At 38.9% G+C, this 68,665-nt stretch overlaps 3 protein-coding genes across 3 annotated transcripts; 1 reads left to right on the top strand and 2 right to left on the bottom strand.

Moving 5' to 3' along the window:
• Positions 1-5,768: 5,768 nt before the first annotated feature.
• Positions 5,769-9,991, top strand: prss23 (serine protease 23). Its single transcript, XM_028458788.1, has 2 exons — positions 5,769-5,967; positions 8,720-9,991. Exon 2 carries the CDS (start codon positions 8,737-8,739, stop codon positions 9,811-9,813), a length of 1,077 nt encoding a protein of 358 aa, XP_028314589.1. The 5' UTR covers positions 5,769-5,967; positions 8,720-8,736; the 3' UTR covers positions 9,814-9,991.
• A 12,023-nt stretch (positions 9,992-22,014) lies between these two features.
• Positions 22,015-32,608, bottom strand: cfl1 (cofilin 1). Its single transcript, XM_028458797.1, has 4 exons — positions 32,455-32,608; positions 23,591-23,901; positions 23,441-23,517; positions 22,015-22,865 (listed from the first exon to the last, which is right to left on the bottom strand). Exons 1-4 carry the CDS (start codon positions 32,455-32,457, stop codon positions 22,753-22,755), a joined length of 504 nt encoding a protein of 167 aa, XP_028314598.1. The 5' UTR covers positions 32,458-32,608; the 3' UTR covers positions 22,015-22,752.
• A 5,262-nt stretch (positions 32,609-37,870) lies between these two features.
• LOC114470545 (atlastin-3-like) lies at positions 37,871-64,211 on the bottom strand. Its single transcript, XM_028458767.1, has 14 exons — positions 64,073-64,211; positions 52,530-52,742; positions 50,804-50,938; positions 50,038-50,142; positions 49,903-49,953; positions 49,580-49,636; positions 49,369-49,461; positions 49,098-49,236; positions 45,794-45,921; positions 45,665-45,721; positions 45,505-45,576; positions 40,829-41,020; positions 40,495-40,734; positions 37,871-38,716 (listed from the first exon to the last, which is right to left on the bottom strand). The coding sequence occupies exons 2-14, from the start codon at positions 52,731-52,733 to the stop codon at positions 38,657-38,659; spliced, it is 1,533 nt and encodes a 510-aa protein (XP_028314568.1). The 5' UTR covers positions 52,734-52,742; positions 64,073-64,211; the 3' UTR covers positions 37,871-38,656.
• Between the last annotated feature and the right edge of the window lie 4,454 nt (positions 64,212-68,665).

The following is a 68,665-nucleotide window of genomic DNA, read 5'->3' on the forward strand; positions in this document are numbered from 1 at the left end:
AATACTCTGTTAACTTTCACTGCTATGCTGATGATACCCAACTGTATGTATCAATGAAGCCAGGTGAGACAAATCAGCTATCTAAACTTGAGGCCTGTCTAAAGGACATTAGGGCCTGGATGGACCAAAATTTTCTTCTTCTCAACTCAGACAAGACTGAGGTCATTGTACTGGGCCCACGACACCTTAGAGAAACCTATGCTAGCCTAACTGCCCTAGATGGCATTACTCTGGCACAAAGCACAACTGTTAGAAACCTTGGGGTTCTATTTGATCAGGACTTATCCTTCAACTCTCACATAAAACAAACTTCAAGAACTGCCTTCTTTCATCTCCGTAACATTGCTAAAATCAGATCTATCCTGTCTCAGGGCGACGCCGAAAAACTAGTCCATGCTTTTGTTACCTCTAGACTGGATTATTGTAATTCTCTTTTAGCAGGCTGCCCGAGCAAGTCGCTTAAGACACTTCAGCTGGTTCAAAATGCTGCAGCACGTGTACTGACTAAAACTAGGAGAAGAGATCACATTACTCCTGTATTAGCCTCTCTGCATTGGCTTCCCATAAAATATAGAATAGAATTCAAGATTCTTCTTCTCACTTATAAAGCCCTAAATGGACAGGCACCAGTCTATCTCAAGGAGCTTGTAGTGCCATACAATCCCCCCAGAACACTACGCTCTCAAAATGCTGGACTACTCGTTGTTCCATTCGTCTCTAAAAGTAGTATAGGAGGAAGAGCTTTCAGTTATCAGGCCCCACTTCTCTGGAACCATCTACCAACCACGGTTCGGGGGGCAGACACCCTCTCTACCTTTAAGGTTAGGCTCAAAACATTCCTCTTTGGTAAAGCTTTTAGTTAGGAACCAGCTCATAGCTCATAATTAAGATGCAATAGGCATAGACTGCCGGGGGGGGGGGGTCTGGCATGCTCGGTTGGAGAGAGGTTGGAGAGGGCGTTAAGAGAGAGGTCATTTAGGTTAGAGAGGGACCGGAGAGGGTCCCATTCCTCTCTCAAACACTCCCTCTATGTCTGCTTCTTCCCTTGTGTGTTTGCTCCTGTACTCCTTCTAGCTTTTGTCTTGCAGGTCCGTGGGATCCTCAGTGTGGAGTTACAGAGTCTCAACAACTCTGTCTCCACCCTTTCCTCTGCACACACCCAACACAGCATAACGTGGATGGTTGTTCATCATAGGAATGGGATCCACACAAGGTTCCTGCTGCTTAACAGAAGGTTTTCCTTGCCGCCATGATGAATTCATGTTGGGTGTGGGATACATATGTATGTGTATATACGTATATATGCATATGTGTGTATCCATAAAATGAAGAGTCCGTCCTTAAGACTGCTCTACTGTAAAGTGTCTTGAGATACCATTGGTTATGATTTGGCGCTATACAAATAAAGATTGATTGATTAATTGATTGATTGATACATGCCCGCCCTGGGTCCGGACCCATAGGGGACGCCATGCAGACCTGGACCTACAGACAAAACAAAAGTTAAGAATTCAAACTGGAGCTTCTATTTTTAGCCTTGTATGCAGCTTTTGCAGTCTTTATGCTTGAGCTCCAGCCCACAATGAAAAACTTAGTTAAATTGCATGTAAGTTCTCTGTCCCACGTGACATGGCTTAAGCAATCAGGTTTATACATTGGTAAACATTGCGAATCAGACCAGAGAAGTAGAGTGTCAAACGAGAAAGTGGAAGAAAGAGAACAAAGATTGGAGAATAGATAAAAGAAACAGACTATGAGCTGGAGAAAGGGAGAAACTCAGACGAGACAGAGCAGTGGTGAAAAATAAGGAACAAATGTCTCTCAGCAATAAAAGAAAAGTGGACGTAGAAAAAAGAGCATTTGTTCCAGAAAGGACCGACTGATTTCTGTTTCTACTTCCCACAGGTGACAGGTGACTCAACCAGTCCATCTCACCTGTCCACAAACTGTGACATTCATTAAAAGTGCCAATGTGGAACTAAACAATGAGACAAACATAAAGGTTTTGAACAAGTATACACCCTTTCAAATTTAAAGCAAGAGTTCAGAAAATACGCTGACTATAATAAGCTACCTAACTATAAAATATACAATAAGATTAGACTTTCAGATTTTCCAGACCTTTGCATCGAAATTATCGCTTACTGGAACTTCTTGAATCTTAATTGAATACCCGGTGCTACAATGTGGTTGTAGGCTAGTGAAGCATAAATGTGTTAGTATAAACTAAGCAACAGACATGTTCAGGAGTTGTTACTTACGGTGGCCGTAAAAGCCACAATGCAACACAAAACGAAAGCACACACAAATAAAAACCCCACAACACAACACAACACAACACAACACAACACAACACAAAAACGGTCCGGTAAAAATCAACGAAGAAGAGTGATGGAAAGGATCAGTCCCGTGAATTACATACAGTATAATGGATTTAAATCCTGTCACAGCTGTACACTATGCCTAAGCAAATACATCATGATAAGAACAACAGTTGTTTACTGTGTTTAAATGTTTCACTGCAATGTTTTAATGGGTTAGGCATTCAGAAGTCTGATGAGTATTTTCTACATGTTTCCAGCTTACAATACAATTATGCCGTAAACGCACCACAAGCAGCAGTTTATAAAGAAGTAGAAAGTTTAGGCATTTATATGGCGTGTCAAAGCTTGTGTAGGTGACTGTTGCCGGAACATGTTTTATTGATGTTAGCAGATACTGAGCCTCTGATTTCTAAATAAGGTGTATATATACATTATATATCACATAATCAAAACGTCAAATAATGTCATGGCAGCAACTCTACTACTGGGTCAATCAAATCATGTCGTTATTTCAGATTGGATGATTAGGATTGAAGAAAGAATACAAATCTTAGCTATTCAAATATGCAAGCATGAAGCATTAGTTGTACCCAGAGGCAGTTAGAAGTTAGAAGCTGCCCCAGCAGTAAGGGTTTCTTTGTAGAGGGTGTGAACATATAATGTAAAGGCATCAATAATAAATGTCCTCTTCTCCAAGTAAGTTTTTCAGATATTTCCACCTACTCTATGAAACTAATGAGAGAGGTGCCCACCAAGAGTATGTTCTACCTGTTTAATCATGCACCAAAATGATGAAAACACCAAACACAGTCCAATACAAATAGTTATGTACGATCAATATTTTTCAAATCTTCCAGATTTGGGTAACTCATGAAATCTGAATAGATCAACTAGTAACTCCACCCCCGTTTCTCCCCACCATTTTTTTTTTAAATCAACCAAAAAACCAAAACCAAAAAATAAAACAAATAAACAACCCTTGCTGCATTGATGAATGATTATCTTATTTTCTTAGGTAACAGTCAAGTTAGCTAAAGGCAGAGTACAGTTAGGGCTAGTTATGAAATTGACAAACTTATTGGCATACGTTTCTTTGGTGGTTGCCCAATAAAGGTTAGTAATTAAATAAAATGTATTATTAACTTCCTGGTTGTATTCATTTTCAGTTTTTGATTTTTGACATTTATTTTTGCTTGTTTGCACATGCTGTCAAAGGTCAACACTATATGTGTAGTGCAGTCTATTGTCAAAGGTCAACACTATATGTGTAGTGCAGTCTATTGTCAAAGGTCAACACTATATGTGTAGTGCAGTCTATTGTCAAAGGTCAACACTATATGTGTAGTGCAGTCTATTGACAGCAATGCATGTTTTATTATTGCAATAGATAATTAAATGAATTTATTTTATTATTAAAGGGAGAATTTAAAAAAGAGAGCAGTGTTATACCTAGTGAGGGGGAAGGGAACGAGGAAGAAGGAGTCAGGCAGGGATGATGTGTGTAAGAATCAACTATTTTAAGGTGGGAGTGTAAGGTGATGTTGTATTGTGCACATTTTGCTTATTATGTTGTGTAATCAGTTAAGCCAGTCTGGTGACCCAGACCCAGCTTCAAGGTTTAGTATTATGCTATTTTTCACCCATCTCCATTTGTTCTAAGAACCCCAACAACAAACTATTTAAGGTTTATTTTTCCAAACACAACAGTTTGCTATCCACACACTCTTGTTATATTTTTCAGCCAAAAAACTGCACATTACAGTAAAACACATGGCTATTTAAGCGGCTATTGTGATTGTGAGTCAGACAACCACTGCTCAACGGTGTTTGTGTGGCAGCAGCATCGGAATTAGTGAGCTAGTCAGCTGCTGCTGCTGCTTCAAACACTCAGCGGAGATGCTGCATTGCTTTCTTCTCCTCCTATCCACTATTTGTTAGAGGAATAGTCCATTCAAGATGGTAATCCACTGTTTTGTCCAAATGCTGCATCGCATTGGGTCACAAACACGTCAGATCAAGTCAAAAGTGATACGAGGCAATATAACAACTACTAAAAATGGAACTTCTCCCTGGGTGCTACACCATGGCCTCCCACTGCTCCTCAGGGAGGTTAAATGAAGAGAACACAATTTGCGGATGCAGCTTTACATATATGACAAAGTTTAATGTATATTCTATAATAAACCACAGTTTTTGTGAGCTAGTTTGAGTGGGAGGAGCTCACATTGTTTGGATTGTCAGGAGGAGTTTCTGCGGAAAATCCAACTTGCTTCTTTGGAGCTGACTTTTTACAAAATGTAGAATAACAAGGGAGGGAGGAAACAGAACCTTTTCAATTCTAGCCCTCTGAATGAGGCTAAAGTGATGTATATCACTGTAGCAAAACCATTATAAATTGTTTTTTTTTCATAATACAGCCCCTTTAAGTATAATTTTAGTGGTTCATAATTGTAGTGATGCCATGTTTAGGTGTTGGAGAATCACCAAGGGCCTGTACTACAAAGCTGGATTTCTTTTTATTGTGCTAACTTCCAGGATTTATTCTGTGTGCTGTACTACAACGCAGGTTAACTTCCTACCAAGGGAAATCACAATTGTAACCTGGTCAGGATAAGATCTGAGCCAGTATAAAAGCACTACCACCTGACCAATCACTTCTCTTGGAAAATGACCCGCCCATTCTTAGAAGATCCTGATTGGTTGATAGGTCTCTGATTCAAGCAGAGCAGTCTGTCCATTCAGTTTACTAATCTCTATTATGTGTAGTCTGTTACTAATGTGTGGGGAGTTTTACCATTTCTCAGCAATAAATATGTTATATGGTATGGCCCCTTCCTTTACGTCATACTGTAAATAAAGAAAGTGTGTCTATTGATACGGAAATGCATCAGAAACCCCCGGGACTATGGGTACGTTTTCCGGACATTTTCTACATAAGTGTAATGTGCCTGTGTTTTCACCGTGTCAGGATGACTCAAGGATTCTTCCTTCCACTGCCATGGGTTCAAATGACACTTTTGTCATATATATTTTTTAATTTTAACATATTTAACAGGGCAAATTCAACCTTTAAAAATACATATACAAAAAAATAAACATTTTAGGGTATCTCCTGGGTTAGGGTTAGGGTTAGGGATACAGATAGGGATAGGGCTTTTAAAAAAAAAAAGGGTTAGCAGGGTAGCTAAAAATAAATATGAGCTAAAATAAAACTGACGGAACTTTAAGTCACGTGGTGCACCTACCACTTGACCTAAACTGGCCAATGAGGGGTGCTGTGTATGAATAGACAGCAGCCTATCCATCCGTTTCCGTATGAATAGCCACGGCCATAAATAAAAGCCGTTTACAGCTGGTGGGGCACTAGGACCGCTCAGACTCTGGTCCTCTGTGTGAGGAGAAAAGAGCAGCTCTCAGGACTGATCCTCTATCAGAGTCTCATAGTACTGTGACAGAGCAGGTCCTGGACCCTGATCACCTGCTGCTCACACACACACACACACACACACACACACACACACACACACACACACACAGCCTCTGAGGAGGAAACCAACAGGAGGGATGACAAAGACAATCAGAGGACATGATCCTGAGGACGAGCTGACTGGGATGTAAACATCCGTCCACCTCTAAACCAGAGGTAATGCTTTAAAATGTTATTGAGAAAACTTAATGAATGATGCATTCATATGTCACATCCACTTGTGCATTGATTACTGCTTGGCTGCATGTGAAAGACCAATCACTTCGTGTTGAAGAAACTTTTGTTTGCATGAAGGAAGATGGAATCAGATTAGAGATGATAATCAAGATCAGTGGGATTAATCCTCACATTAGTTTTTTAAAATTAAAAAAAAATTCTGGGTTTTTAAAGCAAAACCCATCTTTGAATGTAATAATGTTTTGCTTTATGCATGTGTGAAGTGTGTGAAATATAATTTAATAATATTGCCTGAGAAGCCTCACCGCATGTATATGAGTTTGAATGCAAATACCCTCCAATTAGAATATTTACAGCATACAGTTAAATTGTATGAGCCATAGAAACTCTGTCATCCACATATGTAGGAAGTGACTGCTCGTGCGTTAGGTAGAACATTTCCTGGTCCATTATCTCGTCAAGAAATACACTTTAAAAGCAGAGTTCAGTGTTCAATTACAGTAAAACGACAGCATTAAGGTGTCGATGTGTTGTACTATCTTTCATTATGTGACATTTTGCCTAAAATCAGCCTATGTTTACCAAGTTTCATGTTGTGGAGTGTGTCTTTTTATTTAAATTGACATTTTATTCACCTGTGAACAGCAATGACACATTTATAGTGTGTGTGTGTGTGTGTGTGTGTGTGTGTGTGTGTGTGTGTGTGTGTGTGTGTGTGTGTGTGTGTGTGTGACACCTGAGCATGGACAGAAACATGGACTTTCCCTTCATCCTGGAAAACATTGTTGCTGCTCTGTTGTTAATGGCTTTACTGGTGCTGGAAGGCGTTGGGACAGGCCCCACCCTGCCTTTTGTCAGGAATAATGCTCGGGTAGGGTTGTCCTGCCACAACTTGTTGCTGGTTCAGCCTCCACACACCTGCTCTCCGTGCCATGAGTGCCTGGGGATCCACGGTCCTTAGCGAGGGATCAGATGTCTCCTTGTTCTGCTAATCAACCATACAAGCCCCACTCATGCTGTGAGGAAGTTAATGTTTGATGGGAAATGCCTCCTTAGTCCTGATCTTTGACAAATAGCAGATTAGAGGGTTGTTATTGTGTCGCACTATGTTTACAGCAGTTATTATTGTGCCTACTGCTGAAACCCGTTTTTGTGATAAACACCATTGTAGGAACAAGAGGCCCATTGTTGGGCCAGATGAAACTCAGAGCTGCATTAGAACATTAGCAGTTCAGGGGCTGAACCCTGTTGAATAGGTGCTGTGGTTGTAAGGATCTAGACTGACACAATATCAGAGTTTGTGTGTTTGCAGGGCAGATAGCTTAGTAGAAGTTTAGCACCGTCCATATTGAATAAAAGCTTTAAACGTTTGCTGTGCTGGCTTACTCAGTCACATCCATCTGCGACTAAATACTGAAGTGGTCTAGAACAGTGGAGGTACGCAGTAGCAGAGCCTCGTACCAGCAGTGTCCGCCAGCGGAGGAGACGTAAGCGGTGTGATCAGAAGCAGGAGCGGAGATGCAGAGCTGGGCTAGCAACCAAGCTAAAAGCTAATCCTTAGAGAACACGGCTTCCTTCCATCCTGTGTTCTAATGTCCGCTCCATGGAGAATGCAAGACGGGAGATGAGGTGTTTGCATATACATCAATAACAACTGGTGCAACAACGGAGAACTGCTCTCCTGATGTAGAACTACTGACTATAAAATACAGACATTGTTCTTCTCTGATCTGTTATAACTTTTAACAGTCTGGTCTGACCAGCCAAAAACAGTTCACCATTCTCTCTCAAAATTTGGGATTTGCTCGTTTGTGTGCTGTTTGTAAACCTGCTGCTTATCTCCAAAATGGCGACTTCTGGATTAATGACGTGCCGTGAAAACCCTCTATAGAAATGAATCTATTCAGAAGCTACTAAATCAGTGTTTTTCAACCAGGATGTGGGGTCACCTGAAATTTCTGAAAAATGTAATTCGATTTTTGACATTTTTTAGTTATTATTCTTTTTTTATTTTAGTAAAACAACACACAATCTTAAACAACTGCATGTCTATACTTTTGTGAAATATAAATCTAGTTCAACTAAAATGCAGTAAAAAAAAAATAGATAGAATAAAATACTGTATATCTGAGATCCAACATGATAAAAAACTTATTCTAGGAAAAAATTTATTTGGCGTCGCCAGAAATTCTTGATATCCAAATGGGGCCATGATCCTAAAAAAGGTTAGGAATCACTGCACTAAATACTGTTTCTTTCCACTTATTTACAAAATGAGATTCTTTAAAACGGGTGTTATCACTTGTTCATTCCATCAATATGCTCTATTGTTGTTTTTAAATAGTTTGCTAAGCATAATGTAGTAGTAGGACTTGGATTCAGAAATAAGAGAAAGGGGGTTCTTGAGCCAAAAAAGTTTGAGAACCATTGATCTAGAAGATGAATCTGATAGTGGACAGTTCAGATCTAGACACTGATATAAGTCTTTGAAAAGGTAACATTACAAAGAGGTTAATACATAGTCATTTTCACTTATGCCATTTGTTTCCTTTATAGAATATGTGTAAGTTATAAACTAAGCTTTCAATATGGAGAAAATAAAACTGTTTACTATTATATGTTAATATTGACCTTTGACTTCAGAGACAAGTTACTTAGGTTGTGCCGGGAAGAACATCTGCATCTCTCTTAAGTCCACCATCCTCATCTTTGATCCTTTCTATCCTTACAGAGTTTTCTGTCACCGTGATGACGTCACCTGAGCGCTCCTTCCTGACACACCTGTTCCTGCTAATTACCCCCGTCACCCTGTCCTTCCTCCACCCCACGCTGGTCCCTCACGCCACAATGCCACTCGCCCGCTCTCGCTTCAGCTCTCAGACCCAGCTTGACTTCATCACTCACTGTAACTTCAGCTGCTTCCAACGAGAAGAGCAGGGAGACACAGATAAGCTGGCATTTGAGACGCTGTACGCAGACGGATCTCGCACATTCACCACAGTCGACGTGGATGAGGAACCTTCTCCCCACTGGGGTCCAAAAGTGAGGCCCAGACCAAGTCGTGTTAGGCGGCAGATCTACGGTGCAGACGGCCGCTTTAACATCAAAGGAGACCACTTCTTGCTGGACTACCCATTCTCCACCGCTGTGCGTATCTCCACCGGATGCACTGGCGTCCTGGTGTCCCGGCAGCACGTGCTTACTGCTGCCCACTGTGTCCACGATGGAAAGGATTATGTCAACAGTGCCAGGAAGCTCAGGGTGGGCTTCCTGATTCCTCCATCCATCAATGGCACTCATGCCAACCTTACTTTCACCAAAAAGCCGCTCATCCGCTGGGTGCGAGTCAAACGAACCCGTGTTCCTAAAGGCTGGATCCAGGGCCCTCAGGAGGCCAGCATGGACTTCGACTATGCCGTGCTGGAGCTGCGCTGGCCTCACCGCCGGCCTTTCATGCGCCTCTCTGTGGCTCCATCCTCTGATGATCTGGCAGGGAAGCGCATCCATTTCTCCGGTTTTGATAGCGACCGATCTGGGGAGCTGGTCTATAGATTTTGCCCAGTGGAAGAAGAATCCAGTAACCTTATTTACCAGCACTGCGATGCCCGACCCGGAGCCAGCGGTTCAGGTGTCTACGGACGTGTGTGGGACAACAGGTTGGATCGCTGGGAGAGAAAGGTCATTGGTGTCTTCTCTGGACATCAGTGGCTGGAGATTGATGGAGAGAACCGTGATTACAACGTGGCCGTTCGCATAACGCCTCTGAAATTTGCTCAGATCTGCTACTGGGTTCATGGAAACCGACTCGACTGTTTTCAGGACTGAGAAGAGTATAACAGTGAGAGCAGTGATCCACGGGGCAGGAGAATGGAGCACAGGAGGACAATTATAAAGGAATACACTATTGAAACATTCCTTCTTCTGCACAATAACATGGATTATCCTTATCTTTGATACATGGATTATGTAAATAGATCTGATGGGTCTCTTGCGTGCACTGCGCCCCTGTTTGTTTCATTTTTACTTTTACTATTTTTACTGATGTTGACATTAACAGTTGTTTGTTGGTAAAATTGGTGCTTACCACTTAAACATATGTAAATATGTCATTTTTTTAAGAAAAAAAAATGAGGTTTTCACTGTTGAGTCGGACTCGAACGAGAAAATACGGCCCGATCCGCTCTCCCACTGTGACACGGTTATTTATACTCGTCGTTCTTGTGACTGTTTACTGCAAGACTGTGAAACCAAACAGTAGTTTAGTCCACTGTGCTTGTCTTCTTTCAGTCTCCAAGCCGTCTTCTTCTCATTCTTTATTTACAGCTTATTTCCAAGTGTCATTTGACGTCATGTCCGCAGAACTGCGTGGGAAATTCATGCCCAGAACAGCAGGACAAAATGTGTCCCACAAACGTTTCAAGACAATAAGTAGAAATGTGTGTGGGCTCATTCTCTTTGGTTTAAAGTGCTTCATCATCCATTAGCATGAAAAAAAACTTCAAATGAATGTTTATTTTTTCTCCAACCCTGCCCTGTGCTCCTTTAAGATGGCATCAATACATGTTTGAACTGTTCAAAGATTCTGAGATCTTCATCAGGGGTTCGCTGTGTGTGTGCCTTAAATGAGAGAAGGGTTGAAAGGGTGTCAGTAGAAGGCTAACTTTATTTTCAGAAAGAATTATGATATATTTTAATAAAAATATTTTTAACAGTGTTGTGTCAGAGAGCTCTGTGTGGTTTCTGGTGTGATGCTGCATCGCCCCTCTGTGGTCAACAATAGAACTGCAGAAATATCTAACATCTGTGCAGGTATACTCCACATGTTCATCTTTCCTCCTCTTACTTCTGCTGCTGATGCTCACAGCCAGGGCACGAAGGTCATCCGTTCACTGCGAGGTTAATGTAATGATGCACACACATTTCCTCCTGATTACTAATATACAATAAAACATTAACCAGGTTGCACAATTCCCCTTCCTACCAAAGGCTGTTTACAAAATACAAAAGACAAATGAATTTAACTTGTGCACCAAAAATGCACTAAATTAGACCTCGAAGAAAGTATCTTTTAATTGCACGATTTATTAAAACCTTCTAAAAAGATTTTTATTTTTTTATTGTATTTATTTTATTTTTTATTAATTAAACAATCAAAGCACTGATATTATGAGCAAACTAGACATAAGGTAGTATTAGTAATAACTAGTAAGTTTAATTTGAATGAAAATAAAAACAATAGTTTTATTCCCGCCCCCCAAATCGAATGACAGTTCAGTTCTGAGGCGTGAATGCAGCTCGGACCGGTTGTTTACTGCTGACTGTTTACTACTGCAGCAAGTGACGTCATGGCAAAACAACCAACCTAATGATCTGGTGCCCAGGGAAGAAAGAAATGGAAAGAAGAGGAGGAAAATGTGGAAAAGCCAGAGGTAAGCCAGTGTTTGAAGATCCATAACAATTTATTAACCCATGATGGTCAAACAAGCTAGTAGAGCAACCATGCTAAGGCATGTAACAGGGCTGCCAAGTTTCAGAAAATAACATGAGTGAGACTTTAGTGACATGATGTGTTCCGGTGAAGAAAAACATCACTTAGGCCTGTTTTAACATTTCTACCTTAAGACTGATGTCCTCATGCCACTGTGGTCTCTCATCCTAATGCTAGTTTTAATTACAGACATGCAAACACCAACGGCATGAAAAAGGTAACAACAAAACCCATTGTAAGGGGATCTGGGGGCATCCTCCCCCAGATAAAAAATTACTATATATATATAAGTACCTAAAATTTGCTAAATATTAAGTACAATATAAAAAAAACTATTTTATTGCCATTTTCTGAATTTACACGTAGTTAAATCTGTTGTGACATATTCCCCAACTGCAGTCCATCGCTTAATACATTTGACATTAACATTAGTAAATGGTTTAAACCCATTAGATAATTGTAGGTGCGTTTCCTAATTAATACAACATAGTGCAGACATAAGCAACTGGTAGCTCGGAGGCCAAATGCGGCCCTTGGTCTCATGTTACGCGGCCCCCAAAATATAATGTACAAAATTACAGAAAAATACACAAAACAAGAGCAAGATAACGCAAAAAATTACAAAGAATTACAACACTGCCAGAAAATACAGTAAAAGATGAGAAAAACAGAAAACACTAAAAACACTCAAAACTACTACAAAAATGAGCAAAAAGCAGCAGTAATACACATAATTACTCAGAAAAATATACATTACTACAGAAAATGACAGCAAAAGTACACAAAAAGATAGAAATACACAAAAATTATTCCAAAAATGCAAAATGGCAGCACAAATACACAATATGACTGCAAATAAACATATATTTTACAAGAAAAATACACAAAAAGACTACAGCAATGCACAAAATGTATGACGAGTAAGGCAACAAAAAACAGACACAGAATGACAGAAAGACACAAAATTACTCTAAAAACTCTTTGTTCTTTCCTGTATTAATACTCAGACCGCTCATTATTCTAAATGCCGACATGAATGTTGATCATCTGACCCTCCGAGCAAACAAACTTCGTTTTTGTGGCCCCACCATGATAGAAGTTGCCAATATATTTGTACAAGTTATAAATACCTATTCATTACTTATAGTGCTGTTTGATGCATGATAAGAATACATGTACAACAGCATACAAGCAATAAAAAAAACAAATAAAAGTTAGAATTTATATGGTTGAAATTAGATAATCATTCAGTTTCCTTTGCACATTTAACTTATATAAATAATCAACTTAGGATAACAAATCCACTGTCTTTTTAAAAAATCTATTTGACAATCATGTTTCTTCTCCAACATAATAAACCATAGAGGACAAAATACAATAAACAGGAACTGATTACCTGTGAAAACTATATTTTTATGCATTTTGTAGGTGCTTCATACTTTGACATGCTTTAACTAATATTAGCCAATGAGAACATAAACAGGGCGTACTAGCCTGAGGGGTATTTCATAAAGGAGGGTTAACAAACTTTGAGTCTATCCATAAACTCTGGGTCAACATACTCTGTGATGGGAAACTCTGGGTATCTGATTCCAATACAGCTGGTATGAAGTGGGTTAATCAACCCTGAGTATGTAAACCTTGGGTTATTTACGTGCGCGCGCGCGATAAAAAGCCATCATCAATGGATCCGAGATTACTCAAGCTGCCATGACAACCAAACAGAATAGAGTGATTTATTCACCGTAATGGGTGAAAGAAGCCGGTGTTTGAGGAATATGAGCCTGTTCTAAATGTGTGTTCAGTCTTCAGTGACTATAGTGGCTTAAATCACCTGTAATTAGTCACACTTTTTGGTCACTTCATCACTTTATTGCTTCAGTGACGTGATGAGCGGTGAATAATATGAATAAAACGTGTCTGAGGAGACGTGTCAGCAGCATAGGATGTCTGCATTGAGAGCCCTGTTGTTACACTGGATATAAAGACAGTAACTGCCGCTTGTTATCGAATCATTTATATTGATTTTTAATGTAATATTGTCACCAGAGTCATCTCGACGTCCTAAAAAATGTCATAAAAAACCACTGAAGCGGGACGCGAACACGTGACCCATCGTTTCCAAGAGCAGCATCACAAGTCACTGCGCCGTCATATCTTCAAAGAGATGTGATCTACAGATTTAACTGTAAAACAATATAAAACAACAATGGGGCCTTAAAAGTGGATTCATTTAAATGATCATCTCCTCCTCTATATTATCCACAAGTTTGTATTCAGAGAACTTTACTACAGACGTCAGTAGATGTTTTAATGCAGATCAACCTCTCAGTGACTTTCCCTTAATGATCTGTATCCACAATGTTAGAAAGAAAACAAGTGTTTGCACACACAAAAAAAAAAAAAAAAATTAAAGCAACACAACATTAGTAATGATGTGAACACGTCTGTGGTGTGTGATGTTACTAATGTGTTTCAGAGAAAAGTGTTAAGGTTCATTAAAGTGTTCAGAAATGGTGTTCAGGTGGGCGGAGCCAGGTAGAAACCCAGGGTTTCTTCGATAAAACCTGCCAGCGACCAGGTTTAGTTCACGGACAATGTTGCCATGGTAACATACTCAGAGAAGAACATACCTCGCATTTAGGAATGAGATACTCAGAGTTTCCTTCATTTGAGCCTGAACATACTCAGTTTGAACATAACCCGCTTTATAGAATACCCCTCTGGTATTAGATATAAATATGTGTCGTGACAACACGGCAGGTGTTTTATGAGGTTAGATGTGTTCCTTCCTCTGGCTCCTATAGTTTGATGGAAGCTTCTCTTTACCTTCTCTACCTTGTTCAAAGCCAAAATAGTTCCAAATCTGACTTTTGGAGTTTGTTTTTTTGAGCAAAATTAGTGATGCCACTGACGATCGACGCTGCGGCAAACTCGCTGCTCGGGTTCAGTGCTTCAGCCATAGTGAGTGTGTTGTCTAGTGTTTGTGACAGTGTGCGCGTCTGGGTGAGACACAACTTTAGCTTGTTTGTTTGTTTGTTTTTAACCGTAATTCTATTGAATTGGAGCTGTCTTCGTTCAGCACGTATTCATGTCTGTGGTTCAGCCGACAGAAACACACAAACAGCCAATCAGCTAACAGATGGGTGGAAACAGCCTATCACATTCCCGGACGTCACCAGCGACAGGCAAACACTAATCATTCAGCAGCTGTGTCGTTTGGTTGCCATGTTGGTTTGTTTTCAAGTAGCATGCAGTGAGAATAGACTGTGCAGTAAGAAGCCAGGAGGACAGTAGAGGCAGCCGCTATGACGAGGACGACTGGGATTGGTTATCTCGGTCAGTCAATCAGAGTTACTCGAACTACGGCCAAGCCGCGAGAACCAAAGTTTATTATCGGGAAAAAAAATTGAGTATTGAACGGGGAAATATAAGCGTGAGAAATGTGAAGTGTGGCGTGTGGTGTGAGAATGGGTGTCACACTCAAAGGGTGATACTTGGCAGCTCTGCATGATAGCAGCTCGTGCTGAACAGAAACAGATAAATGGCAACATCGGTCTATTCATTTATTTCATTGTAGTTTAACGTCATTTTAGGAGAACTATGCATTATTATTATGTACATGTAAGAAGTGACGTCACAGTTTGTGTTTTATAAAGGGGGCCTTGTTTATTTAATATATATATACATATATATAGTTTCCCTCCCATTGCTATTATGATAGCTGTGTTCATCGCCATGGCAACTGTTGTGATGGTGGTGAATATTATTTTATGGAGACGGTGTCTGTCCCTCGACCCATATTTCACAATGATTTTAACATAAAATCAAATAAAAGAGCTATCAATTATAAAAATCTGAAAAAAATTAAAATCTCAAATCTAGAAACACCAAAACATAAAACCATTAGATGTGCTCTATTAAATATTAGATCACTGAGATCCAAATCTCTACTAGTAAATGACCTTATCTCAGAAAATAACTTTGATTTATTCTGTTTAACTGAAACATGGCTGTATCAAGATGAATATGTTAGTTTAAATGAAGCCACTCCTCCCAGTCATTTAAATACTCATATGCCACGAGACATAGGCCGTGGAGGTGGTGTAGCAGCTATTTATCATTCCTCTCTCCTAATCTATCCTAAACCAAAGGCCAATTACACTTCCTTTGAAAGCCTGGTTCTAAATTTATCTCATACCGAATCAAAAACCTGCCAGCCAGTCTTATTAGCGATAATTTACCGTCCTCCAGGCCCTTATTCTGAATTTCTATCAGAATTCTCTGAGTTTATATCAAACTTAGTCCTCAGTTCTGATAAAATACTGATAGTAGGAGATTTTAATATCCATGTGGACAAAGATAGTGATAGCCTGAGCTCAGCCTTTATGTCCCTAATAGACTCAGTTGGCTTTTTTCAAACTATTAATGAAGCTACTCATCATTTAAATCATACTCTTGATCTTGTTCTAACATATGGCCTTGATATTAATGAACTAAAAGTCTACCCTGAAAATCCTCTGCTATTAGATCACTTTTTAATATCTTTTAACATTATCCTAGAGGATCTCGCACTGTGCAATAAAATAGTTAGGAGTAGAAATCTGTCCAATAGTGCTGTGGCTAAATTTAAAGAGGCCATTCCTGCTGCCTTAAACTCAGTGCACCATCCAATAAATAACTATGATATTAATTATAACCCCTCTCAACTGGATCTGCTTGTCGATAGCTCTGCTAGTCAACTAAAATCCACCTTGGACTCAATTGCCCCATTGAGGGAAAAAACTATTAAACGTCAGAGGAAAGCTCCGTGGTTTAGCTCTGAAACTCACACACTCAAACAAACAACCCGTAAATTAGAGAGAATGTGGCGCTCCAATAAAACAGAGGAGTCACGAATACTCTGGCAAGAAAGCCATAGTAAATACATGACAGCCTTACGACATAGTCGATCTACATACTATTCCTCACTAATTGAAGAAAATAAAAATAATCCGAGGTACCTTTTCAGCACTGTAGCCAGGCTAACACAAAGTCAGAGCTCTATTGAGCCCATGATTCCTCTAGCCCTCAGCTGTGAGGACTTTATGACATTTTTTAACAATAAAATTCACAAGATTAGAGATAAAATTAGCCACTCCCTGCCTTCACCTGGGCCTGCTGTACCATTAAATGTAAATAGGCCTAACCTAAACTGTTTCACACATATAGGACTTCAGGAACTTAACTATATTATTTCATCCTCCAAACCATCGACCTGCCTTTCAGATCCGATCCCAACTAAGCTGTTTAAAGAAGTTGTTCCCCTGGTCTGCCCATCTTTGTTGAAGACAATAAATATATCCCTATCAATAGGCTACGTGCCACAGTCTTTTAAAGTAGCTGTAATCAAACCCCTTCTCAAAAAACCTACTCTTGATTCCAGCACTTTAGCAAACTACAGGCCTATATCTAATCTTCCTTTTATTTCAAAGATTCTTGAGAAAGTTGTGGCGGCTCAGCTCTGTGAATTTCTTCAAAACAAGAGCCTGTTCGAGGACTTCCAGTCAGGTTTTAGAGCTCAACACAGCACAGAGACTGCTTTAGTTAAAGTAAATAATGATCTACTCTGGGCTTCAGATGAAGGACGACTCTCAGTGCTGGTTTTATTAGATCTTAGTGCAGCTTTTGACACTATAGATCACTATATTCTACTAGAGAGATTAGAGAAATTACTTGGAATCACAGGGACTGCCCTAAACTGGTTTAAGTCCTACCTATCTGATAGGTACCAGTTTGTACACGTGAATAATAAGTCTTCTGTGTACACTAAAGTAAGCTACGGGGTTCCTCAGGGCTCTGTGCTAGGTCCAATCCTCTTCTGTATCTATATGATCCCCCTTGGTAATGTTATGAGAAAATACTCTGTTAACTTTCACTGCTATGCTGATGATACCCAACTGTATGTATCAATGAAGCCAGGTGAGACAAATCAGCTATCTAAACTTGAGGCCTGTCTAAAGGACATTAGGACCTGGATGGACCAAAATTTTCTTCTTCTCAACTCAGACAAGACTGAGGTCATTGTACTGGGCCCACGACACCTTAGAGAAACCTATGCTAGCCTAACTGCCCTAGATGGCATTACTCTGGCACAAAGCACAACTGTTAGAAACCTTGGGGTTCTATTTGATCAGGACTTATCCTTCAACTCTCACATAAAACAAACTTCAAGAACTGCCTTCTTTCATCTCCGTAACATTGCTAAAATCAGACCTATCCTGTCTCAGGGCGACGCCGAAAAACTAGTCCATGCTTTTGTTACCTCTAGACTGGATTATTGTAATTCTCTTTTAGCAGGCTGCCCGAGCAAGTCGCTTAAGACACTTCAGCTGGTTCAAAATGCTGCAGCACGTGTACTGACTAAAACTAGGAGAAGAGATCACATTACTCCTGTATTAGCCTCTCTGCATTGGCTTCCCATAAAATATAGAATAGAATTCAAGATTCTTCTTCTCACTTATAAAGCCCTAAATGGACAGGCACCAGCCTATCTCAAGGAGCTTGTAGTGCCATACAATCCCCCCAGAACACTACGCTCTCAAAATGCTGGACTACTCGTTGTTCCATTTGTCTCTAAAAGTAGTATAGGAGGAAGAGCTTTCAGTTATCAGGCCCCACTTCTCTGGAACCATCTACCAACCACGGTTCGGGGGGCAGACACCCTCTCTACCTTTAAGGTTAGGCTCAAAACATTCCTCTATGGTAAAGCTTTTAGTTAGGAACCAGCTCATAGCTCATAATTAAGATGCAATAGGCATAGACTGCCGGGGGGGGGTCTGGCATGCTCGGTTGGAGAGAGCGTTAAGAGAGAGGTCATTTAGGCTAGAGAGGGACCGGAGAGGGTCCCATTCCTCTCTCAAACACTCCCTCTATGTCTGCTTCTTCCCTTGTGTGTTTGCTCCTGTACTCCTTCTGGCTTTTGTCTTGCAGGTCCGTGGGATCCTCAGTGTGGAGTTACAGAGTCTCAACAACTCTGTCTCCACCCTTTCCTCTGCACACACCCAACACAGCATAACGTGGATGGCTGTTCATCATAGGAATGGGATCCACACAAGGTTCCTCCTGCTTAACAGAAGGTTTTCCTTGCCGCCATGATGAATTCATGTTGGGTGTGGGATACATATGTATGTGTATATACGTATATATGCATATGTGTGTATCCATAAAATGAAGAGTCCGTCCTTAAGACTGCTCTACTGTAAAGTGCCTTGAGATACCATTGGTTATGATTTGGCACTATACAAATAAAGATTGATTGATTGATTGATTGATATACTGTATATATATATATATATATATATATATATATATATTTATAAATGACTTGACATGATCTATAGATAAGTAAACATATTATAGATGCATAAATTATCAAGAAGAACGTTAATATTTCTAATTTAGCAGACCTTTTTACTTTTAATAAAACTCTATTCTATATGTAAACTAGTGTTTTATTAGCATTCTGTGTCAATCTACCTCATAAATAATTACTTTCATCTACTTTTATCTGCTTTGTGCTAAATCTTAATTGTGTACAGCTTTTTTTCTATTGATATATATCTAAATATTTATCAATTTCTAATCACATCATGCATATTCTATGACATGGTTTGATTAATAGACTAGCTAGTGGGTTCACATTCTGTTTTTTTCCCCTTCAGATTCACTGAGGAAATGTGACGATGTTATCGATGACTTCAGGAGAATAAACTAGTAAGGCTGGACTGAAGGATGAATGGATGGGGCTTTTTTAGCTTGTGTTGGTTAAACCTATTTTATAAATCACCACCAGAAAATGAAACAATTTTTACTAAATAGTTTCTTTGTGCAATACCTCTGTGAACTGCAATTGTTGATGTGTGTTCTTAACTGCAATTTCAGTATTGTTATTTAAATCTGGAAGTTTTGCATTTTTTCACAAAATGTGAATGTCTATAGTGAAACATTTTAGTCATAAGTATTTAGATTAAATCAAATACATGATGAGCCGACACACCACTATCTATCATTTATTTGTATCTTGTTTTTGTGCAATGCCTTACTTTAATAATATTAATAATTTTTATTTTGAACCTGTTACTATTATATTTAAATTGGCTTTTATTTAATTTATTTTTATTTGTTTTGTATTCTTTTATATGTGTGTGAAATCCTTCCATCAAAATTAACTAAATGTCAAAAAAGTAATTTTGCTCATGTTTTCTCCTCATGTAAAGCATCTTTGTGGATATGGTGAAGACCATTATGCAAGTGTTAGAAATTATTCTGATAATAATAATATAACAATGATGTAAATATCAATTACTTGGTATAAGAAAATGGCATATAAGGGGGCGCCAAAAAATAATCTTGCCGAGGGCACCAGAGAGGCTAGGGTAGGGATGTAAAGATTATTTGTGAGGCAGTTTAAAATCAATTCAAAGGTGTCATGGTTCGCAGTACTTTAAAAAATAAAAATAAAAAAAAAAACTTTTTTTTTTATACAGCAAAGGGCGCCATCTATTGAGAATTTAAAATTCAGGACACACCACCATGTTTTAAATCAGAAGTGTGGAAGCATTTTGACTAAGGTCAGAGGGTCACAGAGAGGAAATGGAGAAACAAGAGAGAGAATGAAAGCCATAGTTTATTTATGTATATTATTTCTTTGAGATGGGATTTGTTTTAAATTCCAATAGTTAAGACACAAAAAACATTTTCAGTTGCACTTTTAAAAAGAAAAGGAACTATTAGTATTATGTAGTTTTGCATAGTTGACTGTAGAGCCAGAATTTAAATGAATAGGCTTTTTCTTCATGTGTACTTCTGTTCTTTATTTCATTCAGGGTTTATTTTTAAATAAATTGCATTGTTTTGAATAGTTTATCAAGGGACTCTTTTGACAATGAAATATAAAATATTTTCAGTCATCATTTGTCTACAGTCTCATTTTGTAAAATAAGTCATGAGAGAATTGTATCATGAACCCATTATCGTGAATCGAATTGTATCGGGAGTTGAGTGAATCGATACATCCCTACAGGCTGGACATGACAGATGTTTTATTTTTTGTCTGACTAACAATACTTTCCTTTCAATTGTTCAGAGTGTTCTAGAGTTACTTGAGTCTTGACTAAGACCAAGAACTTATTTTTCATGCTCGGGTGCTGGTCCTTGAAGGCATCTGCAATTCAATCAATGAATGTTATTTTAATGGATGGTTTGTGAAGAACATATTTAATTTGGTGGTTTGCTATGAGTTCATGTTCTTTACGACAGTAAGACTACATGTCAGTTCTCGAGATGGAGCGTTGCTGTTGCACACTGTCATTTTCCTGCTAGGAATACACTAGAATGAAATCACTGTCCTCACACGTGTTAATTCATTCTGGCTAAAGCAGATAGCCATTCACACCCACATAATCAGTTATTAGCCTTTTTCTCAAATTGTTCAATAAAATATTTTTATGGTGTTTTCTAACAGATGTTATTGGAAAACCAGACATTTTCAATTAAACCAATTACCAATGAGTACATCTCAATGAGCATATATTATACATGAATGATATTAGTGTACGGTACCATGTCAACCATTGTAAACTTGTGATTAGTCTCACACGAACCTTTGTGTGATATGAGTTTTAAACTATTTGCCAGGGCTTGCAGTTTTCCCATGATCACATGGTGGCAGCCAATGTTTGAAAGAATAACATTTTTCTAAAGGTTCACAATTTCTCCAAAAGAAAAATTTGGTCACAAAAAAAAAAAAAAAAAAAAAATCAAGAAAATTTCAAGAGTTCTTGTCAGGACTGATGTCAGTGCTTTTCATACTTTACTAGGGCATAAAAATGTTTTCTGCGGCTCAATTGAGATCAAACTGGATTAAAATGACTTCAAAATCAGTTTAAGGATCCAAGACAAACTCTGTACATATTCTGTAGTTTTTACTTATATCATAACCAGTCGTTTAAATTTCAAACTAAAAAAAAAAAAAAAAAAAAAAGTAAAAGGGTACAACTACTTTCACCGTTTTGATAAGAGAACTAAATTGGGTTTGGCAGATAGGTGTCCGGTAACAAAGGCTAAAAATGTAGGAGTATACCAAATTAACATTTATTCAGTCATTAAGTATAGAAAAGTTTGGAATAAGTAAGGTCTCATATTCCCCAATCCAATTTTTCAGAAGTGGGATTGGAAATAGATCCTGGGTTTCAATAAAGTAGAGCAGGTTATGATGTATAATGTGGAATCTGTCGATGTAGAGCACAAACAGCATTATCATTGCCATTAATGGGACTATTAATAAAATGTTGGAAAGCTCTAATAATGGTCAACTACATATGTGTAGAACTGCAACATGGTTTTCCAAAATTTATTTTGAGGAATTCTTCAGGACATTACAATGTCAATTCCTTAAACTCGATTACGACAGCAACAGATTTTTAAAAATTACACCATAACTCGAACCCTGGATATGGTAGAGTGGAACAAAATCACAATTGTAAAAACCAAGAGAGTTAAGGGTCAGTAGTTTAGTGCTTTTTATTAGAGATAAGGAGACGATACAAAACATCCACCAGTCAATATCCAGTCTACACTCCAACAGATGGTCCAACAAACACCAATGCCTTTTGTTCAAGGAAACCTTGGATTTCTGAGCAAGCACAAGGAATGTCTGTTTACTATGGAAACTGACAATTTTCTGACCAAGTCCTGGAAAAACAATGAATCAAGTTTTAGAATTTGGCCAAAAAAGAAAAAACAAAACAGGAAAGAAAAAACCCCCACAAAAGTATTGATGTATATTTAACAGTGTTCCCCAGAGAAGAATTAAAACATCTTGTGCAATCAAAAGTGAATAAGTTCAGACTAGAGCTTGTCTGAACTACACACATTCAACTAGATGTTTGGCAAATAAAAATAAAATATAATGGCTGTTAACAAGTTCTTAGGATTTGATGTTGGAAAAACTTAAGAGCAATTGCACAAAGTAATGTGGAAACAAAGAGCTCCCAAATGCTTAACATGAACAGCATGTGTAGTTTTATCACAGTCGCTCAACAATAGATTGAATCTTGTTTTAAAATTTTATGGAATTAACTGGAATGACATTTACAATTCTGTTTACACCCCCACCCTGAGAGTACCAAACTACTTTTGTCCAATGTGACGCCAATCTGGAATGAACAGCTAAACTTAACAGATGTGTCTGAGAAGCCCCCCCGGGGGGAGGGGGCAGAGAAGGACAGGACTGATTAAATAGGGCTTCCCTCCAGGCTGATTACTGTTGAACCACCCAGCTTCTCTGCCAGTGTTTGCCGGTCTTTGAGATCTTCAAGGCCGTTCACCTGCCACTCATGCTTGATACCTGGAAAACAAATGGCACATTTTGGTCAGAAATAAAGGTTTACACTACAATTGTTGAGGGAAAGAAAAACCTGCAAGTCGCTTAAATTAAAATCTAAAAGCAGTCATTTGAGCAGTCGACAAACTTGGTCCACATTTTAGTGATTCTGAGAGGAAATTCAACCTATGTTTTGAGGAGCAAACCCTTTGTTCTATAGCCTCATTGATTAATATATACATCATTTTATGTGCTTTATCTTCATACCAGTAAATGATTCTGAATGTTACCGTGATTGTGTTTGTTCAAGAACATTTGTTTTTGGAGCGTGGGTGCTACACAGTAAGAAATGTGATTACTACCAACATTTTGTCATGGTTAGATTATTATTTGCAATGTCAATTTTTTTAATTATGTACAAGGTATTAGACTTGTTTGCTAACTATTTACTAAAACCTTCAGCTTGCCACAGAATTTAAATGGGAGATTTCAGTTTTAGGCAAACTTGTGCAGCTCCAAACAATAAGTGAAATGTTTGTAAATCAAAAGAAAATCAATATTCTCATTAAAGTTTGACAACTTTAAAAACGTTAACTCACCCTCAAACTTCCTCTTGATGGCATCTTTTGAGCTTGCATAGATCATCTTGCTCTTCATGGGAGCCGTATCTGGAGCCCTGTAATGAACGCATGTTGAACCTGTTGACATTGAAGCACCATGTTGTACATGTGTGGAACTGCTGCACTCACCAAAAGATGAAGACCAAGTCCTCTTTCTTTGTCTCTTTGGTCTCATAGGTGGCGTCGTACAGGGCGTAGCGGCAGTCGTCTGAGGGCAGCATCTTCACAAAGCTCTGGTAGGGGTCTGTGACGGTGGTTCCCAGGTCCCCCAACAGGATCTCCTTACCCTCCTCCAGAACTATGTTCTTGAGGTCCTTACTCAAGCAGAACAGAATGGCCTTCTTTCTCTTCTTCTTCTCCTCTTCATTAACGTTTACTTTGCGCACCTTCATGTCGTTAAAGACGGCAATAACCTCATCTGTGACTTTTACCCCAGAGGCCTGTAATGGAATATAGAACATATTCATTAAACCCTGCAATACGAGCCAGGTAATGACAAAGCAGCCATTAGTACCACAGTAGAAATAGTTTGAGTTCAAACAAAATTTTTTCCTCTTTTGAGGCAGTTTACTGGTACTTGGGCAATATATTGAGATTCAAGATGTGAATTTTTCATTTTAGTGACATAGAAAATGTATAAATCACAATTTAGAGAAAAAAATACAGAGATACGGAAATTAATTTATTCAGATTTTAGATATATTTTCTTGCCCAAGATTGGAACTAATGCAGGAGTTGTACCATTCCCAAGTTACATGTACAAATGTACACTGCTGAGGAAATGTCTGCCCAGGCCATAGGAACTTTTCTTTATATAACCAGGCTGTTAAGACTAAGGCTGACATTTTCTTTGCTTTGAATGGAATAGTCCGTATAAAGAGACAGTATGACTAAAATAACATGCGTGGTTGTTTTTCACCTTTCCAACCTATATACAAAACGAGGACATGAAAAGAAGTGAAACACGTGCAAAATGTTACGTTTGTCTGGTATGAAAAATTATATTTACAAGAATCGACTGTCAAATGTGAAGCCCTTTTTAATGACAAGTCAGCATGAATGAAATCCACTGCTCCCCTACATTATAAATAAATTAATAGGACATTGATATAGTGGCCAGCTCTGTAGTGACTACTCTTCAAATTGAGAGTCTTTAACAGGCTGAAAACAGTAGAGCCACTTTGTTCTGCATTGTCTCACTGCAGAACAGGTGTGAAGGAAAATATTAGGGATGTCCCGATTAAGGCTGAACGATTAATTGCATTTGTGATTTTAGGTTGAACTTGACAGGACAATAAAATATTGCAGAGTGTTTTAGTGCAGTCCACATGTTTCATGAAATGTGAAGTTAGTTAGAAATGCTGAGGTAAAGCCACAGATTTGTTTGATTTATTGTTGTAATCTGTGCTTTAAAATGTATATTCAGGGCTCGAGACTGTGACCAAAATGGTTGCATATGCGAGTATATTTTCAATGTGTGCAAGTGAAAATTTTATCTGATCGCATCTGTGGGAGTACGTATAGGGTCTTGACGTTATTTTATACAGAGCGGCTGAGCTCGTCGTCACGTCCCAGAGTGCACTTCTTTCTCTGCGCTGCAGGATTACCGTAAAACCATCTATAAACAGGCACTGCAAATTGGTTGGCAGCTAGGTTGACCGAGGATTTCAGAGCGGAGGCTGGCTTGACCGCAGTGCTGCGGATGAGGAGAAGGTGCACGCTCACGCAACTTTGCTGCGGGTAATGAAATGGTGAATAAGCTACGTATAAACACCAATGTGCACCTTTGGAGTGAACGCAGTCTGCGAACGGAGCCAGGCATAACAAGTCCTTCACTGAGTGCACGCTCACAATGAGGGAAGCAGTTAAATGGAAGAACGTGCGATAGAATGTACACACATCAGAATCAGCATGGAGGGGCCAGAACTGTTGGACTATGATGCATGTCTATAGGGTTGGGCACCGAGAACCAGTTCCAAATAGGAACCGGTTTCAGAACCGTTACTATGATGTTTGCATTTCGATTCCTAAATGCCCGCACTAGTTTGTTTCCGCAGTTCGCTCTGTTTATTTACGCGAGGTTTGTATAAGATGCGTTCAGAACGTGACTACAGTGCGTGTGTGTCTGGCTATGGTTTCAGTTTGGTCCGGCAGAGCAGAAGGGAGATAGGAGCTAATCACCAGTAAAAAGCCCAGTAAAACACTGAAAAACAATCACCAGGAATAAATGGTAAAGATAGTAGCTCTAACAACAGGTAAAATGATAAACTGGTGATATTACAGCCTGTACATGCAGTACGGGGACACATTTACTCTGCCTCTGGGTCCTAGTGCCTGCCAGTTGATGAAATTTGTTCCGTTTACCAAGGTCCATGTGTGTTTAATAAGTCCGTATGTTTGTCCATCCACTTTATTATAACCATGTCAAATAACTGAAATCTATGACCTGTTGACTTGCACAAGTCAAAGAATCGTAATCGAGAATCGTTTAGAACAGGGACCGAAATTGAGAATTGGAATCAGATTCATTAAAATCCAAACAATGCCCAACCCTACACGACTATGCTGTACACTGCCCACCCCAACTCGAAAAAAAAGGTACGACCAAATTCTGTGCTGGTGCGACCAACTGAGAAAGTCAGTCGTACCTGTGCCACCACTGGAAAAGTTAGTGTAATATTCATTTAAAGTTTAAATTAATTTGTTTATGAAACAGATTGATTCAGTGCTTATGTTCAATGAAAAATATATGACAAGAGGTCCTTGAAAAAAAATAATCGTAATATTAATTGCAATATTAAGGGAAAAAAAGAAAAAAAATTGCAATTAAATTTTCTGAAATCGTTCAGCCCTAGTCCCGATACAACTTTTTCACGTCTGATACCGATATTGCAGTCTTGCGTATTGGTCAATACCAATCCGATACCAGCACGAATCATACATACTTCTATTAGGGATGTCCAGATACAACTTTCATTTTCGATATTGCAGCCTTGCGTATCGCTGATACCGATATCAGCATGAATCATACATTTTTTTTAATTTAATAATTTAAAAAAATTACTTATTTTGTAGTGTGGAATATTAGAAAATGCTTGATCAAGCGACGTTACTCAAACAGAATAGTCAGCAACAGTAGGTATGAAAAAAAACTGACCATTTATTATTAACCAATTCATTACATACAATAAATATAACATTGACAAAATCCAATATTTGCTAAAAAATATCAGACTAAATCACAGCCAAAAAAAAAAAAAAAAAAAGAATTCTTGAAAAAATGAAATCAGTACTGAAATGTTCAGCCGTAAATTACAAAGTTAGCTTGTGAGAATAAGAATATGGCCCTGCCTGTCTAAAAATCCACCTGGAACATAAATACCATTGCATAAAGTGAACCAACAGGCATGTCTACAGCACAGTCTATTACATAAGTGCTTGTGGTAGGCTGAAGGTACAGACTGATATTGCCACCAATAAAGCACCCACATAGTCCTGGGTGTGGTCTTAAGTTGCTGAGTCACACAATGGAGGCTCTGTTAGAAAACAGACCAGTCATGTCACCCAGTCTCAGCTGCTCCAGAAGTCATTTAGTTAAGTCTTCTGACTCCATTTAAGCAGAGGAAAAGGTTTTAGGAATGGACAACTTGTCCACTGAAGATAGGGGAAAGGATTCCCACAGAACAATTATGAGCCAAACTATAGCTGAGTGGAAACCAAATGGACATGTCATGATGTGTCACGTCTGAAACTAAAGCCAGCATCACATGCAAATCCATTCGCCTTATGGTTTGACCCTTTAAGGCTGCATTCATCAGGGTTTTAGGGCCCTATAAAATCCACGTTAAACGGAATCGACCAATGAAAACGGTTAAACGCGGAAATGGACAGCATAAAACGCCGTCACCGTGGGATAAAGAAATTTTTTCTTTTTAAAAATCGGGAATTGTTTCCGGGGACCACTTATTAGGTGCATCACCCTCCTGTCCTGGCTGCATTAAACTCATCTTAAACCACCACAAACACCCTTTAACACAACGCAAATTACAGGCTCCTAAACACAGTCACCAGTGCCCGTTTACCTTTGCGGTGCCTCTAAAGCTCCGCTCATTTTTCGAGTAGCGCTCCATGAGAGCGTGATCAACTAATCATCTTCACTTGCGCAGTGTTAGAACTGTCGCGTCTGGCTAACAAAGAATAACTCAGTCCGTGTTGTCCTTTAGTTTTTTTTTTTTTTTTTTTTTTTTTCTTATTCCAGCCTTTTGTCCGTGCCTCGTAGGTACACATACAGTCAGCAAGTTACCTCAAGTACAACCGTTTCAGTGGGAACTTCCAGTTTACAAAATAAGTCAGTTGAAGCAACATTATTAGAAAGTTACATTCTAACACCTCAGAGCTACAGAAGATAGGATAATCAAAACTTAATCAATAAACCTGCTGAGATTCAGTAAATCATTGAGCCCTGAGAGGAAATTGGGTGATATTAATGCTGTTCTCATACATCTTTATATGACATGAATAATTAAAAAGTAGCAGTCAGAATAATCCATGTCACTACAACTTTTATCTACCCGTTAATTGTATCTTACTTTATTTTTGACATTTGTTTAATGACTTTTTTTTTTATTTATTACTATTTATTTTGTTTCCTCACAGGAGTCAAAAACTAAAGTGGAAAAAATAAAACAGATTTTATAGGGCCCTAGGTTTGGGTCAATTACAATCTCAAAATTGATGATTAATTACAATATAATTATAATTTGAAAAACCTGTTACTGTCATTGAGTTTCGATAATTGACTTTTGTATACAGTTCTACACATGTGATTATTAAAATATTTCATATCAAGCTTTCCCACATTTTACCATGAATTTAAATCTTGGAGTATACTGACAAAAAAGGCTCAGATGCCCACACCAAAAATATTAAAACTTATATTTTCATTGACAAGGAAGCTTAACACGTTAACCAAAAATAAGAAATTAGATTTTGTATTTTACAGCCGATTTAGGACCCATCATCATAGGAGACGCTAACAGAAAGCTAACACAAGAGGAAGGTTTACCTTTAATAAGTTATTTCATGTTCAGTAATTGTGATTAACTGTTATTGACAACATAATTCTAATTGACTTTGAGGATCAACAATAACTGTAATTCAGTTGTAATTTAAAAAAAAAAAATGCAGATCACTGTAATTGAACACTTAATTGTAACTGAAAAATGTAATTGATCCTATCCCTGGCATTCATACACAAAGTCTAATAAGCGCTACAACTAAGGGTGTGTGATAAGATCTTAGATGTGAAGGATAAGAATATGATGAAAACCGACTAGTGGTCTAAATGTGTGCACCCATACACAGCCACATCTTAAGTGTTCTTCCCTCAGCTGAGTCACCATACCGACAAATTAACCAATCAGAGCGAGTTGTAGGCCATGTCTTTGCCAGCCTACTAAAACAGTCTTCCTGTAAAAAAACAAAAAAAACAAACTTGAGAGTTCAAGTTATTTTGCTTGCATGTGATTTTTTATTGGCGTGTTTAACAGTGATGGGGGTTTTGGTCTCATTTATTTAAGATGATTGAAAGTACTTGACTTTCCAATTACAATGGGAATGAATATTTGTGGAAAAATTGCATTTAAAAGGCTGCATTTTCATTATTATGATATACTGCATTAGAGGTTATTTTGGTCTCAAGAAACTATTGAACATAAAGTTTATCAGCAATAATTTGTGGGACAATATAAGCTCCAGCCATGTGTTGGTCCTAGACCTGTATACTGCCTTGCTATTTAGCAAGTGAACACCTTAGTCTAATGCCATGTTTAAGTCTTCTCATTTTGAGCCAAGAAAAAGGACTAAAAGAACCGTTTCACATTTGGTTGTTGTTAGTCGTACTTGGAGTCAGTTTGTTAAATTGCTTGATTTTATAAAGGTAAATTATTGTTAAAACTAAAGGCATGATGTATAGTTACAGGATATGATCACAAGCATTTGAGCTGGGACAACTCTTCGACGTAATGGATGACGTTGACGCAAGAAATACTTCATCGGTAGCTGTTCCCCGTAAACCTTGTCCTTCATCCCGGGTGTGACCAGACAAGGAGGAAACACCCGCAGTGACATCAGCGGCAGCACGTGCAATAAAGAACACATTTACATACCACTGTGATACCCTTGTAGTCCATCCTGATTTGTAAATTAAACACAATGTATGTTTGCTGTACACATAAGCATCTATTGGAGTTTAATGCTACTTCTGACTACGAATGCATTATTTTGTACTTTTATATTCTTTAACTTTATTTTGGAATTTTGAGTTGAAGAGCAATAAACATATTGCAATGTCAAGGAATTCATGTTTTTTCTTCATTTCAGATATGTAAAACATGTAAATATTACTTTTAGTCAATTAATGGGGACATTATGGAATCAAACTGGAAAAATTAATCGTTACATTATTGCTGAATCACAAAAATTGTTGCTAGATTAATCGTTGATCCCAGCCTAACAAGCATGTTTTAATACATTTATAAGTAACAGTTGACGGTAGTAGATGTGTGCAAACACACCATCTTCCTCTGTATTCCCCTTATTTAAGAACATTGTACAGCTAAAGTGCTCCACCTAGGAAGCTTTGGACAAGGGCCACAGGGTCTTTTCTGGACAGCTGACATCCTCAGACATATTTAAATTTCAATTTAGTCATGGCATATTTGACAACTATGATCACAGACTGAGCAATGGGTCTAAATATACACCGACAAGCAGGTTTTGGAATCTGATGACTCAGCAGTGCTTGGATGTGTCACCATGGATGATGAGGTTTAGTTAGGCTGCACGATTGTATCCAAAATGATAGTTTTGAACACTATTGTGATCACAATTACTTATGTTAGGAAAAGAAAAATGTGTTTATCATACTTCTAAAACAATGTGTACAATTTACTCATTGGCCAGTTTCGGTCATGTGATAGTGGTGCACCACGTGACTTAAAGTCCTGTCCGTTTTATTTTAGCTACCCTGCTAACCCTTTTTATTTCAGCCCTAACCCAGGAATACCCAAAAATTTTAATTTTTTCCATATATGTATTTTTAAAGGTGGAATTTGCTGTGTTAATATGCATGTCAAGAATGAGATTCCAACCCACGGCAGCAGAAGGAAAAATCCTTGCTTGGTGTGCCTTAGACCACCTGACATGGTAAAAACACAGGCACATTACTCTTATATAGAAAAGGTCTGGTAATGTCATCTTTTGAATGGATATATTGTTGGTATATAGATACACATCACGTACTAGGGGACACTTCCATTAAAATTTGATTCATTGTGCAGCTCCAGGTTGAGGAAAGGACTGCTGTATCACATGGAGTGACCTGAATTATCTACAGCTTAATGTGACAAAGTCAAAAAGTGGCTTATTGTGGACCTGAGAAAAACAAAGGACTGTGCACCATGTTTCCATCCAGAGGGTCAGAGTGGATAATGGAGCGAAAATACCAGGGATGAAGCGAGTGGGTTGGGAGGGCAGACTGCCATCTCTAATTTTTGAGACAGTTGGGATCCTTTTACATCTGCAAGACCATTTATCAGGATGTTCTACGAGTCATTGTGGCGAGTTTGGTTGTTTGGGCCTGAGGCTGAAGGTATCATCCTGGATCTAACAGTGGTCATGTCCATGTTTGACACCATCTCGGCAAAACTGTCCCAAACACTCTACAATGTGGTGGTCAGCTACAGCAGCACCAACACCAGGCTGATCCCACCATGATGCTCGACAGATCGCCACAGGAAATCCTGCCTGTAGCCATTAAACTTAACAAGTGCAGCAATTCACAAACAGCTTTGATTGTACATTAGAAATGATTTTTTTTTTCTTTTAATGATTTATTACACGTTTTGACACCTATGCTATGAGTTCTTGACTGTGGCCACTTTTGTAAGAAAACTCTAGTTCCCCCTGGTGAATGTCATTAATTCTGATTCTTATCAAGAACCTGGAAATGACTTATGGAGAAAGTATCCATAGTGATTAAAGAAGAAGCAGATGAATGAAAGTCAACAGGCTGTGGTTGTTAACGCATCTTGAGGCAGAATTTGTTGATTTATCTTAAATCATAAAGTTAACGACATAAAAGGCTACAGATTAATGTAGGTGTGGCACTCGATGAGGAAAGCTGATTTAGACGTGTCACACAGGCCCAGAGAGACGAACATGGGGAACGGAAACCCCCCGTGCTCGGCTGCGGTAACCGAACAGCAGTCTTTGCACCAAATCCAGGGTGGGGCCGTGAATGCAGCACGAACACATGGATGAGCTTCCCTACTATATAGTATAAACTCTGCTTATCACAGGTTATTTTACATGTTAAATGAAGACGATGGTTGAGTCCTCACTCACACTGAACACTAAGGTGTGGTTTACACAGTGACGCAGGCAGACGTGTTGAAACAAAGGAGCGGAAAATCTCAGCGAGCAGCCATCATGGCTGTCATTTGTGCATCCGCTAACGCAGCTAGTCCGGCTAACAAAGCCGGCTGTCCCTACTGGACCACCGCATTCACCGCTGGACACGGAGACGTGTGCGTTAGTAAACACGCATAGAAAAACCGGGGGAAAAGGCCGTTGTCCTGGTTCAGGCCTGCGCTGCGTTCCCGCTTCAAGGCGGAAACCGGCAGGACTCAACACGGAGAAATTAAATGGCGCCACCTGTTTTTAGGAGACATTGGACTGGTTTCATATCGTTAATAACGTTAGGATACTCATTCTTATCCAAGCCAGATGTCGGTAACTGATTTAATCCCCTTGAATGGAAACATCCGCGTTTAGCAGCCCACAGCTAGCATTAGCTCCTGCGGCACACCACTGTCTTTCTGTTCGCATTTAAAACCAATAAAACGGACACAGTTAGTCCACAAACCTCCGTTAACAACTACAGACTTTATCAGCTCATGTATGATGATGTGGTGAAATGTAGATGGACCTACCATAGTTGATGATCCGCACTGTTCGATGTCAGGTACAAACTGAACGGAGAGAAACGACGCGGCTGCGCTTTTACGTACTGAACGCGGGAGCGCGCGCACAGGAAGCGAGCCCGCGCCCAGCGTCGTGAACGAGCAGAGCAGCTTCCCAGTGACAACGATCAGTCATAGTCACGTGTCTTACGTCATCATGTCATTTTTAAGGCGTAATTATGGGTAAATACAAGTAAAAGAAAACATATCAATAAATGACACATGCACCTGTCTGTGTTAGAGGGAAATAGTACAACAATCCCAATGAAAAACGTTTAATAGCAACAATTCAAAATAAATCACAGCCAAATGTTTCGTATTCAATCACACAAAATAAAAAAGAACAACAATATTTTTGACTGAAACATGGCTGAAGCTTGAGCTGCATGCCCACTCTTTCATTTATATAGTTTTATAGAAATCAGGGTTTAGGACCCAATGTTCTCTGTCATTGAATAACAATACAAAAATAAGATTTGAAAAATTGAAAAAAAATAAATAAAATAGGCCATGCCTATTATTTTAAACCATCAGCAGATTAACAGTCACATTTAATTGTTGTCATTAAAACCTGTTCACTGGGTACCGTGTGTGTGTGTGTATTAGGGCTGAGGGACCAAAACTCATATCGCAATACGATATGCGATATAAATCTGGATAATTTCATTTCAAAATCTTACCAGAAAGACAATTCTGGATTAAAAATGCCAAACAGGCATATTTATTAACAAATTTTATTCTTTTTCTCCTCTAAGGTGTGAGTGAGTTCTGTAGTGTGTGTGTATGTGTATTTTATAACAAAATAAGCTTATTTTATATATATATATATATATATATATATATATATATATATATATATATATATATATCTGCAATATTGTAATTTTCTATACTACTAAAATAGAAAACTCGATATATAGCTGTGTGTGTTATATGTTATTACTTGGGATGTTGGTATAGCATTTAAAACCTAAACATAAATCGTATCTTATAAAACCAAAACACTACACTGACTGAAGATAGATGCGTTGCCATGGTGACATGTCTGCGTGTGACATTTATTATGTTGTTTATGACAACAATGGTGGAGTGGTGATTAATTAGTGAAAGGCTTCTTCCTCCTCCTCCTCCTCCTCCTCCTCCTCCTCCTCCTCCTCCTGCTCCTCCTCCTCCTGCTGCTGTGAGACGCTGTAAACTGCCTGTGTGCGTGGCCCCGCCCCTCGTGGATTTCAGTGAACTTACTTCCTAATATGGAAGCGAGCGGCGAGCGGCTGCGGGCTCGTGAACGCGCCTCACTCCCTGCGCGAGGTGGTTCTGTCCGCGCCGCTGTTAACCATATAAGGAAACGAGAGGCACGAAATTCTCCTTGACTGCTTTTTGCTGAGACATGCTCCGACAAAGGCAGAAAATCACAGGGGCAAAGCTTTGGCAAATGGGTCGGAATGTGCACGCTCTCATTCCCGTGCACGACCACGTCTGACAAGCTACAAGCTAAATGATGGAGCGGCTGCACTGACCCATATTTAGTGAGGATGCCACATCCAACCCTGCATCCAACCCTCTACACGCACGTCTTAGTTTGCATACATCACTCATTATTTGCTCATTACCACCTCCAGTTATACGTTCATTATACAATTGGTGGAGTTGTGTTTAATTAGAAAGAGAGTCACAAATTTCAATTTCACGCATTGATATCTCGTAATAATAATAATAATAATTTAAAAAAAACAAGTTCGGATGAACTACGGTTGTACCCGCTTAATCAAGTAAAAAAAAAAGTCTCGGAAAGCCTCATCCGCTCATAGAATATTCATGTCACATTACAGCCCGATTCAACGAGCATTAACGGAGGAGTAATCGTTTGAAAAATGAGGCCCCCAGGGGCCCCCTGGTGCCCATATGGAGTAATGGGCCCCATTCATATATTGGTATGTGTCAATGATTCGGTTCCACCAACTGTCGAGAACTCAAATTAGAGGGAGGGTTACACTTTATTTTGGCTCTTGCCAGGTTCCAACTTTAATTGAAATTGCTGAAAACAGGTGCATTTTCGTTTTATCGTGATATTATTGTTATTGTGGGCAAAATATCGTTACAGTATCGTATCGCGAGGTACTCGGCGAAACCCAGTCCTACCGTATACCCCCATTTGAGAAAAACTGCTGTTGAGAATAATGATCAATGATATTGTGGTGTATGGCACTGATTCCACCTATAATCTGTTTATCTTTGGGTTGGTTTCTCATTTCACAGTTATTAACCCACTGTCATTAAACTACACTGTGTGTATGTTTTGTCTTCATTTTTTTCATCTCTAGAGTGGATACAGTAAAACTGTTAATTCTCTTTATTTCAATGTTGAACAGAGCACAGATTACCCTCTACTGGCATGTTTCAGAAAACTAAGTGTTGCATAAATGTAGATTAAATATTGTGGACATTTATGGACATCTATGGTTTAGTATGGTTAGTGTTGTAAGATTCTATAAGTCAGCAGTAGTCAGTTTTTCCCATCAGCCCATTGTTGAAGTCCAGATACAGAGATAAAGATGAAAAAGCGTCAATAATATATATATATATATATATATATATATATATATATATATATATATAATGATCCATATCAATGGATTTTGAACTTATACTGATCAGTAATTTGATTATTGAAACCCAAAGGTGACAAGTAACGAGGTACAAATACTTTGTTACTGTACTTAAGTTGTTTTTTTGGGTATCTGTATTTTACTTGAGTATGTATTTATTTTATTTTTTACACCTTTTTGCTTTTCCTCCTTAACAAATATCTGTACTTTCTACTCCTTACATTTTAAAAATGACCTCGTTACTTTCAAGACCTTCAAAGATGACGTCACAACGATAAAAGACGTAAACCAACAACCACAAAGCTGGAGGAGAAGCTTGAAACATTTCATTTACAAATTGTATCGTTAATGAGTGCTGAATTATGATAAGTGGTAACATACATAATTTATTATCATGTAGAAGTTTTCTACAACTTTTTTTTTTTTAAAGTTGCTCTGTCTTTTGAGCATTTGCATTTCTTTCTTGAAAACATTTTATTTAAAAATTGCATTTATTATGATGCTAAATTCTCCAGGTGACCAACTACAAGTTCTTAAAAATAATAATAATAAAAAAAAAGAGATGGAATTTGCTGGTTTAAAAACTGTCTTATTTATTATCAAATGGAAATTTGTTTTACTTTTTTACTTAAGTACATTTAGTAGCATGTACTTTTTTACTTTTACTCAAATAAGGAAGCAACTTCAATACTTTTACTAGTAATTATTTATTCAATTATCTATACTTTTACTTGAGTACTGAAGACTAGTTCTTTTGCCACATAAGCAATATATTTGCTTGTAAATTATCATTATCGCCAGACAAAAAAGTGAAGCTTTTTCTGGTGAGTTGCTGGTTTAAATCCAAGGGGTGTCAGAAGTCCTGGGTGGAGAACAGTGCCCATACTGTTTTAACCCATCGCTTAGTAAACAGAAGTGTTTTAGATGAACAGGTTTGCATGACACACAAAGAAGCAAACAGCAGAATGAAGAAGCTGAGATGATGCAGTAACTGCTTAAAGCCATTTATTCATTATAAAAACTGTATTTCTCAAGTCAAGGCCACTAGAACCCTGCAACAGCTGATCACAGCAGCCATCACTAAGGTATGACATGTATTTCTTTAGTTTGAGAATGACTGCAAAAAGCACACAAGGAGAGCAAGGAATGCTTGATTAATAACTGCTTTAAAAACATGTTCCCCTTGGTTGAAAGAGACGTGGAAAGTGCAAAGTAGTTCCTATTTTCTGGTTTGGTCCAGCCTTCTGATATAGTCTAATCCAGCATCTATGATACAAGCACATACTATAGGATAGAATTCATTTCTGTTAGCTGCATGTGTCCGCGTGCAGAAAACTAAGGTGCTGCTTCTTTACAGGATCCAACTTCTTCTCTGGAGTCTAACAAGACCCAACAGGCTCTGGGACATTTTTAAAATGCTTCTCATTCCACCTCTTTAATTCACGTTTTGTGCATAAAAGTAAATAGAGAATATTTTAAAGAAATATAGGGCACAGACACATACCATCACCATTATTCCACAATCCTTAACCAGAGATGGCCTCAGAAGTCCTGTGTAGCCCTACAGAGGAAGATTAAAACCAATTCACTCTGACGTTTGGTCATAATTTTAAACTTTCAGAGGAGCTCAACAACAAATCCTTCAAAAATGGCAGCGCTAACAGCAGAGCACATGATTAACAGCAGGCCATTGTCTTATTGTGTAAATATTTGAAGCTCATCTATTTTATGATACATACAGTTGGTCCATAAAAATTGTTATAATCAAACTAAAGACTTTTTAAAAACTTTTTCTCACCTTTACACTGTTTTAGATGGTTGAGAATCACAGAACAGTGATGGTACACAGGCAGATCTAGATATAGTATCTCTTTTTCTAAGAAACCAAAGAACATTTTTAACATAAGCTTAAAGCTTTCTCTGTATATATTTATCCTATAGATCAGTATTTCTCAAACTTTTTTGGCTTTTTGGTACCCCCTCGTACTTTTGAATCCAAGTACCCCTTTTGTCCGACTGCAACATTTTGCTCAGAATTTCGTGAAAAAACTATAGAGCATAAAGATGGATGGAATGAGTGATAACACACATTTAAAAGAATGTCATTTTGTGAATAAGTGGAATGATGTTTTATTTAGTTCCTCCTAAATAGATTTATTTCTGCAGTTCTTATCATTTCTGGTCATCTCACGCCTGATGTGGGTCCAAGACTGACCTTTGTAATTTAACTTCATTGTGTTTTTGTCGCATTTTGTTGTTTGTCTTTCCTTTTCATTATTCAGTGTATTTTCCTTTTTGTGTGTGTGTGTGTCGTTCGGCTGTTTAGTTTTGTGCATTTTGTCGTGATCTTGTGTATTTTTGTGTTTGTTGTCTTTTTGTGAGTTGCTGGTAACATTTAGTATGATTGTCATTTTTAGCTAAAAATAAAGATTATAAATCCCCATGTTTTTAAAGCTTTTATTTGTTAATTTTCCTCTGTCTCAAGAACCCCCTGTACTAGTGCCATCGCGTAGCCCTAAGGGTACATGTACCCCCATTTGAGAAAAACTGCTATAGATTAAAGTATTACAAATTCAGTTTAAGTAGACAATGCTTTTAATTTACAGGCAAATTAAAGAAAGGTTTCCAATTACCCAGCAGCAATGTTCAGATGGTTGTGTACACTGAGGTGCAGATGCTTTTATTCTACCTGCAGTTTAATCTCCAGTATGAACTCTCAGACCGGTGTAAAAAGATTACATTACCAGCACATTCAGTCTATGTGGTTAAATGTTTGAGTCTTACTGGGCTGCACACTAACATGTAGCTGGGTTACATTTCATTATGTTGAAAAATATCTCCCATTGGTTTTGTGTCTCACTCCCTACTGTGTAAACTGAAAAGACTGATTATATAAGAACAACTTTAAAGCTGCTTTTTAAGCCAGCGCTCACTGATGATTTCATTGTATTTTTTATTCTTAAGTTTTCTTTGGAAGTTTTTGCATATGCTTTATTACATCTGCTTCATATAGCATTAATAAAACAAGACGTAACATATTTCCTTCAAGGAATTTATCAAAAAACCTTAACACACTTTGCTTCTTCTGCTCTTAAAATAGTGACTCTCCCATTCCAAAACTGCTTGTGTTTATTACACACAGAGCTGCACACTGAGCTTAATGACTTAAGACGTTAAGAGAAAAATGTAACTACGAAAATTTATAAAGAAACAAATAAAGCCAGCCTTTTTAGGTTGATTATCTGAGAATATACAGAAATCTTCAACTGTGGAAAAAAAAAGACTTTCCTTGTCCTACCAACCTGTATCCACCTGAAACATCCAAAAGTATTTTTTAATTTAAACTGTATAAGGTAAACACCCACCTGTCCAATACAACAAATTATAAACTATTTGAAGGATTGAAGTTTAACTTTTAGATAAAAATGATTGACTAACACTTTAACAGGTGGAATTATAATGCTCATCATTCAACGTTTGCCAATTTGTTCAAGCTACAAGTTTCAATCCCCGGGTGACATGGTAATGCTGCCGTTTGCATCCACCATGAGTAGATCCACAATCCATTAGTTAGTTTTCTTCTGGTCACCAGTGCCTGCCCCTCTGGACTTCATCACCACTGTGGCCTAGAGGAGCAGAAAGGAGAGTTTATCAGCACGTATCTTGGAGGTTTGGGGGTTAGTGGGAGTTTGCCACCTTTGCTGACTTCATATACTGTGATTACTCTGCTAAATCATGTCATTGGACTGTTGGTGTGACTCCACAGAGTAAAAAGCAGAATGCAAACTTAAACCAGTTCTGGTTTTGTGTAAAAAAAGTGAAATCGTAAGTAGCTGTACTTTTTGAGCATCTGCTTTTCCAGCTTTAACTTTAATGTTTAGTTTGTGGTGGGCTCACATACTTGTAACCTGTCCAATTGATTTTCCTCCTACAGAACAAACAGCTTGTTCCTGGCTCATCTCTCTCTCTCTCTCACACACACACACACACACACACACACACACACACACACACACACACACACACACACACACACACACACACACACACACACACACACACACACACACACACACACACACACACACACACACACACACACACACACACACACACACACACACACACACACACACACACACACACACACACACACACACACACACACACACACACACACACACACACACACGGTGAAGGAGTGAGGACTGACTATTTTAAACATCCCATTTACAAATATATGTAAGGGTGATGTGCTTGAAGCAGGCGGATCAAGACCGTATCAAACTTTAATAAAGCACAAGTATTGCCACAGGTAAGATGTCTCATTTGTGAGTGTGAGAGTTAAAGGTCTAGTATTATGCTATTTTTCACCCATCACCATTTGTTCCAAGAACCCCAACAACATAGTATTTGAGCTTTAATTTCCCAAACTCACCTGTTTTTTTTGGAGTTTTAGCCCTCTGAAAAGTCACTTTCAGAGTACAGTGCTCCTAAAAACAGGCGTTTTTTTGGGCCTTCATGCATATGCATGAGTGGGCGTTAACACACACTCAGCGTTGCGTCAGCGTGTGTGTTTATCAGCAACAGTAAATCATTAACAGTTTTCCTTCTCCTCCTCACCTCACAGAAATAGTCCATTTAAGACGATAGTCCACTGTTTTGGCGGTATAACGGCTACTAAAAATGGAACAGATTGTGAGCGCTCTTTGGTTCATCTATATACTGAACATAAAGATATTAACTGTGATATTAACTGTAATGTCAACCTGCCTTTGCTGCGATGTTTATTTTACCTGTGAGGTATATGAAAGGGAGGAGTTCCCATTCAGGAGGAGGTGTTACCTCGTTATGACGTCACAACGCAAAAAAAAAAAATCAAACTTGTCCGTTTGGTGCTGAATTTTTACAAAATATGGAATAACAAGGGAGGAAGAAAACAGAACTTTTTCAACTTTGGCCCTGTGAAAGAGGCTAAAGGAATGTACATCACTGTAGAAACACCATTATAAAGTTGTTAAAATTTTTCATAATACCGCCCCTTTAAATTTATTGAGTTATTAGTCATATTAATGATCCTTTTCTGCTATTGTAATTCATCATTTATTCGTTTTATCATTTCACATGTTCCAAATAAAGACATCAATCAATCACAAAAAATGTTTAGAATAAACAAGACTGACTTTGTTTGGAAAGTTTGCTCTAATTAGTTCAGAATGCCTGGGTGCCAAACCATAAATAATCAACTTCACAGGGTTTAACCCGGTACACCAGACACCTTTACTCCAGTATTTTTGTAAACCTGATCTGCTCCTCCACAGTGGGTGGAGCTTGTTGCTAAATCCCTTTGGCTTGTCTTTGTCGGATCATATGCTCTCTGTCTAGTAACAGTAAAGAAGCTCACCTGCTCTAACACCACTCCTGCAGCCTGGTCAATGGCACCTCCGACACCGCTGTAGCGACCAGAGTATCGGATGAAGGCCCACGTGAGCATGGCCATCATAACCACACCCAGAGTGCAGTCACACACCAGGGCGAAGGTCGACAGGCCCACAAAGAGGAAGATGCCTGATAAAATGTAGAGCAGGCAGACCAGGACAAAGAGCACAGCAGGAGTCCGGAAGGCGCTGAAGAGGTTTTTGGACTTAAAAGAAAATGTAAAAGGAGATAAAACAGAAAACAGTTTGAACAATGTTGTGTGCGAATAGAAAATAAACTCCTTAAGCAACCGCTCTCACCTCGTTGTGCTTGCTGAAAGACTGCCACATTTCATCCATCTCCTTTTCCAGCTGGGATTGGTATTTGTCACAGAACTCTTGTCCGCCCATCTTCTTAGTAGAGGAAAAGGTACGAAGAGCCTCTTTGAAGAAAAAGACATTCTTCTCCTCCAGGGACTCAGGAGCCACGTAGGGCAAATCCCCCCCGCACACCTGAGAAGAGGGACAGGCAGTTGGGACACTTGTCCACCATCACTAATTTATTTCCTAAATAACATAATGTTGAATCAAACATGTATTGTATGTATTCATAGCCCTGAATTTTTTTCACATCACAATCCAAAATGCAAATGTATTCAACACACAACATGCTGCATAATTGTAGAAGCGAATTGTGGAAAGGAAATTATACATGTTCTATTTTTGAAACAATTTGTAAACTGAAAAGTGTTCAGCCATCACGAGTCCATAATTTGTACAGCCATCATTAACTGCAAAATCAGCCGACAGTAGTTTGGCATATGGCTCTATACCAACATTTCCAGACTAGACTCTTTGCCTATTTCGTCTTTGCAAAATAGCCCCAGCTCACTCAGATTGGAGAGATTCTGTCAACAGCAATTTTCAAGTCTTGCCAGAGATTTTCCATTGAATTTATGTCTAAATTTTGACTGGGCCTTTCAAACACACATGCTTTGATATCTAGCCCAGGGATTTACAAAGTGTTTACAGAGTTCTTTGGGGGGTGCGACTTGCAAAAAAATAGAAAACAGGAAAAATTGCAATAAACATTGCAAAACAAAGGAGAAGAAGAAAGGGGGAAATGTTGGTAACCACCCACCCACCAGGTATTTATGAAGGTTTCTGTCTCTGTTGGTTGAGGTGTTCTCTCATGTCTATGGTGTCTGATCACAGGTGTTAGTGTGCATGGGTGTGTGACGATTATGGAGTACGTGTCTCGCACTGTGCCTCTGTCTGTCTTCGTCTCTCGGTGTGTCTCCCTGTTTTTCTCTCTCAGTTTCTATGTCATTCTGTGTCTGAAGGCGTGTGTGTGTGCATGTGTGTTAGTTGTTGTGTGCTTGTAGTTCCATTCCAGTTCGTCAGTGTCTGTTGTTCACGTTCCGCTGCGGGCCCCTCCTTCCCCTCCCACACCTGTAATCAATTGTTATCAGTGGTCTGATTAAGTTTGGCATGTGTGAGTCGGTGTCAGTTCCATGTTGTCATAGGCTTGTGTGCTGCCTGTCCAATGTCAGTCGCTCGCTGTTTAAATGGACAGTGTGTGTTTCTGTTGTCTTTGTTTTGAATCCATCAGTGTTCTGTCTGAGACTGTCCGTCACCTAAAGAGAAGCCTGAGCAGAGAGATTTACAGGTTCACCCCTAAAATTTTTAAAATGTAAAATATATTGTCTATTAAGTCACTCAGAGCCATTAACGAGATCATTCGTCCTTTCAAATCCAGTGTTATTTTTTTTTTAGAAGGAAACCAATGTTCAGATGTTATAGTTTTCAATAAAACAAAAACAAAAAGCTCCTGGACCAGCTGGGTTATATATATATATATATATATATCTGAGCTCAAACATTATCTAAAACTACTTCTAGAAAAAAATGTCTTTCGGGTCTCCAGAAATTCTTGATATCAAAATGGGGTCACGATCCAAAAAGGTTGGGAACCACTACACTAAATACTGTTTCTTTCCACTTATTAACAAAAAGAATTTATTTAAAACTAGTACAGTGCCCGTCGGAAGTATGTATTCAAATAGTGGGAGCTTAAGTAGAGTTGTCAATCATGGCCTAATGAGTATGTGTTTGAAGGTTGGATGTAAAAAAAGGGGTACATACTCTGTACTCTGTAGTGTTATAAAGGGGTATATGTGCGGGTGCAAAGTAAAATAGAGTGTGCGATTTCCCTGGTTTAATTCTATGGGACATGAACATGATAAATTGATAAAGTTTACACCAATGCTGCAGTTTAAGTAGAATCTGATAAAAGACATACATTTGGACAAATAAAGCTATTTATTTAGCATTTAACATTTCTTAGTGCAGGGGTGATTATCATCCAAGGTTAGTAATTAATATATAAACAGATGAGCAAACTGAGAATAACTTTATCTATAAATCATGTATGTGGCTCACACTCCCAGAGCAAACATGGTGTGTCTCTCGCTACCTGTCCATCTCACCTCCGTGGGCGCACTCGCACACGCACGCGTTTTAGCCGCACACATGCATGCACTCAGTCACTCACATCAAGTTGAAATGTGTGTGTCGCACGCCCAATGCGTGAGACTTGAGAGCTTTGCTAGTATATCAATGTGAGTGCGGCTGCACAGACGGCCCTCCCCCCTCCGGTCTCCGTCCGGTGTAACCCGCGTTGATTCCGCGGTGATTTCAAAATAAAATGAAAATAAACATTTTTAAATGTAATCACTAAATATGGAACAGTCAAAAAGTATGTTTCCTCACAAGAGAAGTCCACAGGAGCTCAAAACTTCTGAAGGAGCCTTAAAGGAGACATATCATGCTTTTAAATCCTTCTTTTTTATATATAAATCATACAGTTGTGGTCTATATAAAGCGGAACTGCAATGCTTGGGTCTGAATTCCTCATTATTATAGCTTCTACCCCTTTTCTGATGTGCTTCTAAGAGCAACTCGTTTTGGTGCGGCCTCTTTAAATGCAAATGAGACACTTCATACCCCGCCCCCTCTCCAGGTTGCAGAGGTGACACTCTGTTCAACTCCACCCTGTTCGGCCATTTTTGTAGTTTGATAGAAGAGATACGATTGTCTCGCGGCACAGAAAATGTTTATTCACATGTTATTTACAAAATGTCAACAACGGAAGACTTGTCCATCCAGCTTTACATGTTCGAGTCAGAGTCGGACCCGGCGGAGCGAGATGAAAATGAAGACGATGAACCTGCAGAACCCTAACAAGTGAGCTAACACAAGCACCGAGCTAACGCTAGCGCCAAGCTAACGTCACGAAATGCATTTTAATACAGTCTTTTCGGAGACAAATACGGCAAAATGAAATGACTAATGAAAACTTTAGACTTAAATTAAATCACGTAGGCCATATCATCAAGGATCTAAAACGAGCACACAGCGCTAACATATGAAGACGGTGCAACTGCTAATGCTAACAAAACAATGACAGGGACGTCTTATCACACTTTTTAGCGTTATTTACAGCTTACCGAAGTGCTCTGTCTGTCGTCTCCAAAGATTGAAGGAATTGACCTCTCAATCAGATGAAGTCTTTCGGCAAATCCTTCTTTATACTGGCGAAGCAGTCATCCTTGAAGTGCTTCGCGCACACAAAAATGATCTTCCCCACAGATGTGGGTACATTTCCGTGAAAAATAAAACTCAACCAGGCACTTCAAAAAGGTTCTGATGCTGGGAGACGGTGTAATGAAGCGTGTGGGTTACTACATCCAACAACCGAACATTTTGACTTATCCTCTCGTAACTTCTGCATCCTTGAGCTTGGACTACAAAATAAAAGCGAGAAATAAAAATGGCGGATTGCTCGAAGTGTTGGGCCTGGAGTCGATGTCCTAATTTGGCAGTTCCGCTGCAAATACTGTGACGGTATTGTTCAAAAACATAATAGAGAATTGAAAAATCGAAACACATTGAAAAATATGACCAAAACAGAATATAAAGATATTAACGGAGCACCTGAAGAGACTAATTTGAACTTTTCTGTACTTATAAACACTCTAAATATACAACAAAATGCATTTAAGGGCTAAAAAAGTGGATTTAGAATGATATGGCCCCTTTAAACTATCTTCCTCTCGCTCACTTGTGTGTCTGTGGTCCTTGTCTGCTTGGCTGTGTGCGCACACGTCTGGTGCTACTCCAAGTCTTTGGCGATTGGCTCTGGCCGCACACGTGACTCTAGCTCGCCACTGTGATTGGCTCTGGCACACACCAAAGCGGAGCTGTGCAGTGATTGGCTCTGGGCTCTGCTCCGTGCTCGTGGTAGACAATTTTATGAAATTAGTCATTAACTGTGACATTGCAGTATAAACTAATCCAACATCGCACAACTTTGAACCAAGATGCAGCCATGTTGCAAGTATAAGCTCTGTCTGTCCCTGAACACCAGAGATATTTGAGGCACAGACAAACAGACAGACAGAAGTTCCTTGCTTTTATAGATAGATGTGTGTTATTACTCGTTCATTCAATCATTATGCTCTATAGTTGTTTTTAAATAGTTTTCTAAGCAAAATGTTGTAGTTGAGCAAAGGGGGTACTTGTATTCAGAAATAAATGGAAAGGGGTGCTTGAAAAAGTTTGAAAACCACTGGGTTATTGGAATGCCTGTTCAGCTAAATGTTAATGTCTGTAAAAAGTCCCAGCGATGTCGTTACTCAATATTGGCATTCATGGAATGTCTCTTGTCTATTCAAAATACTTGGTTGGAACTAACTCTTGTATAAAAGACAATAAAACCAAGCTTGAACCTGGGAATGTGCATGCCTTTCGAATAATTAGCTGGTTAGCAGAACTGTCATAAACACAATTACATTTGTGGTTGTAATGTGACAAACTGTGTAACATTTCACAGGGTATGATTGCTTTTACAGGCCACTGTATCAACTGAATCGTCATGATGCTCCTGAGGCCGAATGGGACATTGAAAAGAGATCACATTCATTTAAAGTGCTCACCCTCTCCATGTTCTTGTAATACTGATCTTTGGCTGTGGCCACTGCAGCCAGGTTGTTGGCCTCTGCAGTCGCCTATAGGGAGACAGCAGGTCACAGGTTATCATGTCAGACTGTGTCAAAGGAAGAAAGACCCTCATGCTTGTGTTCACTCTGACCCTACCATAAGCATGGTCTTTGGCTGGGGCAGGTCTTCCCCCTGGTAAATCTTGATGTAGGCCTGGTGACACAGAAAACATTGGTAGTATTGATCTGACTGAAATGAGCAGGACTGAAAGCCATGGAACATTACCTTAAAGAACTCCAGTAGGCCTCGACATGTAACTTTGTTGCCATTGATTTCTTTGGCAGCCAGACGGTTTGGATGCAGCAATTCAGGAATGAGACTCTTCAGCTGATTTTTGAACTCAGGAGCCACATCTGACAAAAAAAATATAGAGCATCTCATTTTAAACAGTATGAATGCAAGACAGAGAATAATACAAACATGCAACTCCAAAAAACACATAATTTGTGTTATGCTGCAAAGTGGAAACATACTGGAATCTAATGCACATAAAAAGGTACTTTAACCAACCATAGGGCCACGGACCAGTACTGGCCTGTGGATCATTTGGGGTGGCAAAATAAGATTATATGTATTTAATCTCTGTGTTTCATTGATGTGTCATGTCGGACAGACGGAAAGACAGACAGACAGAAGTCATTCATGCCCACAGTCATAAAATGGATGTGCCCTCAATTGTGCCCTCAGGGTCCGCGGTCCATGGCACATTAAAGGTTGGGAAGCATTGCTTCAACTCATTCCACATGCTGCCACAATAGCTACAGTGGGTACGGAAAGTATTCAGACCCCTTTACATTTTTCACTCTTTACTTCTTTGCAGCCATTTGCTAAAATCCAAAAAGTTCATTTTATTTCTCATTAATGTACACTCAGCAGCACATCTTAACAGAAAAAAACAGAAATGTAGAAATTTTTGCAATTTTATTAAAAAAGAAAAACTGAAATATCACATGATCATAAGTATTCAAACCCTTTGCTCAGTATTGAGTAGAGGCACCCTTTTGAGCTAGTACAGCCAAGAGTCTTCCTCAAAATGATGCAACAAGTTATTCACACCTGGATTTGGGGATCCTCTACCATTCTTTCTTGCAGATCCTCTCCAGTTCTGTTAGGTTGGATGGTGAACGTTGGTGGATAGCCATTTTCAGGTCTCTCCAGAGATGCTCAACTGGGTTTAGGTCAGGGCTCTGGCTGAGCCAGTCAAGAAAGATTACAGAGTTGTTCCGAAGCCACTCTTTTGTTATTTTAGCTGTGTGCTTAGGGTCATTGTCTTGTTGGAAGGTGAACCTTCGGCCCAGTCATCTTTCCTTCAATTGCAACCAGTCATCCTGTCCCTGCAGCTGAAAAACATCCCCATAGCATGATGCTGCCACCACCATGTTTCACTTCTCGGATTGTATTGGGCAGGTGATGAACAGTGCCTGGTTTTCTCCACACATACCGCTTAGAATTAACGCCAAAAAGTTCAATCTTGGTCTCATCAGACCAGAGAATCTTATTTCTCATATTCTGGGAGTCCTTCGTGTGTTTTTTGGCTAACTCTATGCAGGCTTTCATATGTCTTGCACTGAGGAGAGGCTTCCATCGGGCCACTCTGCCATAAAGCCCTGACTGGTGGAGGGCTGCAGCGATAGTTGACTTTGTGGAACTTTCTCCCATCTCCCTACTGCATCTCTGGAGCTCAGCCACAGTGATCTTTGAGTTCTTCTTCACCTCTCTCACCAAGGCTCTTCACCCAAGATTGCTCAGTTTGGCTGGATGGCCAGATCTAGGAAGAGTTCTGGTCATCCCAAACTTCTTTCATTTAAGGATTATGGAGGCCACTGTGCTCTTAGGAACCTTGACTGCTATAGAAATTATTTTGTAATCTTGTCCAGATCTGTGCCTCGCTACAATTCTGTCTCTGAGCTCCTTGGGCAGTTTCTTCAACCTCATCATGATTCTCATTTGCTCTGACATGCACTGTGAGCTGTAAAATCTTATATAGACAGGTGTGTTCCTTTCCTAATCAAGTCCAATCAGTTTAATTAAACACAGCTGGACTCCAATGAAGGAGCAGAAGAAATGGACAGCATGTGAGTAAACTATGAGTGTTACAGCAAAGGGTCTGAAAATTTTCAGTTTTTCTTTTTTAATAAATTTGTAAAATTTTCTACATTTCTGTCAAGATGGGGTGCTGAGTGTACATTAATAAGAAATAAAAATGTTTTTTTTTTTTTGTTTTAGCAAATGGCTGCAATGAAACTTTAAAGGGGTCTGAATTTTTTCCGTACCCACTGTATATTGTTTTATTGAGAGAAGGAAGTCTAAATAAAATCCCTTTAAATATCCTCCCATGCATTTCTGTGCATCACTGTAAAACTATACCACTATTAAAACCAGGGCTTCTGTCTTATAACACATGGATCCATGTAGGTATATACTGTATATGTTAAGGCTTCAGAAGCCTGTGTTGTCCAGCAATACCTTTACTAATAAACTAGGCAGTGTTTGATTGTGATGTTTGCCACTCATATGAGCACTGCACACTTCTTGATGGCAGTTGCCAAAGTACCTGTATAATCTGATATCTTACTGGAGAAAGCCTCGTTTCCAACTTTTAAAAATAAAATTGTTTCATTTTACAACATGGAGACTAATCAGCTGTTGCCAATGTGGACATAATCTGTGATTTAATCCTACAAGTGTTGTGTTTTATAGCAATGTTGTTTCTTATTTTAATGTTGCTTTTGGTGAAAATTGACAATAAAGTATAGGTTTAAAATAATGTTTACAAGAGCTATTGAATGTTAACAAAATGTTCTTAATGGTTCAGGGAAGAGATGCAAAAAGTGTGTAATTCAATATCACAGGAGCACATTAAAGCTTAGGCTTCTCCTCTACAGATTAAACAGACTAAAAAACAGTTTCTACCCAAGAGCTGTTGCTGCCCTGAATGCCTCAAACCTCAACAAACCCTGAATCTGCTGTTTTAATACCCCTCTTTTCTTGTAAAACACCCCTGTTGTCTTGTAAATATCCTCTGAGGACTGTACAGTTTTTTAAGATTATAATGTCCTGCACTATTCTATTTTATTTTGCAGTTTTTTACAGACTTTGATTCGATTTTTTTGCACAAATTATCTTTGCACTACCTTCTGCTGTTCACACTTTTTTTATGAGAGCTGCTATTTTTTTTTCTTTTTTCGTTGCGCTTCAAAAGAGTAACAATGACAATAAAAGGATTCTGATTCTCTACTCTAAAATGTATTCATGTTTTCGATCTCATTTTGTTTTTTCATAAAAGAATAAAATGAGCAGAGGTGGTGTAGATAATGCCACCTTAGAACCTAATTCTCGTACTCCACCAAACACTAGGAACTAGGGCTGTTAAAGGCCTCTCTTGTAGAACCAAGAATATATTTATACCACCATCTAGTGCCTAAAAGTGATATTACCAATCCTTAGATTGAGCCCATTTCATTAGCGTCAAGTGAAACTTCTGTCATAAACACTTTAGACACAGAACGTGGGAATGAGGCACTCTTACCACGAAGCTCGCCCTCAAAAGTAGGACTGGTGGCAACTTTCAACCCCGGGTGGGGCAACAAGAAGCAGGAAATATCTGTGAAGCATGAATGAATGTGCTCCCTCACTGTTTGTAGCTCCTCATGCTGGACATCAGTTACCTTAAAAACATAACCTACTGCTTAAGCACAGGTGCAAAAATGATGTTTGAAAACCAGCCAAGTCCAAGATACTTATTCAAAATGCATGCACATAGCTGAGGGGCTTGGTTCCATGACATACAGTAACAGTACCTGCAACCGCTTGTCCAGGAATTCCTCACCGCCTTTAAAGCCGTAGACGTATTCATAGGGAAAGCTCCAGTCCCTTATCAGAAACATCAAAGACTACAGTAGAAGAAATGCATTAGAAAGGTTTTCATCTGTGCAAACAGACAACACAAAACCAACAATGGAACGATCCAAGATGAGTCACAACAAGAGCAGTGAGGTCATTTCTCATCACCTGAAAAGGCTTCAAAAAGATCTCATCCATGGCGAGACGACCGTACTCTGTGAACAGCTGTGAGACAGAGCAGTAGGAAACCATGTCAACATTAAAATTACAAAGTCTACAGCAAAACTGATACAGAGTAAAGCTAAACAAACTATCAGTGCTTCTTTTATCCTAACATAAGCTACATTTTTAATAATATGGTTACAAATAACTTGATAAAATCAGAAAAACAAAAGCATTGCAAAAAACCCCATTGTTTGATGCACCAAAGCAGGTAGTTATCAAATGAATTTGCTGTATTGTCAACATTGTTTAGACAAACCCAAACTGACCTGTAGCTGCTGAAGATCATCCTCCTGAATATTCTGTGACAGATTGTAGATCTACAAAACAAGAATCTGCATTAACCAAATTCAAGAAAACATGGAGGACGTGTAACATCATAGAATCCAGAGGGAGCCAGTCACCTGTACAGAGCTCGTCATGGTACTGAGGGCAAAGATGGTAGCACAGTCTTTAACAGTGGACTGGTCGTCAAATGCTCCCTGGGTGTCCATCAGCACGACGGCCAGCTGAATGAACAGAAAGACAAACACTGAGTCCAAAACCAAAACTGAGAAAACATTTTATTATACAGTATTTGTTCAAAAACATAAGTTGAACCTGTAAAAAAAATGTGTGAGAGCAGATATGTCTTTAAACTGACCCGACCACCACAATATTTCTTTCATTTTGCTGACAAGCAGAAAAGTCAAAAACCGATTTACAATATTTTGATTGAAAAACTGTGGTCTGGAGGCAGTTTTACAGGAAAATCTTACATTCCTTTAAGTCAACTAGCAAGTATGAGCATGCAAAGCTGTCAAAGTTTTACCAGTTTCAAAGTCGGATGATCCCAGTGAAGAGTCTCGTGAAGTTGGGATGCATCAGAATACTTCAAATACTTATTACTACGATGAATCAGTGGTGGGCAGTTCTAATCAAAAGCCATTCTAATGTAATTCAAAGGGTCACTTTAATATTTCAAAGCATAAGCCTCCAAATTACTGTCACCTTTATTTATTGGTAAAAGTATAAGATCTGAATAACAAACTGTCCAAGTGGTAATCTTTTTTTTAAAACCTTACTAAATAATTGATTCAATTATTTCAGGAAAAAAGCTGCAAACGAAGCAATCATTAACATCTACCATGTACCATCAAATGTTTGCATAAATAATAGGAATGTAATCACCTCTGACCCATCGTCCCTTGTGACGAGGAAAACTTCACTCCATAGCTGGATGCCTGTAGTCTCCGGTTCTGAACCTCCTCTCCATGAAAACCCAGTCAGAGGCTCATCATCACCACCAAGCCAGTTCTCGTCATTCTGCAGAGACAACACAGTTTCACTGCTGCTTCAGAGGAAACCTGTGGCTTTAGGATCAAGTCAAAAGTCAGTCTTTAAATAAACTTTTATTATCTTTTTATTCTGTCTGGAGTACAAAGACATTCTTAGTGGAGTTCTGAAAGCTTATGAGTCATAAACCTCTCCTCAGTCAGATGTTTGTTACACTGCCTGAGAGTAGCACGAATGAATAGAGAGATCATTATGAATTAAAAACAGAGTGAAACAAAAAGACAGTCATCAACATCCCCCACCAGATTGGTTGTCATTGTAACTCAAAACCTTTTCCAAAATGTCTTAAATCTAAGAACATAAATGTATACATAAGCAAATATTATCACATCAGAATATAAAATTACTATTTTAAGTGGTTTGTAAGAATAGCTGTCCCCTTTGAAGTTACCTCAAACAGAGTTTAAAAAAAAAAACAGAAGAAGGGCAATAACTTAAAATAAATTATTTTTCAAACTCCATCAAGGTATTGATGCCATAAAGCCACACACCAAATTTGGTTATCCTATCTTAAACAATTTCTGAGAAAAGCTGTCCCCTTTAACTCGGACGGACAGTTGGATTTCAAACCGATATCCTCCTTCCACACTTTGTGGCAGGGGATAATAAAACACCTCGCAAAGTTTAAGTTCAGAAAAAAAATGCAACGATGCAACAGAAGAGGGTGTGTCCTCCACTCCTCATTAAAACCAAATACTAAAATGTCAATTATCCCTTTCTGTGAACTTGTTGGTTCACATGTTGCTGCGGGGATGGGCCCTGGTAGTGCACAACCCATCGTTTTCTTTCATGGAAGACAGTGCTTGTGGTTCTACAGGTATCAAACCTACAGCACACTTGTCTGTGCCACTCTGAAGCAGCAGGTTATATAATAGAGGCTTTTTATCGTTTGCCAACTAGTTGCATCTTGCTCAATCCTTCCAGTAAAATATCCAAATCCCTGAAATAGTCATGTCTAAACAAGTGGTTCTCAAACCTTTTTGGCTCAAGTACCCCCTTTATCTTACTTCTGAATGCAAGCACTACCCGTACTACATTTTGCTCAGAAATCTGTGAAAAAATAACTATTGAACATAATGATGAAATGAAGTGATTATCATTATTAACTTAAAAATAAACATTATAAATCCCCAGATTCATAATGCTTTCATTTGTTAGTTTTCCTCTCTCTCTGTGTCTCTCTCTCTCAAGTACCCCCTGTAGTGCCATCGCGTACCCCCATTGTAGAAACACTGGTCTAAACCATAGGTCTAAAATAGAAAAATTTCAACCTATAAATCTTTAGGAATGATTAACTTTAAAAACATGGCCTCTCAACTACAGTCTTTTCAAAGAAATCAAACATCTCTCTGGATTGAAAGGTCCGCTTATTTTACACACATCTTTGTCCATGAGGTCCCAGGCCTTTAGGGCTCATCTTGGCATGATCCTCAATGCAGACCCACAAGTTTATTTTGTAAATTGTCAAATATTCTGTTGATATTTCAGCTGCAGCTTCTGAGTTGTTGCAAGTGAAAGTAGGTCTGAAGGCCCTAACAGCTGCTGTTACCGTTCCACTCACCTTTTTGTACATGTAACGGATCATAAAATCTAGAAGAAAGCTCTTCCCCTTCCTGAAGGCACCAGCCACTGACAGCACCACCACCTGTTTGTCTCGGACCTCTGGAGCCAACAGAATCCGAGACAGGGCCTCAGCGTCCAAAGCAAAGGAGTGGTCATCCTTGGACACTGTGACGATCTGAACGGGTCCTGGTTGATTCCTCATTACTGGTTCCTGAAACATAATCAGCAAGGCAGTCTAATCACAAAAATCCCAGACTGTATCAGACAACTTTCCTACCAAAAAGGGTCAGAGCCTATCTTCCATTTTAAATACAAGTGCAGTGCCTGTAGGAAGTATGTCTTGCTATAGAAAAGTGGGAGATTAAGGAGCTTTTTCATGGATGGTTTAAATCTAAAGCTTTAAATCCTCTTTAATTCAGAATAAAATGTAAATCTTCTTTAAACTGACCTTGTAAGCACTCAATTCCAAATGCAAATTTAAGTCTGCATTACACACGCATTTTTTTGTTATTATTGTTACTCACCATAGTTACAAATGTTGCTCACTGAGGCCACCTGCTGGTCAATATTTACGGGGTATTTTTTTTTTAAGGATATTAGACTCACTTTAGTTGTTTTTAAAGGAACTTTGTGCAGTCACTCCCTCTTCTTCTTCTTCTTCTGTGTAGTTTTATGGCAGTTGGCAACCAAAACAAGGACATTACCGCTCGATTTATTCGGCAGTTTTTGCGTGTTTTACGTGTATCGGCATCAGCCACAGGCTGCTTCGTGTTGCTGGAGACAGAGGGTGCAGAGAGCAGAGCCCCTCCCCCCACTAGCAGAGCGTGAAAGAAGCTCTTCAATCCCAACGGCAAGTTTTAAACTTTCAAAGCATCTTTTAACTGTTTAACTTAGCGTTGTTCAGTGGTTTCACGTGTTGTTGTCATTGCTGTTGTATTTAATGAGCAGCTGGCTGGAGGTTTGGTGTGTGTGTGTTTTTCTTTCTCTCCCTCTACTTCTCACTCAGCGCTGCGCTGAGAAGAAGTTTTTAACTTTGAGAAGCAGTTTACTACTTGTTTGAATATTTATTCCTGTTGATGCAATTTAGAACAGAAACTTGATCAGTTTGTTGCTTAATGCGCATCTGACATCACGTTATTTTCCTCTGTTAATTTAGAATCAGAATCTTTTTATTGTCATTGTACAACAAAATTGCAAATGCCCCCACACAACATCCAAGTACACTTAAAGATTCAAGCCAGAACAGACACAGTTACAGTATCATAAAAAACAACATATGGTATGGTAAAAAATGTCTGTTCTGGGGTTCTGTTATATGGACTATTATTCATGGTTTCTTTTTGTGTTTAATACTATAATTATATATCTTTATACTCAATAATCCTGTTAATATATCTTCAGTCAGGCCAACATTTGTCAAAGCTATTTTCAGGACAAGGACAAACAGTTCTCTTTTATAATATTTCATGAGATGTTTTACTCTATTTTGTACTTGTTCTACATCACCTGTTTTTATTATTTGTAAAATATTTTTTACTTGCTGTCACCTTTGTTAATTTCAATAAATGTTTTATTTTTTTAAAATTGAGAATTGTACCATTTGTTATCATCATTGTGTATTTTTATGATGTAAATTGAGGGAGCAAAAGTAGTATCGGCTCCAAATATCGGCTCAAGAAAATCGTCAGTCAGTACAGGTCATTGGCTAAGGCCCTAAAAATCCCAAATCAGTCGATCCCTCGTCCCCTCGCTTCCACCCCTGGTGAATGAAAACACAGACTACCTGGGTCTCCAGCGGGTGAATTCGGACTCTACCAGGGAATGATGCACATATCAAAACACTTTTGTAAAACTGTATCAAATCGACAGACCTCCTCTGCTTCCACACTCCTCTCCCATTGATGAACAGTACGAGTTCTCACTTTGAAAAGGTAAATTTACGAGGAACACCATTCACTAACCAGGTCCATGATAATTTTTTATTATAAGCTATTATTTTAATTCAATTTAGAAATTTGAAGGAAGTGCACAAGATAGACAGGTCGATAAGTGAACTGGAGTAAGGCCATCAGTTGAAACAGTTTGAAAATTCAGAAAAAAAACAGAATTTTTAGCTAGTGCGCAGCATTAGCTTTGGCAGATAACTCGGTCTCTATGCCTCGAAGACGATACCATGTTTATGCAAAAAATCTTTCAAGGAATCAACGCTCTGACAGGTAAAATAATCTAAATCTCTGTCTGACTCGCTTCTTACACCGTCAGCCATGGCGAGTTTATCCCTCTTGACCTTTGACTTAATGCGGAAGAATTGAACCAAAGCGAGAGTGTGAAAAGACTTAATTGGAGACAGTCCGTTAAAAAACAACCATAATTATTCCTTTTTTAAAGGCCAGGGCCCCTAAAGACAGGCTTTGCAATGACCCACATGTGAGTTTGGACCTACAAGTTCCGATCCTTTGATACATTAACCCACATTGCTGAGCGTACTCCCTTATGCCTTCTATTGACATGTCCAAGTCAATTACTCAAATGTTGATGAAGATACTGAGACATTCAGCAGAAAATTAGTTTACCCGTATGTTACATTTGCAACACATTGTTGTCTGTTAGAGCCCACTTGTGTGCCTTGGCACAATAGATACACATTATATTTCTCTAGACCAAAGGTCCCTCCGCTCCCAGTACTGTTTGTTGGTTCAAAGCCAGGGGAACAGTTCTTAGGTTAGGATCTTTTAAGTGCTATTTAAAAATATGTGTGCCTATTTCTGCTGTGCCAGCACATGCGCAGGATATGCATGTTCTGAAATTATTAAGGATTTATTTCTGTCATTTACATTCCTCCTGCAGTTCACAAAGACGTGTGTTGATGTAAACTCAGCCTCTAATGGTGCTCGGGTTGAATCCAAGAGTGTTTTAACCGCTCTAGGATTTTTCAGTGTAAACACACCCTTATAAATTCACCAACTCACTAATACCTAAAACAAATCAATGTGATAAAATGATCAGCTCTTCTCTGGCCATTCGACCCAAGTCCAGGACTATCCACCCCCCATTACCTCTTTACAAAAGAAACACAAGCAGCAATTTATCCAACTACTGATACTAGAACTACTGTAAGTAGATGGGCTAATTTTGATTTGTGTCATTGGTCATTATCACTTCTCCCTATCCGTTATATGTAGATTTGGTCTGAGATTACAAGTTTTCTTTTCTCGTTTGGATTAGATTGTTGACTAGGGGTGGGAACCTCTGGGTACCTCACAATATGATATGATACAAAGCCCACGATAACGATTATCTCACGATATGACAATACTGCAATTATCAATATATTGGTCAGAAATCAATCTACAATAATCTATGACATAAGAAAAAAAAAAGATTAAGTGAAAAAATACAATTTTTATTTTATATCTCTGAAAGACAATAAATTGAAAGTGTCCTATGAACAGTGACAATATTTTAGTGCAATTTTTTTGTAGTGTCAACATACCAATGTTAACAAATATGTATCGCCAATAGTGCTTTCTGTAAACAAAACATAGGGTCTTAAATAGTGACACCATTATAGTGCAATATTCCGGTAAACAAAATATTGGTCCCTTCAACAAACAGTGACAACATTTCTGTGAAGACCGACCAGCACATTTCAGTGAAAAAGCAGAAAAGGTTTTGAAAAAATATCGCCGTATCAAGATATCGTCACACTATTGTTGACTACTGTTTCTGATAGAATCTGCCATTTTGTTATTTTGTTACCTAAACCCAACTCTGACCAAAGCTGACCTTCCCATCATGCAGGTTTCCCCTGTAAAAGCTTTCTAAACTAAGAGCTAAGATTGGGAGCTTGTGATTAGTTATAATAAGCATTCATTTTGTGCCTGATGTATAATCAGACATGCTCGTCTTCCCTCCCTCACAGACGGTGTGTATCTCTGTGTGCAGATGACTGAGGGCTCCCCTCGTGGCTGTCAAGCATCTGCACAATCCATTCATTTCTAAGCCTCTCATTGATGGAGACAGTCCCTCCTATGACTTCTCATGTTGGTAAAATCCAACTGAGCTCTGATTCTCTACTGAGGTGTGGCAGAGGGAAGCAGCATACCATCCATTTCTCTGTAGTGAGTGTGCCAAATGACACAAACCCAGATGGTCACACTGAACGAAGCAGAGAGTCTGTGCACATGTGTCTCAGATTATGAGAATAATCTGATAATACCAGGTGTAAGAATGAAGCAAGGATTACATGAAATCTCTCCCACATGTCTTCTACTGTATTTCTTTCTTCGTTGTATTGTTTCCTCACCTGGCTGATGCCAAATGTGAGGTCTGAAAATTTTATAATCATCATCATAATTAACATTGCTATTGCCTGTTTTACTGTAGGCATGCTGGACTGTTAACTGTCCAAATGTTTGTTGCCGAGTTTTGGCAAAGATTTTCAGCATCAGCACTAGCGATGAGCAAAATCTATGGACTAAAAAATTATCCCGATAATTCTGGTATTCATCACGATAACGATAAACATTAGAGGTGTCCCAATCCGATATTGTTATCGAATATCGGTCCGATATCAGCCAGAAAATGAATATCGGATTTTATCGGCCTGCATCTATAATCACCGATATAAGCTCTCCGATAAAATTATCCGCTCCAACACTTCTATCCATAGGTGATTCTGGCTCACACTCCAACACAGGAATCAACTGTTGCTGACTATTGTTCTCTGTTTGAGTAACATCACTTAATCAAGCCTTTTCTAACATTCCACACTACAAAATAAGTAATAAATGTATGTATGATTTGTGCTGATATCATATCGGCTCAATATCGGTATCGGCCGATACACAAGTCTGCAATATCGCTATCATATTGGAAGTGAAAAAGTTGTATCGGGACATCCCTAATAAACATCACAATAAATAAAAAATGATAAAAATAAATAAAACAATTCCCAACTTACAGTGTAAACAGGTTCCTTACAAACACAAATTAATCTGAATACATCAACACTTGCCACATTAAAAAAGGCTACAATAGCTGCTGACTCAATGAGTTCATGAGCTGATATTTTATGGAATATATTAGTGCATGTGGATCACTCTATTAGTGGTATTGTATGAAATTCATTTATGTCCTCACTTAAAATGAAATTATAAAAAAAGCACATGAAAAGCACAAATAACTCCATTAGTATTTTTGTACTACTGCTGAATATTGTTTCATTTATCTTATAATGAGTTACATAAAGTTGATAAATAGCTCTCACTGATTTCCTATAATTAAACTGGATCAAGCTGTGTGTCAATTTAATCATTCAGTATATTTAGGTGTAATTATCACAATAGTTACATTAGTCTAATGGGACCAGCTTTGTCTGTGAACACGTGAAATATAATTAAAAAATATTGCATTTCACAAGTTGGGACAGATGAATAGTGACATTATTATTTATGCAAACATTTATTTCACACAACATGTGACATGTATGGCTTTTATCCTTCCATACAAGTATTAAATCTGACCATAAACAAAAAGGTGGCTCTCTGTGTTTTTATGACAGTAAGATGTGTTCTTTTAATCTTTTTACTTGGTCTATTCCTTATATGGACTGGTTAGCATTAGCTCTTAGCTGTGTGTCAATTTGTTAGCTTAGCATAGTTCGCTTTAGTTGAGTTTCCAGTTGATAAGTGTTGCTACTGGTTCATCTCTGTCACCGTGTTTGTGGAACTTTGGGTGGATCTGACGGAGGACCTTGGATCGGTTCACTTTGTTGGATAGTTATCTGGTTTTAACCAAGTAGCGGTCCATGACCTACCGCAGCAAGGGCTGAGGGGTGGGAGCGGCGGTGGTGCACACCTCAGAGACGCCGCTGCAGAGCTGCCATGAACAGTATTAATGACAACAAACTTGTGGGCAATTTTGACCCCTTGCACAATGTTTTTAGGGTCATTCTTGGCTAAATTGAAGGACAAATGGCCCGTGGCCCTCGCTAATTTCCGACATGGGCATTTATTGTTTCTACCGGTGAGAATGTTTTTGACGATATACTGTATCGCTTTTTCTTAATGAGCACTACTTCAAAACAAAACAAAAAACTTGGAAATGATTCCAGGGGTTATTTGTTTCTTTTCAGTATTATTTGCAGACTTTAATTCATCACTATCTAAGTTTTCCACTGCCCTTGGAAATGTGCAAAATCTGAATAGCACAATAAAGACTGCTAATGGAAACACCTGATTTTAAGAAAACACTCAAATATTGCTAAAAACATTTTGCGCTTTGATGATGAGGTATTTCAGTCGTTTCAATAAAGAAATGTATCGCAAGCGCCATGGGAAAACTTTTTCCGCAATTACCTGGTCACATGGCCACTGCTCTCTGAGAAAACATGGTGCGGTATGTGTAAACTGAAGAGGAGACAGACATTATATATAATAAAATTATTACAGCCACATTAGACAACAAACAACAAAGGAATGCAGAGTGTTTAAAAGAGGTTTGGAGTGTCCATCTTCCTGTAGCCAAGTCACGTGAGCACATGACCTGGAGGGCAGGCCTGTCACGTGTCTGCTACATAGGTTAACAGCAGCAGTCACCTGGAGCACGGTCAACATAGCATGTCGATAGTTCGGCAGTATTACACGAAAAAAAGAGAGCAAAGGATCATATAATGCAAAATAATTCGTGGGGGGGCTGCAAACAAAAGGTTACAACTAGAGCTGGAACAATGTTGAAAATGCGTCGTCCCAAACATATATGTTGTGCCTGTCCCACACCAGACCAGTGGTAGGGGTATAGCACTGGAAATCTAGTCGCTTAAGACAAAGAAGAACTCGTAATAAGTGGGCACCGCATTTGGTGTAGCAGGAGTACTGAGGAGCAACACATGGCAAAAGAAATCGATCTTTAAAAGGGTTTCACTCTTCAACCTTCCAGTGATGATGTAATTTGAAGACTATGCAAAAACCAGATGGCATAGCACGAGTACAATAGCAATGAATGAACATTGGAAAATAAAGTACAGTGAGCGCACTGTCAGGATGGCAACTAAACACCATAAGTACTTTATCCTATCCCACATTGGAATGTGTGAGTATCAAGCATTGATACAGAACTGTTTTTTTTTTTCTATCAACGTGACGTTAAACTGTTGATTTGTTGTATAACTGCTAAGGTTGAACAATTAACCTTAATCGCATCGGTTTTAAGGTTTTCACTACTGCTATAACGTAACCTTAGGTGCAGGAGGTTTTTTTGCCATCTCTATTATTTGAGTGATATATTTGTTCACCAATTAGAATTGCAGAGAACCGCCTTCCTGGGCTGCTGGCCAATCAGAGATGGTTATAGGACACACGCTTGTATGAGCTCCAGCGAGTCTCTCTCTCTTTTTTTTTTTTTGGTTTCATTCTGAGTGCGCCAACTACTACAACTAGGGTCCTATAAAATCCACGTTATTGGAATCACGTAATCAAAGAATAAAAACGGAATCTACTGTTGAACGCGCAAATTGACAGAATCGGGTTAAAACGCCGTCACCATGAGGGAAAGGACGTCTTTTTTTATGCGGACATGTCCTTCCCACTCTCATCCTTGGCCATTTCAAACACCACCTAAACACCATCTAACCTGGCAAAAAACTACACAAATCATCTCTGACTCCTAAATCAGAGCAGACCAGTGGCGTTTCACTTTAACTTGTCAGTAAAAGCTTTGTCCATTTCTCATGTAGTGCTGTGAAAACATGACTCAACTTTAATCAGCTTCACCTGCTCAGAGCGTTTAAACATCTCATCAGAGCTACAGTACAACTTATATCTTCCTTTTAATTGTATCTTACTTTATTTTTCTCATCCATTTTTGTTTAATTATGAGTTTTTTTTTATTCATTAGTATTTTGTTTCCTCACAGGAGTTACAGGAACTAATATTTTCACACATATGCATTTAAATGTATGAAATATTTTTAAAAATCATAAATCCAACCGAAATCACAATATCTGTCAGAAAAATCGCAATTAGGTTTTTTGTCAAAATCTTGTAGCCCTAATAACTGCATCACTACCACTGACATTACCATTGTTAGCTCCCCACAATACTATGAACATGTTTTTAACATTCTGGCGCTGGTGGTATATAATACAACAATGTCATGAAGTAGATGTTTACTTTATAACTGACTTGTTCCCATTAAAATTATTAATTAAATAATTAAATTAGCATCATATAATTAGTATTGATATTAATAATTAAATTTGATATTATACTAATTTATTTATTTTGGAAGTTGAGCCTCTGAGATGCCTTTAGCATATCACCAAATATTATACATGGTGTGGATTGAATTTTACTTAAACTGATTTGCTACTGTGAATATTCATGTGCTTTTTCTTTTTCCTCTTTACAGTAATGGACAAAGCAGTGTCAAAGATTTCTTTCAAAAGAAAAAACAGAGACATGTCCAGGAAGATAATTTGAATACTTGCGCAAGTGTATAAAATAAAGAAATGTTCAAGAGCCGGCCAATCAGTCGGTGCATTCTTAGAGAGGATGTCTCGATGTCCCGCCCTAAACAGCTCCACTTCCTCCCACTGCCTCTGCCAATCTACCAGAAGCCACGCCTCAACTTTTCTGCACGCACATTGAGAAATATAACAAAGTTGCATTGGGTAGCATTGATATAGGTCTATGGTCGTTTGGCAATGGACATTTCTGAGGTAAGAGCCCAAATCATAATTACCCTTTTGCTGTTGTGACGCACGGCCTTGTTGCACATTTACTTTGATTGACATTGACAGACTCCGCTACAGGAAGTCGTAGCCTCTTGGCTGGGCAATCACACCACTCATTTCAATTTGTATAGGGGTCTATAGGATGATGGTTATTCATATAAGAAGTTGGCAGAGGTGGCAGAGTTATGCAGACAGGAGGCTAACGGCAGTCCTTTGGCTCCAGCGAGACAACCCACCCGGTTTGGGTCAAACCCAATGAATGTCAATCCCCCCTCGCCAGAGATGTATGTCAAAAGTCATCACACCTGGCAGCAAGTGGACCATGAGGGTCGACCTGGGGAGGAAGCTCCATTTCCCCAGGGAGGTAGTAGAAATATCGCTCTGGCCAGACTTGGTCATGTGGTCAGAGCCACGCAAGACCATTATGTTGGTGGAGCGGAAGCGGTCTAAGTACACAGACCTGGTTGAAGACTGCAGGGAGGCTGGCTGGAAAGCCATCATGTGCCCCGTCGAAGTGGGATGCAGGAGCTTTGTAGGGTGCTCAAGAGTTCACCTGCTGCGCAATATGGGATGCACAAAAGCAGGGTGTCGAAAAGCCATTAAAGAACGGTCGGAGGAGGCGGAAAGGGGCAGCTTTTGGCTATGGCTGAGGAGGAAGCATAAGAGTTGGGGGGCAGATAACACCGAGGGCATCAGCAGGGGGTGGCAGGGAGAGATCCCTGCCATCGCTCCGCCACCAGGAGATGTACTGGGGTTAAAGGAGCGAAACATCTATGACTGGTGGTCCCCAGCTGATGACCCATTTACGCCCAGGGTGGTGTTCAGATTAACACACATGCAAGGGAAGCACCGGTGGAGGTGCATTAGGCAGCAATGCCCAGCAGGTTGACCATCATCCTGTATCTTCTTAAATTAATGTATATGAATAACCACCGGCAGTAAACCATTGTAAAAGACTAGTAAGGTATTTTTTCGCTTTTCAAAAGAATCAAACATAAACATAGATTTCTCATAGGAAATAAGTCATGGTGGAGCTGCAAACAAAACGCTACCTGTATCACCTTGTAAAAAACCACCACACTGCTCACAGTATGCAGCATTTGAAGCTAGCAATCAAGCTAATGCTCAAGCTAAAGCTAGCAGAGCAAAGAGCCAGTTGTCTGGTGGGAATGCTTATCAGCGAAAAGAGCAAAGTTACTACAAGGAAAATGATGGAGTTCATGGCTTTGGATATGAATAAAAAGCTTCCACTAATGAACAAGTGACTGTAATAAGACTGAGAACAACTAAACTGTTTGACTTTTGGGAACTTTTATCCTGTAAAGTTATTTTTAGACCGGGCTACCCGACTCAAAACGCCACTCACTTTGTTGTTCTTCGTCTTTTTGTTCTTGTTGTTGTGTACACTAGTTAAAATCGCTACTTCTCTGTTATTTGTGAACGGATCGGGCTGAAATTTGGTAGGTATAATCTAGGGATGTGTACGCATCGATGCTCAAAGCCCGATTTTTGATTTAGGGCCCCCCCGAAGTCATTTGAAAAATGACACGTATGGGGTAATGGGCCCCATTTATATATTAGTATGTGTCAATGATTCGGTACCACCAACCGTCGTAATATTTCACTCGCAAGTAAATGAGAAATTGAATTGATTTTTTTTCCTTTGGAGCACCAAAATGAAAATCGGGCTTCGAGAGTCGATGCGTACACATCCATAGATTACATCTACCAAATTTCAGCCTGATCCATCACAAATAACAGAGGAGTAGGAATTTTAACAACAAGAACAAAGTGAGTGGCGTTTTGAGTCGGGTAGCCCGGCCTAAAAATTGGGGATCGGCCAGAAAATTGCAATCGGTGCAAACCTATTAATAACTGTAAAAAAAAAAAAATTCCTTTAAAACAAGTAAACTTAAACAATACAAAGGGAAAAATTTTACACGCTCATTGCAACAAAATAAATATGAAGAATAGTATTTATAAAGTGGTAAATGAAATTGTTTATATCAAAAAAAGGAGCCTCAAGAAAAAGGTTTAAAAAAAGTCTAAACATCCAAATTAGTGGTGTCCTGATCCGATATTGATATCGGTCCGATATCAGCCAGAAAACGAATATCGGATTTTATCGGCCTGCATCTTAACTCACCGATATAAGCTCTCCGATAAAATTTTCCGCTCCAACACTTCTATCCAACACAGTAATCTACTGTTGCTGACTATTGTTCTCTGTTTGAGAACATCACTTAATCAAGCCTTTTCTAACATGTAATCATGCATGCATGCATCTAAAATCACCGATATAAGCGCTTCGATATTTTTTTATTTATTTATTTATTTTATCACGGATACATTTTTTTTTTAAAAAAGTATTTTACACCGAATTAAAAAGCGCGAGGATGCTTTAAAAATAAATAAATAAATAAATAAATACTGAACTAAAAATGAATTTTAGCAAAGGTTCCACAAAGCTGGTAACATTTTTGGCTGGGTGTTGTTCTGATGACAGAAGCTGAAAAGGCAGAATGCAGTAGGATTACACAGGATCATGTGTTGGGCGTCGGTCAGTTCACTTTCTACTAAAGCTAAGTTCTGCAAAGCAACTACGGACCATAGGGTTAGTTCTACTGGTACCCCCGTATCCATGGCTGTGTTCTGTTACACCTCACAAACACACAGACGTCAAAGCTCAGAACACGATTAAACAAAAAAACTGGCTGCGAAACACCCAAACATCCGCAGCTAACGGACGCTACGTTCTAAAGGCTGTAAAATATTCCTTTGTATGTGTTAGCGTCGCGCGTCGTTACCTTTAATGTCTTCACAAGGCTTCAACAAAATTCCCAAAGTGTCCGATGAAGGCTGAAACACAACTTTTCCAAACTGGCATCCAAACAACCACAACTGCGGTCGTGAGAACTTTTTTCCACCTCGACACTCTTCCGCCTCCAATCTGCGCAAAGCACCATGGGAAACGTAGTGTATGTGCATTGAACGGACGCAATAGTGGTGTTTCATTGAAAACTACAAGTCCCATCCCATCAATATAGTCCCACTGACTTGGGAAATGTAGTTAATTAAAAAAACATACTAATACGGAACTCCCCAACACACTGTAAACCCGAACGTTCAAAGTAAAAAAATAAATTACGTAGTTTATATTCAAATTTATAGAAAAAGTTCTCCAAACATAATTTTGTCAAGTTGATGTAACACGTTCTTCCTTTTTGAGTTGCTTTAACTAATATTTTTTGAGTAATGGAACTATATTTGTTTATTAGTAAGCATACCTTAAAAACACAACTTAAGAACAACTTAATAGAATTAGTAATTCATTACATGCTAAGAAAGTCCTGTTATTTCTGTTTTTTCAAATAGGGATTATTTAAAAATAAACTTCATTCATATAGCACTTTATTGAACTGTTATCAAAAAGTACAAGTAGACAGTCATCCAACCTTTTAAGTTCTGCAAAATTTAGAATTTGAAGTTAAAGAACTTAAAAATTTTTTTGAGGCAATCTATTGCCTCAATTTTTTTAGTTCTGGTAACTTTTTCAGGTTTAGTGCAGGTAACTCAGACACATCAGGTTTTTTTGCATTTAAACAAATGATTTCAGGATTAAGGAATCACTGCAAGAAGTCATTGTTTGACGTAAGACTTGGATAATTAAATTTGTGTATTTCAACCTGCTAAAGCAGCGCTAGGTCTTCCTCTGAAGATGCGCTGTGGTATCTGGACCCAAAACATATTAACAGCAGATCTCCTTGGTCAGGGATGTTAAACTCACGAACTTTCACGAGCCAAAACCATTAAAAATATCTTGACATTTCTTAAAATAAAAAAGTGCATATTTGAAAATGTAGGTTCTGCGTCAAATCAACGTCGCAGTTGCACGTAGCGCTCTACGTCAAACTAGACCCCCACGCCATAACCTGACTTGCGCCTCCCAAAAATCCTGACTGTGCGTCGAGGCGACGCGGAACATAAGGGCTGTGATTGGTCCGCTCCAAACCTTTGCAAACACTGACTTTTCCAGTCAACACCGCCGTGTTTCAACTTTTTGCGCAGCGATAGAAGAGTTGTTTCTACAGTGAATTGAGTCAAAGAGAGATAAAAGGTGTGTGTTTACTGTTTACTGTTATTATTGCTACTCTGCCTTGTGTGTGTGTGTGTGTGTGTTTCATTAACAGTAAACAATGAGCAACATGCTGTGGAGGCTGCCAGAGGAGCAGACATGACCTTATCTTTAAAGCAAGTTTTACACTGTTTTACCCGGGGCCTTGGACTGGGTTTCCTTGCTGGCCCTCTCCCCTCTACAGTGGGGTCTGGGCCCTCTCGTCCCTGCCGTGACTGTCGACAGTGCGCTTGGTATACTTTTATAGGTCATTCCAGAAATGGAGGACATTTTACAGTCTCAGCTATTCCATTTCATAAAATCCATGTACAAATTGTTAAAGCAATTACTAGTTGATGAGTAACTTGTACTTGTCCTGACATTAATTTATGATTTGAAATATTTTTTTTAATATTAAATGTGTCTGGAATACCCCCTAAACTTGCATTTTGCTCCTGTCCCACCCCCCTCGATGACTAAATTGAACCTCAACCTCAACACTTAAAATGCAACTTTAGTTCCCTTTCTTTTCAATCAATCAATCAATCTTTATTTGTATAGCGTCAAATCATAACCAATGGTATCTCAAGACACTTTACAGTAGAGCAGTCTTAAGGACGGACTCTTCATTTTATGGATACACACATATGCATATATACGTATATACACATACATATGTATCCCACACCCAACATGAATTCATCATGGCGGCAAGGAAAACCTTCTGTTAAGCAGCAGGAACCTTGTGTGGATCCCATTCCTATGATGAACAACCATCCACGTTATGCTGTGTTGGGTGTGTGCAGAGGAAAGGGTGGAGACAGAGTTGTTGAGACTCTGTAACTCCACACTGAGGATCCCACGGACCTGCAAGACAAAAGCTAGAAGGAGTACAGGAGCAAACACACAAGGGAAGAAGCAGACATAGAGGGAGTGTTAGAGAGAGGAATGGGACCCTCTCCGGTCCCTCTCTAACCTAAATGACCTCTCTCTTAACGCCCTCTCCAACCTCTCTCCAACCGAGCATGCCAGACCCCCCCGGCAGTCTATGCCTATTGCATCTTAATTATGAGCTATGAGCTGGTTCCTAACTAAAAGCTTTACCAAAGAGGAATGTTTTGAGCCTAACCTTAAAGGTAGAGAGGGTGTCTGCCCCCCGAACCGTGGTTGGTAGATGGTTCCAGAGAAGTGGGGCCTGATAACTGAAAGCTCTTCCTCCTACACTACTTTTAGAGAGAAATGGAACAATGAGTAGTCCAGCATTTTGAGAGCGTAGTGTTCTGGGGGGATTGTATGGCACTACAAGCTCCTTGAGATAGACTGGTGCCTGTCCATTTAGGGCTTTATAAGTGAGAAGAAGAATCTTGAATTCTATTCTATATTTTATGGGAAGCCAATGCAGAGAGGCTAATACAGGAGTAATGTGATCTCTTCTCCTAGTTTTAGTCAGTACACGTGCTGCAGCATTTTGAACCAGCTGAAGTGTCTTAAGCGACTTGCTCGGGCAGACTGCTAAAAGAGAATTACAATAATCCAGTCTAGAGGTAACAAAAGCATGGACTAGTTTTTCGGAGTCGCCCTGAGACAGGATAGATCTGATTTTAGCAATGTTACGGAGATGAAAGAAGGCAGTTCTTGAAGTTTGTTTTATGTGAGAGTTGAAGGATAAGTCCTGATCAAATAGAACCCCAAGGTTTCTAACAGTTGTGCTTTGTGCCAGAGTAATGCCATCTAGGGCAGTTAGGCTAGCATAGGTTTCTCTAAGGTGTCGTGGGCCCAGTACAATGACCTCAGTCTTGTCTGAGTTGAGAAGAAGAAAATTTTGGTCCATCCAGGCCCTAATGTCCTTTAGACAGGCCTCAAGTTTAGATAGCTGATTTGTCTCACCTGGCTTCATTGATACATACAGTTGGGTATCATCAGCATAGCAGTGAAAGTTAACAGAGTATTTTCTCATAACATTACCAAGGGGGATCATATAGATACAGAAGAGGATTGGACCTAGCACAGAGCCCTGAGGAACCCCGTAGCTTACTTTAGTGTACACAGAAGACTTATTATTCACGTGTACAAACTGGTACCTATCAGATAGGTAGGACTTAAACCAGTTTAGGGCAGTCCCTGTGATTCCAAGTAATTTCTCTAATCTCTCTAGTAGAATATAGTGATCTATAGTGTCAAAAGCTGCACTAAGATCTAATAAAACCAGCACTGAGAGTCGTCCTTCATCTGAAGCCCAGAGTAGATCATTAGTTACTTTAACTAAAGCAGTCTCTGTGCTGTGTTGAGCTCTAAAGCCTGACTGGAAGTCCTCGAACAGGCTGTTGTTTTGAAGAAATTCACAGAGCTGAGCTGCCACAACTTTCTCAAGAATCTTTGAAATAAAAGGAAGATTAGATATAGGCCTGTAGTTTGCTAAAGTGCTGGAATCAAGAGTAGGTTTTTTGAGAAGGGGTTTGATTACAGCTACTTTAAAGGACTGTGGCACGTAGCCTATTGATAGGGATATATTTATTGTCTCCAACAAAGATGGGCAGACTAGGGGAACAACTTCTTTAAACAGCTTAGTTGGGATCGGATCTGAAAGGCAGGTCGATGGTTTGGAGGATGAAATAATAGAGTTAAGTTCCTGAAGTCCTATATGTGTGAAACAGTTTAGGTTAGGCCTATTTACATTTAATGGTACAGCAGGCCCAGGTGAAGGCAGGGAGTGGCTAATTTTATCTCTAATCTTATGAATTTTATCGTTAAAAAATGTCATAAAGTCCTCACAGCTGAGGGCTAGAGGAATCATGGGCTCAATAGAGCTCTGACTTTGTGTTAGCCTGGCTACAGTGCTGAAAAGGTACCTCGGATTATTTTAATTTTCTTCAATTAGTGAGGAATAGTATGTAGATCGACTATGTCGTAAGGCTGTCATGTATTTACTATGGCTTTCTTGCCAGACTATTCGTGACTCCTCTGTTTTATTGGAGCGCCACATTCTCTCTAATTTACGGGTTGTTTGTTTGAGTGTGTGAGTTTCAGAGCTAAACCACGGAGCTTTCCTCTGACGTTTAATAGTTTTTTCCCTCAATGGGGCAATTGAGTCCAAGGTGGATTTTAGTTGACTAGCAGAGCTATCGACAAGCAAATCCAGTTGAGAGGGGTTTCTTTTGTATTCTTTTGTTGATAGGTGTCTCTTGTAATAATAGATATACTATTTTAAATATTAATAATTATGCAGGAATCTGTGTCCCACAATATTGGTGCAACCCTGTTACCCTAACATTTTTAGCATGGTGGA

The sequence above is a fragment of the Gouania willdenowi genome, chromosome 10 (assembly GCF_900634775.1).
Source record: "Gouania willdenowi chromosome 10, fGouWil2.1, whole genome shotgun sequence".
In the NCBI taxonomy this organism is placed as follows: Eukaryota; Metazoa; Chordata; class Actinopteri; order Blenniiformes; family Gobiesocidae; genus Gouania; species Gouania willdenowi.

Bases quoted from the DNA above. Each gene is read 5' to 3' on its own strand.
- cfl1 (XM_028458797.1), bottom strand. The intron at 23,518-23,590 runs GTGAGTGCAGCA...CGTTCATTACAG, and splicing joins GACTTGGTCTTCATCTTTTG to GGCTCCAGATACGGCTCCCA. The intron at 22,866-23,440 runs GTGAGTTAACGT...TTTGTTTTCCAG, and splicing joins CATCAAGAGGAAGTTTGAGG to GTATCAAGCATGAGTGGCAG.
- LOC114470545 (XM_028458767.1), bottom strand. From the start codon at position 52,733: ATGAGGAATCAACCAGGACCCGTTCAGATCGTCACAGTGTCCAAGGAT. The intron at 41,021-45,504 runs GTGAGCACTTTA...CCCTCTTCTCAG, and splicing joins ATTACAAGAACATGGAGAGG to GTGTGCGGGGGGGATTTGCC. The intron at 40,735-40,828 runs GTGAGAGCGGTT...TTTTCTTTTAAG, and splicing joins CTTTCAGCAAGCACAACGAG to TCCAAAAACCTCTTCAGCGC.
- prss23 (XM_028458788.1), top strand. From the start codon at position 8,737: ATGACGTCACCTGAGCGCTCCTTCCTGACACACCTGTTCCTGCTAATT.